The following is a 72,089-nucleotide window of genomic DNA, read 5'->3' as shown; positions in this document are numbered from 1 at the left end:
TCATTCACATTACATTTGTGAATTTGCTTTGCAATTCAGTTTAAACCGTGGTTGTCAAATGACTAAATTTCTTACATTAACACTTCATCATTGACTGAATTCTCTGGCTTTCCGTGTTTTCGTTGTTATCTGTTAGGGGGCACTATTACACATCTTCTGAAAAAGTACTGCATCTCCGGATCAAAACAGAGTGAAGAAGAAGCAGAAACAAGCAATCATATTTGTAAAATTATGTTATCATCAAACATTTTGAAGCATATAATTCAAAACTGCATTACTTTACTGAATGAAATGTCAACCCAGGAAGTGGTTAAGGTTAGTGTTAGGGTGAAGCTTTGGGGGTACTGATAAAGCGATCTACTCCATCTGTGTTTTGGTCATCAATCTGAATCTAATCTGGATGTAGTCTGAAACAAAAACGTGATTTTCTCAGCTTTTGGTCAAAATGTTGCCTTTGTATGAAACTTGCCCACATTTAAGTAAGGGATAATGTACATCCAGCTGGTTGTTATATCAGAATAAACCAGGACCCCGACGCGAAGTGGAGGAATCCCGCTTATTACACGGCTACTTGCCACATAAGTAAATAATTAGACACAAAATATTGATTTGAGTTGAAATATTTGAATGCAAAGCTTCTGTGAACAGTTGCGAGTAAGCGGTAAACTTAAACTAGATGGACATTTAAAGGAAACGGTGCAGTCAAATGACTTATTACACAACATTTCACAACATAAAATTTTTAAACATTTTCATCTTAAATCTTTTATTGCCTTAATTATTTAACCAGTTTGTTAGTTCTCTTATAATCCATTACAGCGTACCAAACAATCGTAGCAAAATGGCAGCAGCTGCGTTTGTATGAAACAAGGGTGAGTCCGCGATACCAGGATGACATAATTAAACAATTGTACACCATTTTGAATAAAGTTTTAATATTTTATTAGCTAAGCAAATGCAAAGCTTCCACCAAGAAAAAAATAGTTCAAGCAAGAGTACAGCACCGACTTCTGTTACCCGGATGAACCTGTGTTATTAGCTTTTACAGGTTGTTATCCAGGGATAACATACCTCAGAATGTCGCGACTGACCAATCAGAATCAAGTATTCCACAGAGCTGTGTAATAACAAGGGATAACATACCTCGGAATGTCGTGACTGACCAATCAGAATCAAGTATTCCACAGAGCTGTTGTGCACAAAGTGTTGATAAAAAGAGAATGCATGAAGCTAAAACAAAACATAACAAAACTGGTGGAGAAAGAGTTAATTGCACTGTAAAAATGCTTTTTCAAAGTTGTGAATAAAACAAAGGTTATTGTAGAATGTTTTATAATAAAATTAGTCCTGTCAAATGATTAATCGCGATTAATCGCATCCAAAATAAAAGTTTTTGTTCACATACTTTGTGTGTGTACTGTGTATATTTGTGTATAAATAAATACACAACCATGCATGTATATATTTAAGAAAAATATGTTGCGTTTATATATTAAATATATTTATATATAATATAAAATATATGAATATAAATATGAATACATGTAAATATTTTCAAAATATATTATATAAATCAAAATAAATAAAAAAAAAAAATATACACAGTACACACAGATATATAATGTAAATAAAAACTTTTATTTTAGATGCGATTAATCACAATTAAGAAAAAATCAATTTAGTTTAATTCACTGTGTTGCTTGCCATTTCTTTGTTATTGTTTGTAAATTTGTAAATTGTTTCTACACCATACTTATATATATATATATATATATATATATATATATATATATATATATACACATACATAAATATATATACATAATATACATAAATATATATATATATATATATATATATATATATATATATATATATATATATACACATATATATATATATATATATATATATATATATATATATATTATATATATATATATATATATATATATACTAATTACCTTGCTAAATTCATCACCTACTGTATATCAATATTTGCTGAGAAAAGCCCCCACATAACTGAATAATCAAAAACACATTGTGGCAGATAAGTAAATAAGTGAATATAAAAAAGTGACATTAAAAGTCAATATCGTATATGGTTCTGACATCAGTTACATAATGTGTCAGAAATTAAATAAACGGATGCTTGTATGAATATTTCAACCACAGATTCTAGGATAGGTTTTGATTTAGCTGCTTCCAGTGGCGGCTTGTCGGGGGAGGCAGGGGAGGCACAGCTTCCCTGAAATTTTGAGGTAAAACTGAGGACGATTTAATGTTAATAAAATTCACAATTCATTTCAGTTCATGTCTCAGAATGTGTATTTTTTTGTTTGTAATTTCACAGTGGTAATACCATAATGTGAAAGAGCTGCTTTTCTAGCGCAAATGTGACGAATCTACTGATGTAATTACAACCGCTAGGTGATAGAGAAGGGGAGTGGGAGGCCGGGGGGAGAGATGAGCTCGTTGGTAAAAAAAATTAAAAATTAGCCAATCACCATCGAGAAACCCTTATGGTATATCAACCAATCATCATAGAGACGTAAATTACATGCTATTAGTTTGAACGTCTCCCACTGAGCTGATAATGTACCAAGTACTTATGAGTAGCAATATTGAATATTTGATCACTGACAGATTTACCAAGCTGTCATTCAAACAGTATATATACAAATTAAAAATAAAGGCAGCTAGAACACGCCTAATATGGATATAGGGTACAGCAATCGGCTTAATTAAATAGCACAGCAGGCAGCTCTCTTTTAACACAGACTTTTAAAAAGGGATTTCAAAAAGACTTCTAGACTTGCAAATAATGTTTGCTGGTTTCTGAAATTCAGGAACAGGCTTTCTCTAAAAAAATCTTTTTTCACAATCCAGTGTAGTTTATTTAATTGATGCCAAATTAAATAAACATAGGGCACATGCTCAGACCACAATATTTGGCGAATTCCAAACAGCTTTTTTGCGCCCTTGAAGGGCACTTTGGGAAGGGGACCAACTGAATCCCTTCACGAAGGGCCCTTCCAGAAAAATGTTAGCGAAGGGAACATGCGATGGTCACTTTACGGAAGTGATTTCCAGTTGTGATCATGTGATCTTCAGTTAGGAGATCTTGCAATGGTTTTTAAAGCGAAGTTGGGGTTGATTTTGACTTCACATACAAACGTAATTAGAATAGGCTGATTATATTTGTCTATTTGTAATGTAATACAAAATATTTTTCGTCAGTGAAAGAAATATGGTTTAAGACTGGTGTAACCAAGTATAAGCAAATTTAGTTTGAAAACGTTTAGTAGTAAATAAGACACAATTATACAAAATTTGAATAAAATAATTATAATAAGAAGAAATATTTATTTGCAACAACTGATGGAGTGCCAAATGCTGCACGCATGCGCACGTTGTTAAGGTAACACGTTAGTCATTCCCTTCGCCAAGGGAGTTCCAACCGCTTAAACGAGACAGTAATGCCCTACACCCTTTAAAGAACACACTTCAAGGGCTCTGCCCTTCAAAGGGAGTAGGGCATAGGGATGCTCACTTTCGTTTGGAATTCGCCCATTATGTCACTGTAATGTTATACACTCTGTTTACTTGTCATGGCAACACAATGTGTTGTGTGGCATGTTAATTTTAATAAATTTCTATATACTAGAAAACGTTTTACAGTTTCAGTGTAAAGTTAACAAAAAAATCTAAAGATTATTAGGGCAATCAAGCAACAGTGTTACTTTACATTACTTAAGTAGCAAGGATATGGTATTATATTTTGAAATTTTATTTACATTCCCGATTCCAAAAAAGTTGGGACACTGTACAAATTGTGAATAAAAACAGAATGCAATGACATGGAAGTTTCAAATTTCAATATTTTATTCAGAATACAACATAGATGACATATCAAATGTTTAAACTAAGCGAAAAATAAGTTGATTTTAAATTTCATGGCATCAACACATCTCAAAAAAGTTGGGACAAGACCATGTTTACCACTGTGTGGCATGCCCTCTTCTTTGTCGCATCTTCCTCTTTATGACGCACCAAATGTTTTCTATGAGTGAAAGATCTGGACTGCAGGCTGGCCATTTCAGTACCCGGATCCTTCTTCTACGCAGCCATGATGTTGTAATTGATGCAGTATGTGGTCTGGCATTGTCATGTTGGAAAATGCAAGGTCTTCCCTGAAACAGAAGACGTCTGGATGGGAACATATGTTGTTCTAGAACTTGGATATACCTTTCAGCATTGATGGTGCCTTTCCAGATGTGTAAGCTGCCCATGCCACACGCACTCATGTAACCCCATACCATCAGAGATGCAGGCTTCTGAACTGAGCGCTGATAACAACTTGGGTTGTCCTTGTCCTCTTTAGTCCGGATGACATGGCGTCCCAGTTTTCCAAAAAGAACTTCAAATTTTGATTCTTCTGACCACAGAACAGTTTTCTTGCCTCAGTCCATTTTAAATGAGCCTTGGCCCAGAGAAAACGCCTGCGCTTCTGGATCATGTTTAGATATGGCTTCTTTTTTGACCTATAGAGTTTTAGCTGGCAATGGCGAATGGCACGGTGGATTGTGTTCACCGACAATGTTTTCTGGAAGTATTCCTGAGCCCATGTTGTGATTTCCATTACAGTAGCATTCCTGTATGTGATGCAGTGCCGTCTAAGGGCCCTGAAGATCACGGGCATCCATTATGGTTTTCCGGCCTTGACCCTTACGCACAGAGATTGTTCCAGATTCTCCGAATATTTGGATGATATTATGCACTGTAGATGATGATAACTTCAAACTCTTTGCAATTTTTCTCTGAGAAACTCCTTTCTGATATTGCTCCACTATTTTTCACCGCAGCATTGGGGGAATTGGTGATCCTCTGCCCATCTTGACTTCTGAGAGACACTGCTACTCTGAGAGGCTCTTTTTATACCCAGTCATGTTGCCAATTGACCTAATAAGTTGCAAATTTGTCCTCCAGCTGTTCCTTATATGTACATTTAACTTTTCCGGCCTCTTATTGCTACCTGTCCCAACTTTTTTGGAATGTATAGCTCTAATGAAATCCAAAATGAGCCAATATTTGGCATGACATTTCAAAATGTCTCACTTTCAACATTTGATATGTTATCTAAATTCTATTGTGAATAAAATATAAGTTTATGAGATTTGTAACTTATACCATTCCTTTTTTACTCACAATTTGTACAGTGTCCCAAATTTTTTGGAATCGGTTTGTATTTTAATATTCTTCTATAGTTTCAATTGTTTTATTAAGCTGGAATAAAATAAGTTTTTATATATAATAAGTTATATAATATAATATAATATAATATATAAGTCATGTTATATATAACATAAAAAATGAGTAGACATGTGGTATTGCTATACTATAAAACAATATAATATAATATAATATAATATATAAGTCATGTTATATATAACATGAGTAGACATGTGGTATTGCTATACTGTAGATCAGCATGGCTGTGATTCAGCCACAGGCTGAGTGCTGTATATATAAGTAGTGCTCACAAATGGCTGTTGAGTATTCTTAAGTGAAATGAGTGGAGACCCGATAGCAGCACTCCCTATGTCACCACTTAACAAGGGGATTGAAACCCATGGCACAAAAATGTCTTAATTCTTTTTATGGCTAGTTTGGACAAAAACTATTTCTACACACACACATACATACCCCGTACATACATGAGCAATATTAGCCATACGATATGGCTGTATATCAGCACGGCTGTGATTCGACTGTAAATAAATATCTTTATTATACAGCAGTTTGTTCTGGTTCACAAATCTGATTGCCTGAGACCCTTTTCCAATAGTGCAATATTCCAGTAGTATCAGCACTCTAAGCATTTCACCGTTTGCTGTTGGATCTATACTGGCAGTATTTGTTTCAATGAGCGTCACTGGTGGAACAGCGAACCCACTGTAATTTTACAATATTATTAATGTTATTGTGTCACGGAATGTAGTTTTAAGAGATTTTTAGGTGGGAATGTAGTTGTTTAGACCTCAAATAGGCAATGTGCTGATATACAGCCATATTGCATTGCTACTCATACTGTATACAACAGTTCAAGTTACAAGTTACATACAATAATTTAAGTTATATATATTTTAAAGTATATGTTAAGTATATTAAATTGCAATAATATTATATATTTAAATAACATCATTATGTATTTGTCTTTTATATATGTCAAACAACCACATGTTAATTTAATATATTAATAATTTGAAAACCTGTCACAGCTATTTTTTACTTCATTTTGCTAAATAACATTTATTAAGCTGTTGTTGTAGATTCAGTGAAAATGGTGAAATGGTTTGCTTGAAAAGAGTGTGCTGTCTTTCTTTACCATGTGTTACTTACATATTATATCTAATGCAATAACATTAAAATATTTTTTTATTGTGACTTAAATCTCCAAACGCTTGGGGCTACTTCATAACATAAAAGGAAATAGCTGGCTGTACTTCAGTTTGCAATGGATCATTTTATGTTGGCCACTATCAGTGTTTTCCTAACATTTTCTTTTGCCTCCACCATGAAACTGTCAGAGGTGGACAGACTTGTGCATTTAGTTTATGCATCTTAGATATTAGACATCTTCCCTAGACATCTTCGTCATAATGACGTTATTATGTAGGTGTTGATATTGTATGTTTTCATTGCAGCTCACTTGGCCTTCTTGTTGTGTTATGTTCTTAAAATTTCCCAGCCTCTCCCTAAATGACAGTCTTACAAGTCTTTGGTGTAAACAAGCTACTGGATAGCTACTATCCAACAGCAGCCCTTGTGAACATGGTTATGGCGGTGTTCGACTCAGATGCATTGTTCCATGAGCTAGACTTCAGTAATTTCCCTTAAGCCAACACACCACAGGAGTTGATTTTTCATAGTACACATGGCACTTAGCTTTAATTCAGATGAAACATGCTCAGAAGTGTTCTCAGCGGGTCATGGCTGTCAGAGATGGTAAAGACTGGGAGATGTTTCCACATGTTAACTGCATGACTATTACCTTTAATTACCTCAATGAATTGCTGCATATGCTTGTGAAGGGAAATGAATCGCTCTTTGATCATGCTGGGTCATCCTATGACATCATTTTCCAGGGTTTGGTGAAAAATGTCAAGCGTAGGATACTGTATGCTACCGGTCAAAAGTTTGGAATGATTTCGATTTTGTAATGTTTTTGAAAGAGGTCTCTTCTGCTCACCATGGCTGATTTCTTTGATTGGAAATACAGCAAAATGGTAATATTGTGAAATATTATTACAATTTTAAAGAGTTTTCTATGTGAATATTTTGCCAAATATAATTTATTCCAGTGATCTCAAAGCTGTATTTTCAGCATCATTACTCCAGTCTTCATGGTCACGTGATCCTTCAGAAATCATTCTAATATGCTGATTTGATGAATTTCTGATCATTATCAATGATGAAAACAGTTGTGCTGCTTCATATATTTGTGGAAACCATGATACATTTTTTCCAGGATTCTTTGAACAGCATTTATTTGAAACAATTTTTTTTGTAACATTATAAATGTCTTCCTTTCACTTTTTATCAATTTAACATGTTCTTGTTGAATAAGGTTAATAATAAATAAACTTTCCAGTGGTGATGTATCACAGTTTCCACAAAATTATGAAGCAACACAATTGTTTCAAAACTGATAACAATAAGAAATCAGCATATTAGAATTATTACTGAAGGATCATGTGACACTGAAGACTGGAGTAATGATGCTAAAAATTCCGCTTTAAAGAGTTAGTTCACCCAAATATGAAAATTCTGTCATTAATTACTCACCCTCATGTAGTTTCAAACCTGTAAGACCTTCGTTCATCTTCGGAACCCAAATTAAGATATTTTTGATGGAATCTGGAGCTGTCTGACCCTGCATAGACAGAAATGCAACTGAAATGTTCCCAAGTCCAGAAACGTAGCAAGGAGATCTGTGAATTAATCCATGTGACATCAGTGGTTCATCCACAATTATACAAAGCTAGGAGAATACTTTTTGTGCGCAAAAAAAAAAAAAATCACCCTGGTGCCATTTTGAAAAATATCTCAGCTGCGTCACGCCGATACGCTGTTTCCGTTCAGATCAAATCACAACAACGTAGGATATAGTTCCAGCATGACACAGCTGAGATATTCTCCAAAATGGCACCAGGGTGATGTGGAAGAGACAAATTGTTGAATAAAGTGATTTTTTCACACAAAAAGTATTCAAGTACTGCAGACTGCCATCATTACAAAGATGTTGAAGTTGTATTGAAGTAATTCTGTTTTCAAGTTGAGTACATAATAATGCCACCATAAAGTTTTAAGTTGATTTAGATGTTTATGTTTGTAAATAATAAACAGGAGTTAATGTTTTCCAGATTTTTTTACAAGGTGACAGAATTCTGTAACTAAATGTTCAGTCATTCTTTGTAGCATTGCAAATACAATCATGTCTATTATTAAGGAGAGGCTGAGAGAAATCCAGGGAGTCCATTTAATTCTGACCAAAATCACATACAGCATGTCGTAATTATAAATTCTGAACCTGTAAATAGGAACTTCCCAGCAGGACTTTCAGGCAGGATTCTCATGCTCTTTTGTTACATCATTTGAGCCTCACTGTCAGTGAGTAAAGACTCTTGGCAGTACTGTAAGAATTTGGCTGCCAACTCTCAGACTTGATGTTTCGGTCAATACTTAAATTTATATTGCTTCTTACATGTAGAAAGCTATCTCTTAATTCATGTTCAACCTCACATTTCCTGTGCACAGTCTTCTTTCCCCATGTCCCCAGGCCAACAGCAAGAGGATGAAATAGGTCTAAATGTGTTGTCCAGCTGTGGTGAGGCTAAGGCTGTAAGGCTAAACTCCAGGAAGCAGGGTGCACCCGTCTGTACTGGCAGGGTTTGCCTGCTGCAGGGACACCAGCGCCTCAGGAAGCCAAGCCTGGCCTCAGCACTCCAGGGGCAGGGATGTGGCATGTTTACACACCTGGTATATTTATGGACCTTGCCATGGGGAGACATTGAGTGTGAGGGATCCGACTCTTTACAATGAGCCACTCTCTTTCCCTCGAGACTCCGTTTACATTAAGCTGGCGTCAGAGCAAGCATTTACAAGAAGCCTCTTCTGTGAAGAAAGATGAGAATGATGACTATAAAGCCTATAAATTTACCAGTTATTGTAAGCTTGCATTAGATGTCAAACTATGTCAAAGATGTTACCGTATGAATCAGCAAAATGATGAACAGTCTTATTTTAGTATCATTGATATTCTATTTTATTTGTTTTTAGTCTTTTCTTTGTCTGTTTTTATTCTTTATTTAGTTTTGGTTTTTATTCTGTTTTATTTTTATTACTTTATAGATTAAACTAAACATTTTTGTAATATAAATTTTAGTTCATGTTTATTGTGTGTGTGTGAAATTATATATATATATAATATGAACTCTGTAACTTTAGAAACAAACCAGGGCATATAGTAACCAAGGGAACTGGAAACAGGAACTAAACTCAACAATTTTGTGTCTAAGAAATCACTAACCTTTGTCTCTAAATTGAGCAAGCATATCTAGCGCAGTGTGCTGGGATGTAATGAAAGCACCTATATATTTTTCGCTTCTATAAATTAAGTCATCTGGTGGAGGAGGCATAAAACATGTAATACAGACCTTAGACAGGTTAAACTAGATGAAGATGAAAACTTGTCTGTGCCGGATAGTGTCATGGATGTAGCAGGGAAGAGTTGAGGTTTGGATCTAGTTGCAGCAGTTTTATTAAACAGACAAAAAAGGTAATCCACTCTGGGAAAAGACAATCCACAAACACTAAAGCTTTGCAAAGACAACTACTAAAAACTCAAGACATAAACACAGGGCGATATATACACAGGGACAATAAGGAAATAAACTAGACACAGGTGAACTCAGTAACTTTAGAAACAAACCAGGGCATACTAGTAACCAAGGGAACTGGAAACAGGAACTAAACTCAGGAACACAGAAACCAAGTAAACTTCACAATAAGAGTCTTTAAAAAGAATAGCAAGATGTGACAGAAGTACAATTCCTTTGATTCTTCAGGGGACCAAACATTGCCCGTGAAACGTGATCTAAGGCTGTAACTGTATATTTTTCACTCACAGCCTAGTTTAAGTTTACATCTGTTTAATTATGGCATCTACCTTGACTAAGGTCCATACAGATGGCTTGTAAAAAGTAGAGCAACACAATGATTTAAGTGCTCAAATGCGTACTGGTACACACTGTACTGCGTTTGAAGAACTAAATTTGCTGGACATCATCTTGCAAGCATCCCCACCCATTTCCATCAGAGCAAATGCTTCATTGCCCATGGGTGGACTTAGCTAAGCTCAAACGGGGTGTATCTGAGCATTACACAGGGACAGGACAACTTACATCTGAAGGTTGACCACACACAGGTTTGGTTTAATTTAAACAGAATTACAAGAAATTAATAAGCAAGGTAGAGTAAGTTGTGGAATAAATGTGATTTGTTTTAGGCTCATTATTATATGGGAGTGTGTCCTAAGCTATTAAAATTGAATGTGAAAACCTACAAATTATGATGCAGAGGGAAATGATGATGCTAATGAGGCCACTGACTATGCTGAAAAAACGATGTGGTTGAGGATGATTATCCGGATATTGCACAAGATGTTTGAAAAAGCCACAAATGCCTTTCCCCTTCGATTAGCTGAATCTGCAGACAATTCCATGATCTCACACTTGGTGTCATCAGAATTTCCGCTAATGCTTCTGTGCGTTTTCTCCAGACGAGTTTTCTTCAAGTGATAGATGTGGAATACATTGCATTACAGCCCATGCTAGGCTCCCCTACTGACCTAAACCTCTGTAAAACCATCAGACCATGCCAGCCTAACCAGCTTAGTCAGTCTGGACAAGCTGCTAACCACCATAGGATGGTTCAGGCTGCAGGAATGATCTATTCTTAGCATTACTATCACTGTTGAAACATGTTTTAAACTTGAAGCATGTGAAATTTCATTATCCAGTTTTTCACCCTACTTGACTGTGATTTTACAAAATTACATTAGAAAGTGATTACCGTGTGTGTAATTATGAGACTGTTTCCTCCAACTAGTAATATTGCCTGAAGTCTGGTTTAATCATAATAGATACTTTATTATAATAAGTAAGCTATTTTCCATTTTCAGGGTTACAAATGGCAACATTTCAGTATTCAGTATTTTTTGTTAAGGTTAAAAACAACAACAACAACAAAAACCCTTTCCTTGTGACACAAACATTTACGTCAATATGTGACTCTAAAAAAGTTTCTGCATCAATCCATTTTTTTATTTTTTTTTGCCTGTTTACCAAACTGTGCATCCAATGTTCCAGCATGAACTTCATGACATAAACATAACATGTTGTATATATAGACATTTTTTTTAAGAATGCTGAAACAAATTAAACTAATTTATTGTCAGTTATTTAAGTACTTACAGTACACTTAAACTAAAACAAAACGAAAAATTGTGAAAAAGTTTTTTTTTTTTTTTTTTTTTAGGTCAGTTAATGTTTGTTTAATTTCACCCTTTTTCAAGTTAACAATAATAACCATGGCAATGAAGAAGCTTCAAAATTCATGTCTGTTTTATGTTTTCTAACTTAAATTTAACAAACAAAAGAAGAACAATTTCTATTAATAGTAAGTGGGTGGCCTGTTTACTTAAAAAATGGGCCCATGACAGAGCCTTGTTGAATACCTAAAATTATGTGTTTAAGAAATAATTTTCATTTGCTGAAAATGTTGTTGAAATTTATTAACAAATGCTGAGGGCATATAGTATGCGCCTACAACACATGCAACATTGTAAGATCAGTATTTAAAAAAAGTTCATCTGAAAATAAAAATCGTCACTTAAAGTCATTGCATTACAAAGCCATATACAACTTCTTCTGCAGAATAATTGACAAGTACAATAAATGACAATGAATGTTGCCCAAAGATATCTAGCCTAAAAAATGATGTAAAACCATTGAAATTACCATAATTTAAAAAAGAAGTCCATACGGGTCCACTATATTCTTCTGAATTAATATGATAGCCTTGTGTGAGAAAAGCCAAAATTAAAGCAGTTATCTACTAACAATTCTCCTCTCTGAATTGCTGTAATCGGGTCACAAAGTGAGTGTTAAAATTTGAGAATCAGATCTGTTTGATTTGTTCATGAATCATTCAGTGGTGCAATTTACAAAAGCATTGTTAGCTAACTATGGACGTTAGTTACGTTGAACTATTAGTAATGACGGAACTTGTGGCAATAGTTGCTTTTGGGAAACGCACCCCGAATCAATGAAAAGATTTATTGGAGTCCTTGTTCTCTTGTACTTTACTGAAGAGAACAGATGTCAGGATTTTCAGTGAATAACAGCTTAACTTTGGTCTGTTCCACACAATTATTTATAGTAATTTATAGACAAAGAATATTGCATGCAAGTTACATGGGTTAATTTTATCGCACATAATGGTGATTTTGCATTACTTTTGAGGCTTGACATTGTTACACCATTTTCATTGCATGGAAAAACACATTGGACAGTCTTTAAATTTCTTTAAAATCAAATACCAAAAGAGCAAGTAAACACAATATTATTTCTGAGTGAACTACTGTCTTCCTTTAAGACACTGAACCACACCCCTTACGTCATTTGAACTAGAGTCAATATTGCTGCCCAAATGAGTTTAACAGGCTTGTTTTTGTTGGTGTCCACAAAACAGGAGACTGGTGAAGTTTGTTCTCCTTTGAGAGAGGTGTATGTAGACAGTCAGCAGGGAGCCAGGTCACACTGACTCACCAAACCTGGAAACATTGCCACTTCCTTTTAAAACCTCATTATTTTTAAATGGGAATAAAATACTAAACCACTCGTGTGGTGCTTCCTTTATGCCCCAAACGTTTGGAATTGTTTACTAATTAAAGTGAAAGAGGCTCCTAGCATTCATATTTTTCAAATGAATATTAATTGATAATGTGTTTAATATAAATGTAATTGATATTCTGAACTTCTTAGGCTGTTTATGAGTATGATTTATATTGTGTGAAACTTTATTGGCAATAGGGATATGTCGGTATCAAATTTTCATGTTGCGAATAATTGCTAATGCTTAATGGCTATTTAAATAATTTAAATAAGTTTCAGAAACAGAAAGTAGCGCAGCTGCTTGTTTCCTGGGTAACGGCTTCATTTCTGCTGTTGGAGAGTGAACATGCTTTTATTCAGAGTGTAAATTATTTTATTTACTCACACCCTCCGCCATGCGCTTCTAATCCATGCTTGCTTACATCAGAGCGCGCACATGTCTTTGACGCAGCATACAGGGTGTTGCGCATTGTGACCTGTTGATGGGGAAAGTATTCTTAAACTGCATTCAAAATTTTGAATAATTTGTAATAAATAATTATTCTCACTATTTTGAAGTGCCCACGATAACAATATCGTGCATATTCATTCGTGATATATCGCATTACCGAATACCAGCACGTCTAATTGGCAATGTATGTTTGGTTGTTTAATGCTCGACAAGCTTTAAATTCCAGTTCAGTTTTTGGATTTTTTATTGATGTAGCAAACAGGAACAAGAATTGAAATTCAAATTTGATGAAGTAACTTGATTTAAATTCAAAGGAATGTGTGTAACCCCACTAAGTTTTTCAAAAACATTTCCCAGAATGCCATTGCCTGTTGAATTTCTTTCCCTTCCACTTTATTTAAATCCACTGACTTTAATTCCAATTCAAAGTGAAAAGGAGCAAATTCTTTAACTGTCTTTCTGTCTGTGTAGAGTTGCCTTTATTTCTGTGTAACACAAGTACATGACCAGGTCAGCATCTGTCCAAGTTAGCTGATTAATGAATGTAGAAACAGCACGGGAATATGAATCATACATCATACCCCCTACTATCATGATGGTTTGTTGATGAATCTGGTTTGGTGAACCCTGATCTTGTAGCCTTGAATTCACCCATGGGATGTTTATGATATCTGTGCTGACAACACAACTCTATAACAGCCCAAAGCACTAGGTCAGAGGCAACTAGAAGAGAGGCTGTGCATGTTCCCCTCTGCTGCGAGACGGGATATGTTATAACTGCACATTCTCATAAGTTTGGGTTCTTTGAATGATTTGTTGATCATACAGATACATAGATCTGTATAAGTAAACTGATTGGAGGTCATGTTCACTAAATACTGATCAAATGTGTTTTTCAGAGGATGTGTAATGTGGAGCACAACAGAATGCAATTTCTAAAAGTTTAATTCTATTTTGAACTGAAGAGCATCTTCAAAATGCAACACTCATGCATAAAACTTTGGAAAACAGCATGAGACGTGACATGTCGGACAAATATGTCCATTTGCATCTGCATACAGGGACCAGCTTTTAACAGCAAGGACTGAATCCAAGAACACTCAGCCAAGGTTACTGACAACTTAGACCAAATATTTATAACCTTCTATTGCGTAATACAATCTCAATCCACTCAAAAATGAAGATTTATGAATTATGATAATGACAGAAAATACTGACAGTCATTTTGGTGAATTTGTTATGAAAAAATTACAATAAATCGCACACTGACACCATGCTAAAATCCTCACAGGGAAGCTAGAAAAGTTAAAAGCACAGCTACTAAAAATATTGAGAGTACAACTAGTCAGTTAATCTAGTCAGCTTGATGAGATGTGGGAGAAATAGCAGACCATCTTGACTAGTGGCCAGAGATTAGTCTGTTGCTTTCATCTGAAGATCCAGTTAAACATTTTGTTTAATCTCAAAACATTAGTATAACTGAATGAGACTGTTACAGTTGATATACTGTATGCACAAATGCACATGTGATGTGTGAGTGTACATCCTTCTCTCTCTCTCTCTTTAAAGCTTGACAAGCTTAAACCAATGTGTGACATGTCAAAATCACTGCCATTGTGAGTACTGGAACTCTCTACACTGGAATCCTTCTGCATCAAAGTTTCCAGAATACAGCTTCGTTTTCTGTTTGGTGTCATATTTTTCTGGGGCAGCTGTGGCCTAATGGTTAGAGATTTGGACTTGTAACCAGAAGGTTGCAGGTTCGAGTCTCGGTGCTGGCAGGAGTTGTAGGTGGGAGGAAGTGAATGAACAGCGCTCTCTTCCACCCTCAATACCCATGGCTGAAGTGCCCTTGAGCAAGGCACTGAACCCCCAGTTGCTCCCCGGGCGCTGGATATAGCTGCCCACTGCTCCGGGTGTATGTTCACGGTGTGTTCACTTCTCACTGCTGTGTGTGTGCACTTGGATGGGTTAAATGCAGAGCACCAATTTCGACAAATGTCACGACTTTCACTTTCATATTTTTCACCAGGGACACACAGAAATATAAAATAATCGCTGCAAGATTTAGCTTCCAACCAAAGATATAAAAGGTTACTCTTGTGAAAAAGAAGTGCACTTAATTGCATTAAATGTGTTCTTGATGTATACATCAAATCTTCAGTATACTGTATATATACAAAAATGTAGTTGCAGATAATCCAATGTTAATTAACTAAAAGGCCACTTAAGTGTACTAAAAAAGAGACAGTTTGATGACTAATGTCAAATTTAAAAAAATAAAAATAAGTACACTTATTTTGATGTGTTGACTAACATGCTAAAGCCCACGTAAAGTACTTGATTATAATTTTAACTTTAGTGTTAATCAGTATATTTTCCTGTTTAAAATTTGTAATTACAAACATATTTAAATATGTGACATATATTTCAACAGAAATGACATTAAAGTATATATTAGTTTAGCATAAATGTTTGTCAGTACATTCAGCAGTAACTTTAAGAATATTTCAAAGTCAATAGACCTAACTATGGAATCATATATAAAGATTACTTAAAACCTACTTAAGTGGGTCAAAACATGCTCCTGCAGTTATTATAAATTTGAACTAATGATACATTTTCTTTTAACGGCAATTAAGTGTCCCCAAACATATTCAGTTTTCACTTAAGAATATAACTACATTATTTCTGTAATAAGTCCTCTTTTTAAAAGTATGTTTTATTTTCACAAAGGTAACATTCATTTTATTAATGTGTATGGAAAAGAATAAAAGAAAACATTGCAAAAAAGAATGGATGGGCTTCAGCCTCGATTTCCCACAGCGATTTTGTGGACAGGAAGTGAGAAAGGAGATTTGGGATTTGAATCATTCCCCTGTGTCGGTGCAGGATCACTCCGCTGCCTGGGCGCCGCTCTAAAACCAGATGCTGCTGTAGTGTTTCCATTGCTGGCTGAAGGCCCACTGTTGGGGGGGGAAGGGGAGGGGGAGGGGTGGGGGGTTTCGACTTGGCAGGCGGACAGCAGGGAAAGTGTGTATCCCTTCAGCCCTGACTCACCATATCTCAGACGCAGCTCATACGTCACACACGCTAATCAGGAACTGCTGTGCAATTATGCAATATGTAAAAAACGTGTGTGTAAGGCAGCATGTATGGGGAGGGGTGTGTTTAGGTACCATTATCGCTCAGGGTGGATGCGTTGCAGATGCAGCGAGTTTTATCAGATCCAGACGACCTAATAACAAACAAACAAATGAAGAAGCAATTCAGTGGTTGAGAATTTATAATAATCATAATAATAATGATGATGATTACACAATTATTATTATTATTTACAAAAATAAATTATTAAAAATTATGTAATGATTACTTATGTTATATTAAATTTTTTTTTTTTATTTAAATAATAGTCACCATAATCATTACAATAATAATAATAGTCAAAAACTCCTAATTATAATGATAATCATAATAATCATGTTCTTGTCTGGGAAAAACAATGAAAGTAACTAAAGTTGAGAAGCTGAGTTCTTGTACAGTGTGAAATATAACAGAGTTCTTTTTCATTGACTTGAATTTTGAGTTGAGAGGTTCTGAGTACTTTTAAGTGTGAAATGGAAAAATATAATAGAAAAATATTTATTTAGAGTGCAACAGTATACGCAACAGCTTTTTCAATGGAAATCTAGCATCTTAAGACCCGGCAAAACATTTTAGGAAAAAAAATAATATTAATAATATTTTTTTCATGTCATTATATTGTTTAGAGCATTAAAATAAATGTAAAAAAAAAAATTTAAAAATGATATTTCATTCATTATGCTACATCCTTGGTAGAGGACATCGGCACTCAATTTAAAAAATAAATAAATAATAAATAAAAAGACATGAATGAACATGCGTAGGCAAAAACAACTGATATATATATATATATATATATATATATATATATATATCTATATATATATATATATATATATATATATATTTTATTTTATTTTTTAAATCACCAATACATTTTTAGTTTTCAGGAATTTTTTTATTTTATTTTTTTTTAATTTATTTATTTATTTATTTTTTTAACCAAACTTTGTATAAAGATAATTCTCAACTATGTTATAACAGAATGATTTGATTTTTCTTTATGTAAAATGTGTGTAAAATGGCCATAAACAGGTTTTCTCATTATATATAATGTATAAAATAAACAGTACTTAAAAATAAAATGTAAGTAGTTTGAGACCTTAGAGAAAAGGACTAGTTATTCTCTGTGCTTAATAGATTAAACAAAATAATTCTTTTAGCGTGATTTGTTTCAATTCTCTGATTGGTGGAGACTTTATGGGTATTATGGTTAATGTAGTTTTACCAGGAATTCTGCTGTTAAACAAAATTAGCCTGTTAAAAATGTTAGTAACTTTTACTATTGTTGTAAAGATGACAAGCTCCATATCCAGACCCACCCAGATCCTCACAGCCCAACATAACTCAGTCAAACCAAACTACAGCTATTTCACTTACTCATCATACGCCTACTGGCATCACTGTACCATGGCGGCCATTACCTAATTTATTGTACTTTTTCCAGTTGCCAGGGGATAAATTAAGTGGAAAAAGCTTTGTATACAGAGTGATTGTTAGTACATGCTGTCACTGGATTTCAGTGAATCACACAGTTTAAAGTAGCTTGACTCACTTAACCAATATTTACGGTTTGCATAAGAGTATAAATATAGTCAAAATCAAAGCTTTATTATAATGTGTACAATCTAACAAAAGATTCCAGCTTGAATGAACATTTGTAGAGATGTTCAAGATGTTTTTTTTTATGTTAACCAAGGGTGCATTTATTTGATTAAAATGTAACTGATTGCTGTAATTAAAGCTGCATTTTCAGCATCATTACTCCTTCAGAAATCATTCTAATATGCTGATTTGCTGTTCATGAAACATTTCTGATTGTTTTCAGTTTTGAGATGTTCTGCTTCATATTTTTGTGGAAACTGTGATACGTTTTATTTTTCAAGATATTTTGATCAATAAAAAGTAAAAGAAAAAAAAAAGCTAATTGAACTATTTAAACTTAATGTCTTTATTGTGATATTGTAGTATTTGCTGATTAAAAGTTACATTTTCCTTGCTTAAAACAACCATCACCAGTGGCCATGTGAGCAGTGAATGCTCTGCATAAAAGTTTTAAAAGATTTATTCTAATATGGTTTCTTTCTTCAGTGGAACACAAAAGCAGTGACTGAAGAATGTTTTTGTTCTCTTTTTCATACAAATGAAAGTTGACAGAGACCAGAGACTGTTTGTTGTAGTATTTTGAACTGATCTCACTGGTGTCTTCTGGACAGTAGAATTGTTTTATAAAATGGTGAATTGTTTCATTAAATGTGTCTTAAATAGTTGAGACCACTCAAAAATTATTGAGAAGAAAAAGAGAATTTCTGTAAATTTTTACTCTCAAAACAAAATATATTCTCAAGCCAGAGCTCAAGCTGACAGCTGTTTAACATAAACTTTATAAATGCAGTCAATCCTGACTTCATTATTTGTTAAACGTGCATTCTTTAGCACAGCTATCTTCTTTGCAGGGAAATGCCAGTGCGGCTGCCCTCATTGTTCATGAATGGACAGTTGTGCTGGTTTTGAGTTAGAACAGGCCTCGTCTACAAACACAGCATGTTCTGGTCCTGTTAGCTCAGCTGAGCTGAAACACTGAACACATGTTACGATTCAGACTGTTAGTTTGTCTGAGGGTGATTGATATGACCAGGATGGCCCACCCCAAACATCGCTGGGATTAGCCTCAGAAACAAGCCAAAACACACAGATCCGTGATATTGTCGCACACACAAGTACAGATATGGCAGAGGGCAGCAGACGGTTTTCTCTGACATTAACCACATCCTCCTCACACCAAATACATGCACTTAATGCCACAGGAGCAGGTCCTGATAAAGGCCTGGCCGGTATGACGGTTGAAATGTGTGCTCACTTAAGATTTTGCTGTATGGTTTACATGTGAGAACCACAAAGAAATTTGCAGTAAACTGAAAAAATATAGAGTGGGACGTGTCCCAAATAAGCCAACACGAGGAAGATGCTATAGGGATGTAAAGAGAAGTTTAGTTGTTTGTTGCTGTTGAGATGTGTCTGAATAAGATATTTCACAAAAAAGATGTTTACATATAGTCCACAAGAGAAAATAAATGCTGAATTTATAAAAATAACCCAGTTCAAAAGATTACATCCCCTTGATTCTTGTTTGAATGCTTGAATTTTTTGTTGTTGTTGATTAGCGAAAGTTGTTCATGAGTCCTTTGTTTGTCCTGAACAGTTAAAATACTTGCTGTTCTTCAGAAAAATCCTTCAGGTCCCATACATTCTTTGATTTTGCAGCATTTTTGTATATTTGAACCCTTTCCAACAATAACTGTATGATTTTGAGATCCATCTTTTCACACTGAGGACAACTGAGGGACTCATACACAACTATTACAGAAGGTTTTGAAGATTCTGAAAGGGGGATGTAAACGTTTGACCTCAACTGTATATGATCAAAGAATTCTGAAAAATTAAAATGTATCAAAGTTTCACAAAAAAATATTAAAAAGCACAGTTTTTTTTTTTTTTTACTTTTTTTTTCTTGAGCAGCAAATCAGCATATTAGAATGATTTCTGAAGGATTATGTGACACTGAAGATTGGAGTAATGATGCTGAAAATACAGCTTTGATCACAGAAATAAATTACATTCTACAATATATTCACATTTTTTTTTATTATTATCAAATAAATGCAGCCATTTTTTTTTTCAGAACATTAAAAAAGACCCTAAACTTATGAACAGTAGTTCATGTAAAACATTTATTGTTGAATTCCCAGCAAAGAAAACTTGTTTTAAGGATGTTTTGCTTTTTTTTTTTTTTTTTTTTTTTTTTTCAATCAAGAAAAATTATTTTGCTGTGTAAAAACCTCCTTCTGTGAAATAAAGATTTACCCCTAACCAGATTTTATTTATTTATTTTTCACCATGACCTCAACATTTACTGCTTATGTTTCAAAAGATCTATTGAACTGTTGAGAGTATTTCATGTTTTGTTTTTTGTTTTTCTTAGCATGGACTCCAATAACAAACTAGCTCTTTTTTCCTTCTTTATTTCCGACATGGTGTATATCTCTATAGGGCGTTCTCATAACTTCCCAACATATTTTCCATAATCCCTTTTCCCCTGTCTGTGGTCAGAGGGGAGGATATAGGCTGTCATATAATTAGCTGTAGCAGGCATGACCTCTCCTGACCCCTGCCCTGTTGACCCTGTCAGTGGCGGGTGGCCTGGTGTGGTCTGGTGAAAACACACACACACACACACACACACACACACACACACACACACACACACACACACACACAGACGTCTGGTTCTGTGACTGCCCTGAAAACCCACCGAGCTGCTAATCACAACTTCAAGAGCACCCCCTCATCTTTACAAAGCCTCACATTCTCTATTTACTTTCTTTCACACCTCATAGATGTCTTAAGTCTTCATGTGCCCGCCTCTTTGTCTTCATGCATTCACAGAAGCACAAAGGCGCACATTAAATTAATTTACCTCATTAGACAGCATAAATTCAGCCTCACGGTCCATTTCTCACAACTGACCAAAGCACCACAAATAATGCATCATAAACTCCCTGCTGGCATCACATCAGCAGCGGAAAACTGGCATAAATGAGACTGCAGAAAGCTGAACTAACAGCTAGTGATCTGGCTATTTTCAAGGTGCCTAGTGTGCCTAGTGTTGTGTTAGTTCCTAATTTTTATTTATTATTTTTTGAAAGCATAAAATATGTTTAATAACTTCGAACCATTGCTTGAGTCCATAATCCATAATAACGCTTCCTCTGGGATCAAGTGACCCTTCAGCAGTAATGCACGCATAGTCCTTCGCTCTGCTCACTTTGTCAGAAATTATATATATCCTGTCAGTAAATTTTGAACCACTCTTTACCAAGCCCACTATGAGTACCCCAGCAGTCAAGGACATTTGGATATACAAACGACCAACGATTCTGTAAAAGAGCTAAAATCAGAAGTTGAAAAGCTGGCCAATGCAGCAAAACAGATACGGGACTGGGTCGATTCCGTTCAAGCAGCTGTACGTGAGGATAGGAGTCACAAACTTAAGAAATTAGCTGGAACAACTCACCGAAAAAATTCTGGACATTGAAGATAGGAGCAGGAAAAATAATGTATGACTAGTGGGGTTGCCAGAAGGGGCGGAGGGCTCCGATGCAGCTGGCTTCCTCAGAGCTAATCTTTCCAAGTGGATCCCCTCACTGAAAGTCCATGACATCAAGATTGACCGGGCACATCACGTGTACGACGGAAGGAAAAACTCTTATCGGCCGTGTACTCTCATCTTCCATGCTCTAAGATGGTATGACAGGTCGACGATCCTGAAAGGTGCTCGGCAGGTATACCCAGTGAAATGTACGTACACAGGACAATGTCTTGACTTTAGTACTGCCACAAGTACCAAGAGAAAGAGTTTTAATCCAGTATTGAAGAAGATGACAGCACTTGGTCTCCAGCCCTTCCTCACATATTCGGCGGTAATTAAAGGGTTAGTTCACCCAAATATTACAATTATGTCATTAATGACTCACCCTCATGTCGTTCCAAACCCGTAAGACCTCCGTTCATCTTTGGAACACAGTTTACGATATTTTAGATTTAGTCTGAGAGCTTTCTGTCCCTCCATTGAAAATGTATGTACGGTATACTGTCCATGTCCAGAAAGGTAATAAAAAAATCATCAAAGTAGTCCATGTGACATCAGAGGGTCAGTTAGAATTTGTTGAAGCATCGAAAATACATTTTGGTCAAAAAAAAAAAAAAAATTACGACTTGATTTCAGCATTTTCTTCTCTTCCGGGTCTGTTGTGAGCGCGTTCACAACACTGCAGTGACGCCGCTGACGTACGACGCTGTTGACGTGTTATCTTTGTTATTGGGCGCACCAGATCGGCCAGTGTTCAGTTAAGCTCTTGGAGAAGATTAAGATCGGTACAATCCAGATTCCTCCTATGATATCACATCCATGTCATCCATGTCCTGTCAGTTCCTCCTGTGTCCACCCTTCATCTGTACAGCAAGTATCCTCAAGTCATCCTCTTAACATTCCACTCTGCTCAACTATTCCTCTGCAAGATTGTGTGATACCATCTAATTCCTCAACAAAAAAATTAAAATATCACCTAACCAGAACAGACAAACAGTTAAACCAAGTTCTTGAACAATATGGTACATTTCATAGCGACCAAAAACATATTTGATATCACTGCGTCCGATAATATGCATCGACTGTTTCATGTACTTGATTTTGCAGACTCTCTTCCGAGTCCTTGTGCGTTTTTTTTTCTTTTCACTTGACGCAGAAAAAGCCTTTGACAGGCTAGAGTGGAACTATATGTGGGCAGTTCTACAATGTTTTGGTGTCAGTGAACTTTACATTTCTATGATTAAGACACTCTACCACTCACCTGAAGCATCAGTCTTAACTGGTAATATTATCTCCCCCCGTTCCCGTTACAGCGTGGAACGAGGCAGGGATGTCCACTTTGTAACAACACACCCTTATGGCACAACTTTAATTTCTTATGTGGAAATTGGTCATTTGTCCAGTCCTCTTGGTCTACACTGGACATAAACACATGCGGTGACTTATATGATAACCAAGGACTCTGCTCATTTCAAGAACTAAGAACTAAGTTTTGTTTACCAGCATCATCATAATTTGCTCTTCTCTCAAGGCCTATGGAGTTCCCTTGGCCTCCACTATTTCCTCTCATCCAATGTGGGATTGGATCCCACCACTCTCTAGTTGGCCATTTGTTTCTCTAATATATAGTAAACTTAATGATCACACTCCAAAGCCTCTTTCTATTAGACATATATAGAATCGTGAATTAACTAATTTTGACTTATCGATCAACTGGGAGAGGGTGTGGTCTAATCTAATCTTAACTTCTAAAAACTTGGCTCATCGTCTTATCCATTTCAAAGTCACAGCCTCCTTAAAATAGTGACTTGTGAAAGTACAACAGCACAAATGAACATGGCTAAACCTAGTACCATTGATGCATGGCAATGTTTTTCTTTTAAAATTTTGGACTATATAAAGGAATGAACATAAAACGTTTTTTTTTTCTTCTTTTTTTTTCAGATAAAATTGATGTAAAATGTAAAAAAAGATGTACAATTATTGATGTGTCTGTTGGTCCCCCTTCCCTGTTTGGTTTGTTTGAAAGGATGTTGTTTTGTTGAATTAAAGACAATAAAAAAGTTGATCACAAAAAATAAAAATAAAATAAATAACGCTTCCTCCATTGAAAATTTTGGCTGGTCTAAATCAGGAGACAATCTGCATAGATCAAGCACTGTTTACAAGCCAAAACAGTTCTAAACAAATATGTTTTAGCAACAGTTTGAAGGTAAAAACGTCTTAATAATGGATTTGTTTCTTACAAACATGCAGCTTTTTGTTGCTTCACAAGATGTTAACTGATGATCTGGAGTGGTGTGGTTTACTTGTGGATTATTGTGATGTTTTTATCAGCTATTTGGACTCTCATTCTGACGGCACCCATTCACTGCAGAGGATCCACTGGTGAACTAGTCATGTAATGCTACATTTCTCCAATAAAACTGTTCCTATGAAGAAACAAACTCATCATTTAGGAAATTTTCACATTGTGTGATTTTTTCCTTTAATATATCTTAATTTAAATTGTTTTATGAGGCACGTTTCTCAAATACATTTTTACTGTTATTTTGGTGATGTTGTTTGAAGATTCAACAAACCTTTAGAATGAAAACACATCTACAAAACTTCATGAACTATAATAACCTACATCTACAAAACTTGTCCAAAAAGAGATTCTGTCAAGGGATTTAGAAGACGAGGTTCTTGTATAGTCAATTATAATCACTCATTGTTAGTTAATGACTTTCCAGAGGCTTCAGGGTGAACTTCACTGACATGACTCTAAACACAGACTCCCACTTCTCTTAATAAGCCCTGAGATGAGCACTGACAGCTTCTCAAAACTCAGTCTGGCAAGATCAGCATGTCTAAACAACATTTAATCAAAACCGAATTAACTTTTGCAAAATTGAACAATATAAAGACAGAAAAATGTCACTCGTTGTCATGTTTTTAATTGCTGTCACCAGCAGTGACATTACTACAGCTTTTAAAACTATTTGAATTTGAGAATATTGTATTCAGAATTTGTGACAGCCAACCAGCACAACATGTTGAAACAATATTACAAAGTCCCATCTCTACCCTGCTTATATGTAAGCACATATATGTTGTGCTTAAGATGCTGTAGCTAGTTGCTTTTACATGTTTTAATTAGTTTTGTTTAAACACCATTATGTTCTCTCTCAGTTAATATGAGGCCATGAACTGCATGTTAATACAATTAGGATAATGCAGTTTAAAGTAATTTTAGATGGATTTTAGCACGTCATACCACTGGACATTTCCACATTAATGTATAAAGCTTTCACTTTCTTTTATATTTATTGATCAGGAAAATCTTCCCATAATATAGTGGACTGATATCTGGAAGCAGATCCACATAAATGCCATGTTTAATTTTTTGGTAGGAGTCAAAACTCTCCATCTTCTAAATTTACAAACTTGAAAATGTCTCTTCATCCTATTTATAATTTTTTACAAGGATTACCAACATATTAAACATTTAGAAATGGATTCTGAGTCACTTGAATCGGCTTCATGTTTGAGGTCTGACTGTGTAATTTATGTCACTGAACAATACTTGAATAACTCTGCAAGTATCACAAACCACAGACTCTGTTTTACTCATAAATTAAACACTGACATTCTACAAACCCATGTTTAATTTCAGAGGGAACCTAGTGAACATGCTTATTCTCTTCTAGGTTTTAGAAACTAAAACAAACTAAACAGCTTTTTAACAAGACCTGTTACCACAAAACAACAGTAATATACAAAGGTAGCATGAACAAATAAGTTAATTTAAACCAGGTTCGAACCAGAATTTTGGGTCACACTTTATTTTAAGGTCCAATTCTCGATATTAACAAACCATTAACTACTTTTACTTCAATAAACTCCTAATTTGCTGCTTATTAACAGTTAGTAAGGTACTGTATTTGTTAAGTTTAGGCACTGGGTAGGATTAGGGATGTAGAATATGGTCATGCAGAATTTGTGCAGTTTTTAGTACTAATCAACAGCCAATGTGTTAATAATAGCCATGCTAATAAAAATCTAGTTAAAAGTGAGAATTGGTCCCTATACTAAAGTGTTACCGAATTTTGAAACCAAACTCTCACACTTCACCATGTGACAACTAGCCCCAGTTTTCTGGAAAATATTGTGCCTCTATGTTTAAAGGGACAAATCTGTCACGAAAGACACTGTGAGCTGTAAAATAACAGGGTTTAGCCTGTAGTAAAACACTGATTTGCAGGGAAAAGGACGTTTATAGGACAGCAGCTCCCAAGAGCGGCATCAGTCTCCTATGTCTGTATCTTTACAGGGCTAGAGAGATTCATGCAGCCCGGCTCAAATGACATCCTCACACGTTACACTTAAACCACACTCCACCATGCTGGTTAAGATATGCCATCTTTTCCATAAGTTTTCCAGAGAAGTCATACAGGTTTGGAAAGTCATAAGCTGACTAAATGATGACAGTTTTTTCCTTTAAATGTTTTTTAAGTGACACTGTTTCCCCACTGACACATCTTAAGCTATTTGACAGAGTCAGTCAAATTAATTGCTTTAGTCATATTTATTCACGTTTATTTACTGACCAGTTGCAAAATCTCAGAAATTACCCAGACTGCTGACAAATGCAAAGTCATGCTTTCCCCTATGAAGCATCAGTACTTTCTCTGTCTTAATTCACTTTCATTATGAACACGGTTGGTGACAAGATTTGTGGTCAAACAGCAACTAAGGATGACTCTGCTTATTTTTATTTAATTTTTTGTCCTGAGCTTGGGCCACCAACAAAGCAGTGACACGCCATTAAAACTGGGGTGTTCTCCAAATCAAGACAAATGAGGGTAATTCACATATTGTCTCTTGGCATACACGACTCCTTCCTTGTGTCAGATCAAATAAAGCACATGCTTGGAAAACTGATGCCCATTACGCACCACAGAACATCCATCCCATTAATCACCCCTAAGATGCGTCTCAAGTGTCTCTCTTAATAAAAAATCTATTAAAATGTCTTACAATAATAAGTAACACCTATTCTCAGCAGATTTCGGTGTTTTGAAATAGTAGTGAGTGTGTGGGCCGTGGACCATGACGCATGTACTGTGTGATACTCTTGATTCGGTTTTCACCTCTGATGTGGAATAAGCCGGTCCTTAGGTGAACGGATAGGAGTCTGTCTTACGGTAAAACAGCAGGAAGACCGATTGACTTAAATGAGCTATAAAGTACTGGAAACTATTGCTTTTGGAGGGCAATTAGAATCTTTCCTGATTTTTTTTATAATTGGCCTCCTTTTCTCAGAGAAAGAAAGTAAAAGAAATTTGAACCCAAACTACATTATATAGATTATACTCCAATGAGAATAAACATGGTTTGCATTGACCAGTGAATAACCATCAAAACTCAGATGTTTAGACATTCTTAAGCAAACACTCAAAATATGTCATTAATGTTAATATTTATTTCATATGCAGTTCATGGTAATAGTATTTCTGCCATTTTTGATTACTTAATACATAATTATGTTATTATGTTGAGTCACTGCCTGATGTCTAATCAATATCTAATCAAATGATTAGACAAGATAAAGAAATGGAAATAGTACTGATAATTTCCTGCCAGGACATCATGTGTTATACCAACATTTCCTTTAACCTAAAAACACAATGCAATGCGTAACACAGGGAAAACCTGTGAAAATCAATATGGAAAATTCCTTTATATTACTTACTCACAGTACATTGTGGCCTATTTTTACTGACTTTTCTTAGAGTGTATGCTTACATGTAGTGGACCAAAAATAAGTCTGGTAGAAGTGAGTGAATGAGTGCAGGAGTGTTGAAATGAATTTGCACAGTCATGCTGCCTGTCAAAAACACATGTAATTCACAGCCATGTACATCCTGCCACAAACACACACACATCTCTCCATCACAGCTCTTCGACAAGATCCTGCAGATTACTAGAAAGTGCTGGGGAAGGAGAACTTGAGAGCTGTGGTTTGCCAAGCTACTCATGATTTAAAGTAGATGGTGTTTTTAAGTGTACTTCTTACAGAAATAATGCTTTAAAAGCATTTAAAGTTTTTGGACAATTTGCATACTAAATTAAATCAAGTGAAAATGTATTATAGTTTAGATTTATATAAAATTCAACTAGTTTTTGACCCACTGAGGTAGGATTTACATGTTTTACATGACCTTTACATGTAATTTACTAATTCTGTTGTCTTGATGAAAGTGTACTGCTGAATGCACTGACAAGCATATATGCTAAACAAAAATACAGTTTAACATAATTTCTGTTGAATCTTGTATGCTATGTATTTAAATATGTTTGTTTGTAAGTGCACTTTTTAAGTGTACTTACAGTAAGTGTGTCAATAAAATTCATGAAAGTGTCTTTTAGTACAGAGACGTTTTATTTTTTTAATAATATTACATTATCTGCGAGTGCAGTTTTTTTTTTATTTATACTTCTAAGATTTGAAGTATACTACAACTTCATATCAAATACGATTAAGTGAAGTTCTTTTCACAAGTAAATCTACAATCCAGTGACCTGTCAGAAAATGTATAGTTAGTTACGCTAAAATATCTACCTACTGTATTTAAGAGGGAAGTATATTCATATTTGTTTATTCAAATCACATATTCAGGCATTTGTTATTATATCCCAGTATATAAGAGCAATCATTTGCTACTTTTAGATGGCCGTCTATGAAAAAAGATGCATCTGGCTATACAATTGTTAAGCTACAGCATCATGCAAAGTAGTGAAACCTTCAGACCTTGGCTTCAACTATGAAGAACTATGTTTCTGCAGTAATCCTGAGCGACAGATCATTTTTGTGTATTTATACACCTGTTTAGTTTGCGAGCCTGTCTGTGTATCACAGAATATGGGTGTTGCTGGAACAGATGCTGACTGTGATGAATGGTGTTTACGTGTTGGCTACATCTCCATAAATCCACAATCAATCGGAGCCGCTGAGTTGCTTCACCAGACCCTTAAACATCACTTGGGGCCCCCGTGGTGGCCTGGGAGGATTCAGACCCAGCCGAGGTCAGCGGGCAGGGGGAGGGAGCCGCTGGTCATCCAGAGGGGCTCAGGGTGGGCCCATATAATGTGAAACTCCTAATTACTTCAAGAGAAGCACTATTCTGAAGGGACTGCTTACACAACAGAAGGGAGAGTACAACACGGAGCAGCTCTTATGCAAGAGACGTCTTTCCAAAGTAAACATGTTTTTCTGTGCTGACATTTTGACACTTGTGACTTTTATTTGACTTTTATCAGCAGATTTGCTTTTTCACATCACAAACAGCTGCTCTGACATGCTGAGAGCAGCTACGGTGAGAAGTTTTATTGCCATTGAGTACCATGACGGTACACAAATAGGACCCTTTTTACTCGCATCCTGTTGGCACTGCTGTCCAACAACAGGCTGCAGATTTATATAAAAACACTTAAAGCTCTGATGAATTGGTTTAGACAAATCAGAGAAGTGGTTGTGTTTATTCAGTTACATTTTCCAATCCAGACTTTAAAAACATACCTACACAATCAATTCAGTGCAGATTCAGCTGAAATAAACACCAGTGACAGTAAAAAAACAACACTAGGTAGGTTTACATGCACTAATTTTCATCAAACATCCAATCTGATTTCAGATTCTGAAAGTTCTGTTTATATGAACCCTAAACTTTACAGACAGATTGACATACACACACATTTTATACATGTATAATCTTCAGCAACTGTACAGTGCCTAGTCATTGCATTCAGGACCAGAGAAAGCCACCGTGATAATGTCAACAGATATGCCTTGAGTAATTATTGTTGTTATTTATATATTTATTTTTGCCTTGATAACAAAGACTGACATAGGAAAATTTCACTAAATCATTTTACAGCATTTAGTAAATATCTCGTCCCTTCAACTTACCAGTTTGTAAGATGAAACACAAAAAACACAAGATGTAAAATGCATGTACTGTAAATATACACATCCTGACATGATCCGGGCATAGTCTTTGACAAAAACAGGATTTTCTCAGCTTTTTGTTCAAAATGTTGCTTTTTATGAAACTTACCCACATTCAGCTGATGATAAAAAATAATGCATGGAGCTAGAATAGAATTTTTTGTTTTGTTTTGTTTAAAAGCAGAGGCTTTGTTCTTTATTTTAAAAATATTGCATGTTTAGATATTCATACCACAAAATGTTCTGGGGGCCATGAAAATTTGGTGAAAATGATCAAAAATGCTGGTGGTGGCTGGCATCTTTTTTATAAACAATGGCAGGGACAGGGCTAATAAAGACTTATTTTCACATGGTTCCTTGCATAATAGTGTGCTATGATCTCAGAACACTTTCACCATAGTGCATGATTTGTAAATAAATACATTTTACGTTTGCATTGCATAACCAGCTCTATATTTGTGGCTTTTCTGATGCAGTAAACTTTCTCGTTAGCACACCCGGTACAGCACTGAACTTGCATTTCAGAGAGAACACTCCACAGAAATGTTCATAATGCATAAGCAAATTACAGTTAAACTCACTGGATGTTTAGCTTTAAGAGTGCCACGAAACGTGCAATACACAACATGATAGCATTTAGCAAAAATGTCCCCATAGGCCCATTTAATTCCATGAGATTGGATGGATTTTTTCACATTTTTGGAAGAAAGGTGCAAGCTGTTTGCTTGTGCTACATTTTATGCAGATTTTAGGTGATTGGATTTGCTTTTTTATCACATCGTTATTGCACAGTTGCTAGGGTGTTTTTCAGCACTTTGTTATGCAGTTGCTACTGTAGGATGTTCTTGGTCTCAACACACAAAAATCTCAAGTCTGATCACTTTGGAAAGTAGTAGCATGCTCTTCTCAACAAACCCCATGTCTGCAGCACAAACAATGTGGGATTAGTTAGTGCCTAAGTTCAATACTTATGGTTAGGGTTTTGTTCAAATCTTTAACCCTAAGTATGGACAAAGGTAATGGTGTTGCTTGCCTTAGTTAACACCGTTAATGAGCAAAGGATACGCTGACCTTTGGATTGTTGCCCACACACAGGCACACAAACACAAGTGGTTGTGTGTTTGCCAACTAAGCCTGCTAGAAACCCAATTACTGGTGAAAACAAGGTAAGAACTGGTCAATAACTCTGGACAAAGCACATTGAGAATGGCACCACAACACACACTCTTTGCTTCTATTTGTATGCTATGAGTAGGGGGTTATTAATGTTGTTCAATTCTACGAGGTTCCTTATGAAGCAGCTAAGAATTTTTAGCAGATGGCCTAAAATACAGCCAAAAAGTTGTTTTTTGAAGTTAAAATTGTTATATAACATAGTGTAATCTAAAGCATCAGTCCCTGCCGCAGTAACATGATTGATGGAGGTCCCAGATTATCTAGGATTTTCTTCCATGTGCTCGAGTGAGGCTGTGTCAGCAGCATTGTTCACCAAACCACCATTTACAGACAATTCCTCACTTCAGAGGCATGCTATTTGTGTTTCCAGAGCACAAACTATATTGAATTGAATTTAAAAGAGAGAAGCGGTTTGCAGTTTTGGAGCTGTAATTGTGGTCCTTTAAAAGCCACATCGAGTGCATTAGAATCAAATCCTACAGTGAATCCCAAGAGAGCTTGTGAAGGAGCTCTGCTGTGTCTTCAAGATCTCTCAGTCTTTAACATTCAGTCAACCAACAAACCTCTACAGACTGAGTGAAAAAAGCTGCCTTTTATGTTGCAGAGAAGGAAATAACATCATATGGGTTTGAACATGAGTAATTTATTTATTTTTTCACATTAATTATTTGGATGAAGTATTCCTTTAAGAGGACAGATGATAAATAGTTACATAATACATCTGAAATTACATGTCCTTCCTCTTCATAAATGCAGTACAGTATATCATGTGTGTGAATAACCATACTCCTTTATTAATAATATTATAATTTTTGTTATTATTTACATAAAACTTCATTTCATAAGGCTGTTTATTAGACAAACACTCCTGGGAAAGTAAGTAAAAAACAAACAAAAGGCAGCAACTTCTGGGAAGTTTACTTAAGAGCATGCTGGGTATGTTTCAGTGTCTTATGACCCATTTATTTGTCTTCTGTTGACTGTTGTGTGAAAATAGCAAAGAATGATCTCAATCCTAGAGCATTATGTTTTTTTTTTTTTTTTTTTTATGAATAGCAGAGACCAGATATTAGTGTAAAGGCATCATGGGTTGTTCCAAAACATAGACAGCATAGTTATGGTGCCTTTTAAGATATCTAATTTTGGCCAGATTCTAAGGCAGCATCGAAGGATACTTTGTGTAAAAGACAAGATCTCTGGAAATGAGATAAATATTCACTATAAATTAGGTTAGGATAGGAACAATTTTGAAATTAAAAATTGTAATAATAATAATAATTAAGTATCTTAATAATAATAAGATCTAATAGCTGGATTTACTGAAATTTCAGAATGATATGTTTAATAGACATTCAACGACAATTATTTACATGCTACTTTTCTGCATGATAAGCTATTAAACAATTCAAAAGACAGAACAGTTAAATAATTGACAGAACAGAGCCTAACTCGAACATTTTCCATCATCAAACATTCAGAACTCGAATAGTTTCCATGGCATAACATACAGTAGACAGGAGGGCAGTTCACTGGGCTTGGAAAGGAGCCAGACTTGAATATTTCCCTTTATTAAATGTTCACAATTCAAATAGTTTCCATTTAAAACACTACATCCAAATTCAGAACGTTGTAATGCTGCTGTGATTACACTCTGCACTATTCCACATTCACTCTAATGCTGTCATGGTCTGGTGGCATCCTCAACACTTGCATGTCAGAAGGCCAGATCTCTCACTCAAGTCGCTCACACACGTTCTCTGTGTGTGATTTGCTCCTTTTGCTGTGTGTCTTGTTTGTCTCCATAATTACCCTCATTGGTTCCCTTGGCTACTCATTGACCACATCCCTACATTGTTTCTTGCCATAGTTACTCATTGGTCCTTTTATTCTCCCTTGCGTATATAACTTTAGTGTCTCACTTATTACTTGTCAGTTGGTGCATGTAATGGTGCTGTTATGCTAGTTTTTGTTCCTTGTTCTCCATGTGCTTCATTGTTTGTTCCTTTAGTTGTCCTATTAAAAACCCTGCATATAGATCCATGCCTCAACTGGCTTACTCCTGCTTTCTGCACGTTACAGGAAACACTGAATTTTCCTGGTGTTGAGGTTTAACTGTGTATTTTCACTGTATAATTTACACAGAAAAAAAATGGTGTAGAAACTTCATTTAGAAATTGCTAGTAAACTTCACAATTAATCTTCTCAATTAATTACAAAGAAATAGCAAGTAACACATTGCATTAATCATGAAATTTGGAAGAGAGAAAGACTGAAAGAGTTTTTTCTTGTAAGACATATGCCAATAATCTTTGTTTTATTCCCAAATTTCACAATTCACAATTTCTTTACAGCATTTTGTAAATATTTTGTGGGCTGTTAAAAAAGAAAAAGAAAAGGTCTCTGTGGAAGCATGAGCACAACAATGCAAATAATCATAAATAAAACATCGATTACACACCAAATGTGCATCCTTTGCTCTTCTTTTTGTTACATTTGGTTTAAAAGCTTCCACTGTTTGAATCTAAGTGAAAAAGACAGAATAAAACACGCCTGTTGAGCACATCACTGTATTCCTACCAAAATCACTTTAGCGCCTGTCATGTCCAAATAATTCTCAGCTTTCCATTACAAGCTTCCCAGAAAGCCTTGAAGGCAGCAAAATTTCCTTTTAAGGCGAGCCACTCACCCGTTCAGCTATTTTCTATGTAGGCAATATGTCTACAAGCTACAGTCTATGTGAATTGCTCCAATTTCATATTTCAAATTGTAAAATTTTGAATACTTTATGTCAAATGGTCTTTCTGTAGCTAAACTCAGAAATTAACAAACAAACTGGATTTTTTTTTTTTTTGGCTGGCCCTGCAAATAAAAATACAGCAATGTTTCAAAATGATAACCAATTTTTTATTTTTTCTTGTTTACTGAATTTTATATTGCTATAGCCACCATATTGAGCATTATGATCATTCTTTCGTCAATGAGCGATTCGTCTCTGTGATAGGTCTTACATCAAACACAGCCTGATGATGTTTCTGGAAATTACACTGTTGCATTGCCTTTACAGGCATTTTTTTTCTCAAGAAAATGATTCAAGCAGACACACGTACACATCAAACTAATACGTCAGGTTTATTATCTAAGATATTATGGGAAAACCCTAAACGAGGAAACTGAGATGCAGAAGTGGTCATGTATGCCTGCGATTATTTTTTTAAACATGACGTATCATGCTTACAGTCAAGGAAGAAGGAATATGTTTACCATAGAAATTTAGGAGAATAAAAACTGTCTGTTGAAAAGGTTATAGGGAACTTTGGAGTTTCTGGAGAATAAGTGACCAGTATGAACTAGAATTAATACATTTCTGTAGAATATTGGAGATCAAGGATATTTATTTATAGATGTTGAGACAAATGTTGATTACAGCAAAACTGGAACTGGCTAAAGGAATAATTGCTTCATGAAGAATTGAACTCTTATGATGTTTTCAGTTCCCTTTCTATTCTTATTTATCACTTAAATCAGAAGCAAACTGTTTCTGGACACATTATTGTGAGTGCAAATCTGTCACTGAGGATTTTACCATCAAGAATTAACACACGCACGCACTCACACATTTAATGCTTAAATACCCACAATATTCAACTGACTTTACATATTGTCTGGCGTTTAGTACAGGCAACAAAAGAAAAGATCGTAAGTTATTTAACGGTCCTAAACTAGCGAACTAGTTAATTAGATTATTATACAGTATAAAAGATTATATGAAAGATTATTTTCCTCAATACTTTCCTCACACTATTCACTTAGTTTAATCATTATAAAGTGTGGCACATTCTTAACAGGTTGGAGGTCAGAAGGAGAATGAACTGACTTGCTCTGCTTTACAGAAATTGATTTATTCAGTCTGGCTCTCTCTATAGCTGACTACGTTATGTGCAAAAAGACACAGAGGGCTCCTTTCAAAGCAATGGGGTAGAGTCAGGTAAGATGTGCCACATTATAGCTCAGTAGTCCTCTACATTAAATAAAAAAAAGGTGAAATGAGTGTCATTTATTTAAAGTATATATATAAAATGTTTTTAGTTTTATCTTAAGTGAAAATTTTACTTTCATATTATAACGAATTTAACTAAATATCCTATTGTTTATGCTAAAATAAAGTTGTAAAAAATATATTAAATGAAACATTTTGCCTTTTGTCTAAAGAAAATTATTTTACCTGCCAAATAAATGCATGATTACAGTAGTGTTATATTATGCCTACCAACAGGAAGAAATGATGCTGTATGCGTGACCATCTAAAGCAGAATCTAACATCAGATCCTTTGTAATGAGCTTGACTGAGTGACTGAAATCTGGAATGTGTCCTTTTCTTTTACCTTGAGTCCCTTTGAAAGGATGAGAGCGGCAGGACGGTGGTGACAGGCAGAGGAGAAATGGGATGAGAGAGGTCAGGGGTGGAGCAATGAACCATGTCACCGTGTGTTAAACAATCGGGACCTGCTCTTTCTCTCGCTGTTTGTTTGTTGATGCTATCATGGCTTGTCTGTGGAGAAGATTAATATGTGTAAGACTGCAGGATGGAATGGCTGGAATTTCTATCATACATGCATTCATTATTTTGAGGAGAATCCTTGAACAGCATTGAGTAGTTTGCACTAAGACTATGTTGATTTATATATCATTTGTGCAGTATAGTGTTTGCATTAGTCCATACAAAGTATGCAACTTTATGTATCAGTATCAGAATCAGACTCAGGCTCATTATTTGATCAAACTGCCTAAAGTTATTTTAGACATTTAAAAGTTTGAAGACAAAAATTTAAAAATAAAATAATAAAAATAAATATATATGCAGAAAGAGAGAACTGGAGTCAGAAAAGAGAACTGCTGCTGATATCATTATCTGGAGTTTATTTATCCCTCTGGACATGGAAGGTCAAGTCAAATCTATATATTCTTTTAAAGTATATTATTTCCACAATAATTAAAATTTTTAAAAGTATGCTAAAGTGCATGTCTTTTTCATAAGGGAATCAATGTTGAATTCATTAGCAGCCTCTGCTCAACAATCTCTGATTGTCATCCCTGCTAGTTTAATAGATGGAAGACCTGCTTTATAGAAAGTATAATCTGTGGACAAGTGAACAGTCAGATGGAGTTTGTAGGAAAGCACTCTCTTATCTCTCTTTATTTTCCCTTATTCCCTAAATCCTGTCCTAACATTCCCCTTCCTGCTGTTCGGTTAAATGCAAACTGACAAGTGATCTGCTGACATCACTCAAAAACTGCAAAGACACTTATTTATTCAAGAAAATCTCAGCTTATCTTCCTCAAAGAACACCGAAAATCCAGGTGACAAGTGACTAGCATTCTTGTTGGCATGATCGGCTTTAAATGGATGGGATAATGCTACATTTTGTGGCTTTGTTGTCCCACCTGTGTTTTCCTAAAGGATGCCACATGCTAAGCTAAAGTCATCATGCTAAGTGTGGCGTGCAAACATTAACCTTCCTTTCAAGTCAGTGCTCTTCTGGGTCAGGGAGTCAGAGTCTGTCAGCAGGTTTTGTCATTTGTGGCATTATGATTTCCGCAGTCTTCAATTGCATGACCTGCTCTGACGATTCTTGTGGGATGAGTGGATAGGATTGCCATCAGCAGACCATGTTTATCAGGAACAAGGGTGAAGGACAAGCTGAGAAAATTAGATCTTGGGCTGAAAGATATAACGAGTGTGCTATACTCAAGGCTAGTGAGGAGAGACACAGTGTAACCGAGATAAAGCCATTTCTCAGTGGGTTGAGGATGTTGCGCTGAATCCAACTGAATGTCCACCTTGGAGAAGAACCATGTGGTCTGGAAGATGGACCACCCATATATATTCTCAGCTCAATGAGTGGTTGAGGTATTGCTGAAGAACAGGCAGCGATGTGCACCATTCAGACCTGAGAAAACTCCAGCCCAAAGCAAACAAGAAAAAGGTAGAAGTTTGATAAAAAGGGAGGATTAAAATATACTATACACTCTCAGAAAAAAGGCACAAAAGCTGTCATGGGGCTAGTGCCTTTTTAAAAGGTACACTTTTGTACCATTTTGGTATTAATATATACACTAGAGGTCTTCTCGGGTCCTAAAATCTGTACCCAACCACGATGTGCATAAATTAATTTTTTTTAAAAGAAGCTGATGGAATTTAATTTTGAACATGACTGGACCCGAACGTATATGGCATTAACGTGTGTACAGCCTGCAGTTAATAGCAATGTAGTTAATAGTAAGAACTGGTCCCCAAACTTAAGTGTGACCCATTTTTTAAGTGCAGTTTCTTTAAACAGTAAAAATTTACATTTTGTCCATATCTGATTATTGCCCCCCTCACTGATGGTTACAGCTCATTATGTAATGATTAGTTGGAGTCAGCCAAATACTTGCTCTTGCTTTCATGGAGCTGTTAATCAGATGTAAACAAGTCTTTGACTTGACCACAGTTTGATACTATTGCGTCACATGAAATTATGCAGGGAAATGCTAGGAGTTTGACTCAGGAGAGATCAGAGTGTGTTTGTCCTTTTCCCTCAGTTTTCAGGTTTGTAAAGTGCACAAGTCTTTAAAGGGATAGTTAACCCCCCCCCCCCCCCCCAAAAAAAAAAAAAAAATATTATAAGACTATAATTATAAGACTTATAAGACTTTTATTCATTTTTGAAACAAAAATTAAGATACTTTGAATGAAACCCAAGAGATTTTTGTCCCTCCATTTATAATCCATCCCACCAAAATATGATGCTCTAAAGTTTAAAGAAGTTGTAAAAATACTATACCATCAAATGTGGTAAACAGAAGCTCAACAGTACTCGTGTGACACATGTAAACAAACCTCACAAATGAGCTGCTGTTTATCAAATTTGATGAGCACTATTTATGAGTGTCGATCGATGTACTGTATATGTATAAATAAAAGCCATAAGTCTCTGTTCATCATATAAAGCGACTGTGTCTCTTCAGAAGACTTGGACTAAACAGCATGCTTTATATAGGTTACTTTTACAATGTCTTTTTGTACTTTTTGATAAGTGAAAATTTGGTTGTATTGACTTTCAATGGAAGGATGTAAATGATGAGAAAGTAATGAAAACCGTTATTTGTGCTTCAAACATGGGTTTGGAATGACATAAGAATGAGAAAATCAGTTTTGGGTGAGCTATCCCTTTAAAGCTCCCGAGACTGGCATCCTGGAATCTGCCAAGCTATAATTTATATAGCACTAGAGACAGTAAATTACCGATTGTATTTCTGTACCATTTATTTACAGTAGTAGTTCTCACTGGTAAGTTGCAACCCAAAATTGGACTGCAGGTCTGTTCTGACAACAGCAAAAATGATTTAATGGGAAATGCAAATAATAAAACAAAACTAACCATAATCATGATTCATGCTTATGATAAGAAAATAAATAAGGCATATAAATGTTTAAAAAAGGAGAGGAAAATGTTGTTGACGTCAAATGCTGTGCATTCAGTCTCTACATTTTCCATGATTGCATTTTGGTGCATTTATAGAAGCTACCCAATTGAGACAGATGGACAGGTTGTATGATGTAAGAATATGCAACCCAGAACATATTGAATAAATGAATACGTACAGAATTTTAGGGACTTTTTTGTTTTATTTATTTATGTTAGTGAAATTTTAACCACATCAATATAATCACAGGCTCTACTGTACAGCAGGGAAATGCATTCTGAATTTGTTATCCAGTTGTGTCTGTGCTGCTCTATCGGATGTGCTGATGTTTAGTCTTCTGTTCGCTGTATTGTGGTTAAATAAATCATATTTTGAGATAGTATCCATGGTCCGAATTGACTTGTGAATTGTGATTGTTACGGTATGTGCTATATGTTCCTCAACTGTGGTCTATTTTTATCAGGTAGTTCTGTGATGGTACAAGTCAGTTTTGATTGCATTCTACAGTATAAGACAGTTTCTAAACAACTAGAGAATTAAGGATGAACCTAAAACACAGTAAAATGAAAGATTAGCATTGACATGAAGCTGAAGGGTCAGATTTTCTTCATTCACAGGAATGCACTGACTTATAGACAAGGTTTTTTTTTTTTAGGCATGTCTGCATGTGGTTGTGCACTTGGTATACTGTGACACCATCTGTGGTCTTGGCTCAGAGTGCTGGGAACTGGCTTACAATATTACATTTATGATGGCTATTTATACAGGGGGGTCAACAGGACTTTTTAGTTTTATGAAACAAATTCCTGTGGATTCCATGCCATGTTTTTGAGATAAACCTATAGTAAGTCACTCCACCAGCATGTAACCTCTTTCCTAGCTTAATCAAATTGGCATTTATTCAATATCTACATCATATATCCCATCATTTATTTTCATAATTCTCTTAAAGCTGCAGTCACTGTTAAACGTCTCAGGCCAAAAGAAGAGTGAGCATTTGCTTTCAATTATTCTATGCTGATTTATGTGGCCATTAAGAAAACATATTGCAGAACTGTACACCAGGGAACATGCGAGATGTGAATGTAACACTAATAAGTAACACACATAAGTAATGGTGCAGCTGTTACGTGTCTTCATTACATTTGGAGTGTTTAGATCTCCCCTTTATAGTATATACAGACGCAGTGTTTGTATACATATAACTTGGTGTTAGTTTAAAATCTTAGAGGGCACGTGGTGAACTCAGCGATGTTAAATTTAACATTTTAAATGCAGTCCAAAACTACAGTTTGGGAGGTGCATGATTATAATTCCCCAAATTACAATGGAAAGATATATTACCTCACTCTTAAAAAAAAAAAAAAAAACCTGGCCCTGCCCGAATACTGATGGTCTGAAAACCGTTTTTATGCACCAATTTACCAAACTCTTACTTGGGAGTAACACATGGCAATGCTTGGACTCTTTCACCAACAATTTGCCATTTCTTTTTCAAACAGTAATTTCAACCTCTCCATTTGTCTTCCTAAATCAGTCTTTTCTTTTCAGTGTGTCTCCTCAGAAACAGCCAAAAGGTTTTGCTTCTTCTCCCTTATATACATATATTGATTTGAATAAAACCAGTTAATTTAAATGTTACCATTTTTTACAAGCAACAGAACCTGAAAAGGTAACACTTTAGTAAAGGGACTAATTCTATTAACTAGTTGCTTATTAGCATGCTTATTAATAATGTGTTGGCTGTTTATTTGTACTTATTAAGCACATGTTCTGTATGAACATATTCTACATACCTAATCCTACCCAATACCTAAACTTGACAACTACCTTACTAACTATTAATAAGCCGCTAATTAGGAGTTTACTGATGAAAAAGTCCTAGTTAATGGTTTGTTAATAGCGAGAATTGGACCTTGAAATAAAGTTTGACCCCTGAAATAGTAAAAATCCATTCATTCGCCAATCCAGACCTCATTTTATTACTCGTTTCATAACTAGGCCATATTCCAAAGCTACTCAACTTGATCTATGAAGAGTTCTCAACTGCACAAGCTTGTGTCAGGTCAGATCCTTACTTCTCTCTAAATCTCTCAGCATTCAAGAATCAAATATATGTGTTTTGAAGCATTTCTTAGCAGTTTTTCCAAATCCTACACATAAACAATTCACACACTAGCAAATTTGCACAAGTATTATACCTACCCAGTGCAGCTTCAGTTAACACACACACACACACACACACACACACACACACACACACACACACACACACACACACACACACACACACACACACCTAATGTCTGCTGAATTGGAACAACTAATTTTGTACTTTAAGTGTGCAGAAATAGTGCAACTAAATACTGAAGTATATCTGATTGTGTTAAAATGGAACTATTGCAAGGTACACTTTAAATATCTTGCATCAAAAGATATTATTCAAAGATCCTACAATCCTCATCAATAGTGACATTAAAACACATTTTAAGTTTAACATTATGCAATGCATTGTGCATTGTGCACAAGTAGTACTCCAAATAAAGTTTAATTATAATTTGTATATCAGTAGGCTTAAGTCTTGAGCGATATGTCGGTAAATATGTTAATAGATTTGAACTATACTTAGCATGAAATAAATGTATTTAAAATAAATTATTTTTTTTACTAGGGTGTGCCAAATAAGTAAAAGAAATCCAAAGTGATGATCAACATAAAACAAATGCTCTTCAGTGTTATGAAACTTCAAAACTGTAGCTTGTCAAGCTGAAAAACAGTATAAACTCATAATACAGTATAAAGAAATATAAACTCATAGTACAGTATTGAATAGCACTTAATAATATAAAAGATTATTTTGAAATTATAATTTTTTTTAAATAAACACCTGTGTTTTTAGTTTGTTTTAAATAACTACACTCTTAAAAATAAAGGTGCTTCAAAAGGTTCTTCACAGCGATGCCATAGATGAACCATTTCTGATTTCACAAAGGAACATTTGTTTCTTACCTTTTTATAACCTGAAGAACCTTCTTTCACCACAAAGAACCTTCAGGTATTGCAGATGTTAAAGGTTCGTTATGGAACCATTTAGACGAAAAGGTTCTTCTATGGCATCGTGAAGCACCTTTATTTTTAAGAGTGTAACTAATTCAAAAGAAATTTAAATAAAGGGTCTCAATTAACTGATAGATCGCCTAATGTAAGATTTATTTATTTATTTGTTCATTTGTCTGTAAGTTTGGACTCTTAATAATATCTTCTTTTGTGTTTCAGAGAAGACAGAAAGATGCACAGGTCTGAAATGAAATTAGGATGAATAAATTGTCAATTTTCAGTTTTTTGTGAACTGTCTATGAGTTAGCAGTGTCACTACATTTAGCTAGCTGCTCCTATAGCACAACTATTATCTCTATACTGAATACTACATTCTCATAGCTTGAATTGAGTATCTTTCTGAAGACCTCCAAGCAAGCCAGCTGACCCCTCTTATACAGCTGATTAGACAGACTATTACAGACATGTGAATGGACTAATCAGTTTTTTGGAATCATTTGAACCATGATCAGCCCTAAGTCAGTTACAGGACAGAGACAGAGCTTAAGACTCTGTGGGACACACTGATCATCGGTTTGTATTTATGCAGCAGCTGCGATTCAACAGTATGCTCCAGCAGGCCTGTGTGTGTTTAGTGTGGGTGTTGATGCTGACAGGGCTCATTAAGTTTCTCTGCCCATACGGTAACATGCTCCTGACATCAGCAAAAGCTAGGGAGGCTTTTACGCTGCAGATGAACCTGCATGTTGTTCTTCAATTAAATCCTTTAAGGAATGCCATAGCAGGAGTTCACCACGTCTCCCTGCTCACGTCATTTCACCGCCGAAGGAACTTCCCCAATCCAGCATCTCTTTCTTTCACACTCTTCAGTTCCTCGCTGACCCTGTCTTCCTCGCTGTAACTCTCTCCATTATTATGCAATGCGTTTGCAAGCTCTGTCTTGATCTGCAGCAGCTCATATTATCGTTGTGACTCCCTTGGACATGAGGCCCAGACTAAATATTTTCACAGAAAGCATGTGAGACGTCTTAAAGAACTCCGACCGGCCTTTAGGATTAAGGAGCGGCGTTTGTGGGTAGTTAATGCCGTGGGTAGGGTCAGTCCAGCAGAGTAGGAGCATCCAGTCCCGAGAGAACGGGTTCGGATATCTGACTTAATTTCACATATCAATCTTTTGTGGCTTCACATTTTATTTGGAGTGCAGCTATGAGCAGTATGCTTGCAGAGACTCATGATGTGAATTATCAGAGTGTGTCCTCCGCTCTGTGTCAGAAACTATGAGGCCATTTACAGAGACATAATACACCCAGACTCAGACTGTTGGACAAGGTGACAGATAAACCTGGGTGACAGACCTTGGTTGGAGTGAGGTTTTCGAAGCAAAAATCACTCATTAAAAAATAGAGCAGGAGACTGAAATGTGAGCTCATGGACTGTGTGTCCATGACACTGATAGTTAAAAATAAAAGTCTAAGAAAAAGATTTAATTTAAATCTAAATATACATTGTAAAATTGATTTGAGCGTTGAAAACAAAGATTACTGGAGTATGTTTTGTAAGTATGCAAGTATGTAAGAAAATACAATTTCAACATTTCTAACTACAATGTTGTTTATTTCAATGTTTCTAGCTACTTTGCAATTATATGTTTTTTTGTTGTTGTTGTTGTTGTTGTTTTTTGTGCAGTGTAGAAATTAAATCTAATCAGTTTGCATCATCATATAAAACTATTAAAATCAGATTCAGACAGTCAACAAGATCATCCCATAAGAGTAACAATTTTCTGTAAATATGCCTTGGTTAAGGTCAGCTCAGTTTTCTGTTATTCACAGTTAACTGTGAATATACTGTATAACTGAGACCAGCTGTGATTATTAGAACAAGAAATGTTTTGAATAAATTTACTCAGAATATTTAGTATTCCTTTATTTGGCAGTAGAAATGCAATAATTCACATTTTTCCAACTTGTGGAAAAGCACAAATCAGGAATATGGGTATAAAACATATCAATAGCATAATATGAGATGGAATACAGTCAAGTTTAAAGAGTGTACGGATTCATCTTTCCCCAAAGAAGACACTCCTAGAAACTTTCAGTACGTCACAGGACCTTTAGAGCAAAGACTGATCATTGTGTGTGTGTGACATCAATATCAAAAGTGTTCCAAAGATCCAGACTGTATTACATAAGTAAATAAATAAAGAACACATAAAACAACTCAAAGAGGTGATCAGATGGTACAGAAAAAAGTACAAATTTCACAATTTTGGTTTTAAGATGACAAGGTTCAAAATCACACCACCAAAGTAAGCTGAGGTTTAAGCACAGGAAGATTAATGTCCTTGAATAACCCCGTTAAAGACGCAACCTTAATCCAAACCTTTAAAAGGATTCTGCACACTTTGATTAAGCTCAAATAATTGTGAAATAAATGTCCAGCCCTGATGGTGCAAAGTTGGTAAAGATGCAACCACATGACTTTAATTCAAGCAAAAGATGTTCAATGCATATTTTGGGTTACTTTTTGTGTAGTGGTTTCTAGAACACTGAGCTGAATACATACTGTTGTGCTGTCAAATCTTGTACATAATAGTATTTGTGTATAGATTAGATTGGGTTATGTGCACTGTAAAAATTGATAACCTGCAATTGTTAACTTTAAAAGCTATTTCTACCTGATTTAACCTATAAAAAATAGATTTGGTGGGAAAAACAAAAAAAAACCATCTATTTTGGTTGATTAAGTGATATAAAATCATATTTTTAACTTCAAACCAATTAATTTAGATGTTACCATTTTTTGTAACCTTTTTTTTCAGTGTGATTTGCCTAATTGTATTGGATTCTATTGATGTTACTGTGAGGGCTTTACAGAGCTATTAAACACAAAATATATAGTTTGAAGAGTTGTAGCTGCTCTTCATGTGTGAACACTTGCAAAGTTTATTTCTTTAGATTGTCAGCATTCTAGGCAGTGTCTACACAGTGCCCTCTATGGGTGAAACTGAATAAATGGCCTATGTGAGGAGAACCAGACATTGTACTGCTCAAACAAATGAATTCATTAATTCCTTTATATGAACACAAGCTCTTTCTCCTCTACAAGCATAAGATAATTCATTCTAACTAAAGTTCAGAAAGCTATTGAAACTGTTTGCCTTCTTCTTTAAATGCAGTGGCTGCTATTGTCTGTTGGGTCGCTCTTTAGATTTTCAGTCGATGCTCCCAAACATGCCTATTAAAGTTTTACCAAGTGCTAATTCATTATATGAATTCTGTCTTTCAATCAATGAATATCTAGTACTGTTACTGTGCCAAAGGATGAGTGCATGGTTTACTAGTTTAACAGGCCAAAAAGTTCCACAGTGAGAAACAGCAGCGGTGCTCTCAAACCTATCACTCTAGGATCAAGTAAGCGAGGATAAGGACAGAGCATATAAAGAGAAGGAAACTTTAAGTGGCTGGCAACCATAGTAACAGAGTAAAGTGCCTGACTCTGAGCGCTGTGGGAGAGAAGGCCGTGACCCATCTGTGTCAGGGAACATGGGGACTGAGTATTTTTTTTTTGTGTGTGTGTGAGAGAAAGAGGTCATGGTGATTTCGAAGGGAAATGAAGCTACGTCTAAATCTCCCATCTTTCTACTGGGGCGCCATCCTTGAGTCTTCAAGCACCAGCTGACTGAGTTAGATTTTCTCAGCAGTTGTACTCATGGGAACTTGAAAGCCCTAGTATTACCCCCTGCCACTTCCTACGGCCCGCAGGGGAGTAAACATCAGCTCATATTTTCATTCATCCACATAGGTTTTTTTTCTGCAGGTTTCAAAATATGACAGGACTGCCAAGCACAGGTATCTGTGACCAGTGAACACATGAGTGACAGGCACATTTGTGAAAATGAAAAACATTTTCATGTTTACACACCTACTGTATATATAACATCAAATATAAATCAGACATCATTCGTAATGCATGTGAAACTGTAATATTAGAAGTCTGTAAATATTATTGTGGTCGTTTAAAACGATTTGTGTGACATACTTCAACCTTATATGAAGTTATACTGTTACCTTTAAAACTATTTGAGAATCAGGTTTGATTTTGAAACTTATGTTCTTTTAATACTTTGACACACCTATCTTATATTTATTCTGTTATATCAATAATTTGCAAAATAAATTTGTGAAACAAATATAAACCTTGCTTTGCTTTGTTCTCTTCCCAACATGCTTCTCCTTCAATAGACAAACATGTCAACTTATTTGAACACTTGAAAAGCACCAAATAAGTTTGTTTTAGCATAATTCAACACAATTAACCCTTACAGTACTCCCTCAGCCAAGACGCTCAGGCATGGACCCTCAATAGACTGTTAATAATATAAACATAAGGAATATTTGTTTTTTAAATGTTTTTGTTCAAACGTTGCAACACGTTCATGGATGCCCAGTTGAAAACCTGATCTCACTGTAAGAGTTATAACTGCCCACATAAAATACTTAATAACACTTTACAATAAGATTTAATTTGTTAACATTAATAAACATGAACTAACGGTTAACCTATTTCTAAAACACTTTGGTTATTTTTCATTTCAAGCTTTATTAATAAATTACTGAAATCAAATGCCATTTCTGTTGATATTATTTAATAGAGCTAACATGAACTATCAATGAACTAACATTACCACAGATTATTAAATACTGTAATAGCCCAGTGTTAACAAATTGTATAGTAATTACACGTGAACTTGATACAAAAAGAACGACTAATGGTTAATTAGCATGACTCAACAATCATTAAGAGTCACATACTTCCTTTTATTAAAAACTGGTCAAACCTGTACAAAACGAATAGGAAGATGTATGGGAAAATAGCACACTGGACCCAGTAAAGGCTACGGATTTAATACAGTTAAAATGCTTTCGTAAACCTATACCTATTTTTGGACTGTCTATGAAGCTGAATAACCCACACGCAATAAGATTTATGCATAATTTCCCACCTTCTGACGTCCTGCTAAAGTGAGTCGAGCCCCTTCGCATTGGAGCATCATAATCTACGTAAGACTATCGCTGACCAATCAGCGGCTGAGTGCCGATTCTCTCAAGATCTGCAGCGTTGAGCACTGAAGCGCTGAAAGACAGAGCGAGCGCAAGTGACAAGACCTCCTCATACCACCAGAGAACATCCACAACGATATGAGACAGCAGAAGCCAAAGCAATAGCGGAAATAATACGAGGGAAGAAGGAATTGCAGTTGAACCAGGGATTGCCATTGGATCACTTTATACCGGCACATGTAGCGTCTTGCTCTTGATGAGAAGCATACGCGCAGAAGCCGTTCTCTGGTCCCTATAGAGGTTGCGCTTGGAAGTGTACGAAACTTTTTTATATATATATTTTGTTTTGCCTGTGACGTTTTGGAATTAGAATTATTTAACTTTGCGTTATACTGTGGATTTTAAAGGCGAAAAAGGAGGGCTAATATAGTGTGGATTTCCCCCGGTTTATTTTCTTTATAATCCTTTCATTTTGCTGTTATTGCTATTATTTATATTGTATTATATTTTCTGGAGGAGCGCTAAGGTTCAAGGCGTTCATTGTAGTGGATTCGACGCAGGTGCCTCGGTCCTGAAGGCAAGAATGGAACTGTTACTTTGACCCACGATATCACGGTTCATTCAGATTCAGCAGCTTCGCTTTTAATTGTCTTGAGGGCCAGAGACTGTTCAGTGACGCTCGCCGCAACACACCACTGGAATTACAATCATGAACTTTGTCGTTTATTCGATACAATTATTTTTTGCGGCTCTCCTTCATCTCTCTGCTGTCAAGGTAAGGACTGTGCAATTTAGTGGGTTTGAAATGATGGGAGGAGAAAGCCACTCATTTTTTTATTAATGTGTAAACCGAGGTCAGATTACACTGACGAGGATATAATGCACTTGTCCAGTTAGGTTACCTGAAGTTTCACGTGGGATTTCCTGCTTAAAATAATAGCTGCTGTTATGTTAAGGATATTTAGCTATCAGTATTGTGTAGCCCGACCAGTTCCTGTTCTGAGAAGTACATGGATTTAACATGAATTAACCATAAATGCAAATGACTATAAAACAGACTACGTGCTGTAACGGGAGTATACAGGCTACGGGAGGCTAAATGCAACGAACACAGACACAACACTGACTTTCTGATTTTTAGTAGCGCTCGCGATGCCTTAAGACTTAAAAACTGCAACCAGCTGCTCTCTTGACGAGAATAAGGATAAGATATTACCTGAACGCCTGCGTTTCTTTGTCTCCCGCCTAATTAATTCATTTTCTTGAATCGTGACACAGCAGCGCACGTAGCCTGTGTTTGATGTCGTGAAACATATTTGTGAGGTAAACTACCGTCGGTTGTTTGCTGGTTGCTTTGTCGTCATTGTCCCGATGTTGGGTGCAGAATATGAAAACTGTCTGCTTAGATATGAAGCAGATGGTCTGTGAGGCAAACCGGCGAGATTCTCACGCAACACCGAGAGCGGTTGCGCCAGTCCGCGCCAGTCCACGCCACCTGCGGTAACGCGACCGATCACGCGCTCTCTCTCGCGCCCCAGCGAGACTAATCTGTAGGCGGGAAAAACGAATAGTCTTAAATTGTAGCAGAAGAATCTTTGGATCTCTGTAGCCGCTTTGAATGACAAATTAACTCCCTTACTAAGAATTTAGATGTAAAAAAAAAAAAAAAAAAAAAAAAAAAAGATTATAAGAGATTAAATACCCTGAAAAGAATCTAAGACATCTTTCTGAAAGCATGCAAACTCCCATAAGCTACTAGATTTTGAAAGCCTCTCTGGTTTTTATGGGTCTGGGGCCAACTAGAGGGCCTCATCAAACTTCCAAGGGGTTTATTGGATGATTTAAAATTATTTAAAATAAGTCTAACTTAATCTAATTTGGTTAAAATAAGAAAAAGTTACAGTTTAGGAATATTTGCGATTACAGGGCTTCTTTAGTTGTACCCACACTGGATCATAGTTAAGGCTCTAATATGTCCTCTATAGGGGTAGATAAGGTACAAATACTGACATATGCCAATAAATTGACATCATATTTCTTGCTTTTTTATTTGTACCATCAACAGCTGTCAATTTTACTGAAGGACATATGGTTCGCGAAACTAATGCAATCATGAAATCAACTGATGTTTATTGTCTATTGAGACTGCAAGTTTATGTTAATCAGAAGCTTAGAAAACAAGCAACTTTTTCATCATTACAGCAGTACCACAGGAAATATTTTAGCTTAAATATTGGCGGCTCAAATTTTTTTTTTAATTGGCCAATGGGGATCAAAAAGGTTGAGAACGACTACTTTAAACTCCTATAAGAGTCCAAAATCCTAAGCATCTACAGTAATTCTAGATTCTGGCGTAAAAAAAGTGCTTTTGGTTGTGTAAAACATAATGAAATGTTCCCTTTTCGAGAGTTTCCCAAGCATTACTATTGGTTTCTTTCAGTGGTGTATAACGTAGGTCAGATTGAACTCATTTTTGGTGTTCTGTGACTTACAGTTGTCATTTTTTCTGTCCTGACAGGCTGCCCACATACCCAAAGAAGGGATGAAGAGCAAAAATGAGGGTAAGTCTCTTTATATGTGCAGTGTTCGTAAATGTTGAAGTGTGTATGATATGAAAAATGTTTTGGAAATGAGGCTAAGAGTCCAGCACCACCTGGAGGATGTATATGTAATGACATTCTCAAGGCAAAGATTAAACTGCGAATGGTTTTATCCCAGTTCTGAGGCAGGTAATAGGCCTACAGTACATAGCCCATCCAATACTGTATGTTTGCTGTTCTCTTTTGTTACGCAACACTCTCTCTACTTAATCAGTTTAATGTCACTTACATAAATATTTGCTTGGACACTCAAGATTAGGAGTCAGGGTATATTTCCCACCCTCATTAGGATCGCCAAAGTGAATAATTTATTCTACCCGCAAGCAACCTTGTGTGGACTCATTGACCATGGCTGTGTTTGTTTATTAACAAAGATTGCATGATTTATTCCTGATTTGCCCTCAAGGTCGCAATTATTTGTTAGCAGTTGACCTGGTTGTTTGTATAGAGTCCCTATTACGTTTCTGGGGGAACGTGTATTGTTATTTTTACGTCATTCCCAATCTGCTTCCATTCATAAGCGCTTTCCCACAATGTAGAGCTCCTATGCTAGACGGTTTTGATTTGCATTAAATGAACATATTGAATCTTGGTTAGCAGTAGTCAGTCCGTTTATATCTGACTTTGCACTTTGCTAAGTGGTACAAACATCACAGCCATAAACGAAGAAGTGCCATGATAGGGGACTGGGTGAAATGTGGCTGGTACCACCAACTGATTACTAGTTACTGACTTTATCATGATCAGCATCATGAATACAGTTGTGTTTGGTTTTCTTGCATGGCTCTGGGGCACTGACAGATTCATGGGTGGCAGGGAGTGTCAGGCAGGGTGGGCTTCTCATGGAGGTCAGGTGTCTGCAGTGAAGCCTGGCGCCACACTGCCTGAGGTCACGCTTTTCCCTGGCAGTCTGCGGGTCATGAGGCACTGGGGTCAGGATGAATGATGGGAAGCCAGTTTAGGGAGGTGTACAGACTAGGGTGGACGTGCAAGTGGGGCACATGTGCTGGTGTGTGTGCCTCAACATGTGTGACATGCCTTTTTTTGCCCACTTGGGAAAGTCAAGTCCCTAGTGAGCAGAACAGGCCTGTGTGAGGTGTTAAGCCATGGATGTGACATTTATGGTGCCTTGCTCTGGAAATATTAGTTTTTGCAAAGAATGGATACAATTTACTCACTCTAATTTTATTCCAAACACGCATGCTGTTATTTTGACCTTGAAATGCAAAAGGAGAAGAATCTTCATGCCGCTCTTTTCACAGTTATAATCCTGAATAACATATTAAGGATAAAAAGCATAATCACATACTTTATATGTGGCTTAGTATGTTAGTTAACACATCAAAATAAGTGTACTTCTTTAAAGCACTACAAAAGATTAATTAAACAATGATTTAAAATATACTTCAAAGTTAAACTTTTAATGTGCACTTTTTAAAAGTGTACTTAAGAATGTTAAGAAACAGTCATGAAATTCACCTTTAGTTACATTGATATTATATTATGTCTAAATGTCCATTAAAAAAAACATACTTTTAAGATCTGTACACTACAAGTGCACATTCAATACAATTAAGTGCACTTCTTTTTCACAAGGGTCAAGACTTCTGAAATAGCCTTTATGAGAGACAGACTCAGTCATGGTCATTATGAACTGTCATTACATGGAAAAGAGCTGCATGAAGATACTTCAAATATTCTCTTTTTGTGTTTCACAGAAGAAAAAAAATGACAGCATACAGTTTTGGAATGGCATGATAGTAAAAAAAAAGAAAGAAAAGAAGACATCAGTAGTATGACAGTGACTGAACTCTCACTTTGCTTCCTCTTTAGTGATTCCCTTCATGGAAGTGTACAAAAAGAGTGCGTGTAAGACACGAGAGATGCTGGTAGACATCATTCAGGAGTATCCTGACGAGATCGAGCACACCTACATCCCGTCCTGCGTGGTTCTCATGCGCTGTGCAGGCTGCTGCAACGACGAAGCGCTCGAGTGTGTCCCTACAGAGACCCGCAACGTCACCATGGAGGTGAGACTGGTTCAATCCAGCGCGTGCAGTCCTTCACCCTGCTTCTTATGACTTCATGCTTGCCCAACATGGGGACAGTGAGGCGGTGTTAACTGGCATGTCAGCTATGTTGTTTACCGCTGCACACTGTGTTTACACCCCGTTTATGTGGCTGAAGTTGCTCTTGGCCACTGTTGAGGCCTGCTCTTGCCATTTATTTAACAGTGTTTAAAATAAAATAAAAATGACAAAGTACACTCATAGTGAATGAATGCATGCTTACATACTAAATGTGAATTTTTTTGTTTATTCCTGTAGGTACTGCGAGTCAAACAACGTGTATCACAGCATAATTTTCAACTGAGTTTCACAGAACACACCAAGTGTGAATGCAGGTACGTCTCTAAAGCTGAGATTAAATGCATCTTTAAGAAATAGTTAATTCCAAGATGTAAACTGTCCATTATTCTTAAAGTTTACTCACTTATTGTTCACTATGCTGTTATTTGTTCTGTTAGAGCACAAAATCTTTAATAATTCAATACAAGTAAAGATATTTATTGGCATCTATGGTTCCAAGAAGAGCCTTTTACATCCATGAAAACTTTTTTTATTGGACAAAAGTTTCTTTATAGTGGAAAAAAGTTTGTTTGGATTATTAAATTGTTCTTTAGACTTAAACGAAGAAAAAAGTGGTTCTTTTAAGAACTGTTCACTGAAAGGTTCTTTGAAGGAACCAAAAAAATGGTTCTTCTATAGTATCACTGTGAAAATCCCCTTTTGGAACCGTTATTTTAAGAATGTAGTGCGTAAATAGAGACAGAATATTTATTTTGAGTGAACTTTAACTGATGAAAAGTGAATTAAACCTCTGTTGCATCTGTCTTTTTCAGGCAAAAGGTAGAAGTCAAATCAAAGAAAGAAAAGTAAGTTGAGTTTTATTTTTATATTATTGTTATTATTTCCTATGTCAAGCTTTTGGGTGATTTTAAGATAACAGATCTTTCTGAAATGGTAAATTCTTCCATTTTTCAACTTGGACATTGTGGGATTTGGTTAAGATTCATTTGTTGACAGTGTGGACGGTTCTAGATGGTGCAGGGCGTTTCTAAACACACGGCTAAAAATTGCAATGACTGGGTTGATTGAGCGGCGATGAGAAGCAGCCAGCTGGACACTATGCTAGCAGTTAGCACAGTTAGCACTTGGCAGTCAGACTATTAGCAGTAAAGCTCAAGTGATGCAGTATATCTCTAGCTGCACGCCTGGACTGACCAATCAAATTGAGAGCATAACATACTTTTAGGAATGTGTTCCAGTAGGAGCCAGTCATTCAGACTTGATTTGTCAGTGGGTCAGTGTTTATATTATGTACATGACTCACAGTAAGAGCAGCTTCAGCAGTCTTTACTGTCTGTATGTGAGTGGAGCGAATGACAGCTGAGATGATGTGGGTGAGAAATGAAAGTATGCATATTTTCATCATTGCCAGATTCATGCTGCTTGCTTTGTCATAACTGGTGCATCCCATTTGCTTATTGTTCAACACTAGTGTTAGTGTTTCACAAGAATTTTGCCTTGTGTGAGAGCACTCTAAATGAACTCGGATGTCCACAGTGCCAGCACGGTTCACTTTGTAAACACACAGTACTGTGAGTTTACTTTATTTTCACTTACATGTAATTCCAAATATAAAGTTCCAGGAAATCCAGCTCATAGCGTCTCAAAGTCATCAAAAATGATAAAACCCTGTCTAGACCAGGGATCTCCAACCCTGCTCCTGGAGAGCTACCATCCTGCAGACTTCAGTTCCAACACACCTGTCTGTAACTATCAAGTAGCCCTGAACACATTGATTAGCTGCTTCAGGTGTGTTTGATTGGGGTTGGAGCTGAAATCTGCAGGACAGTAGCTCTCCAGGAGACCCCTGGTCTAGACCTTCAGCGCTCCCTCTACTGGATCAGTATCGCCACTGAGTACTAAAAGTTCACAAGCATTGTCCTAGCATTATAAAGAAATAAATGAGTGCATATTAAATATAACAAAACCATGGTATTAGTCATTATGATGCTCAATTGTTTGCTAATTTTGTCGCAAATATATTGTGAGAATTCATTATATCGCCCGGTTTGCTACTGCAACCGCCTCGACACACCCTTAACCCCGTTTGCCTATAACAAAGCTAATAAAGTGAAACACTTGACTGTTCTCACACCCATAAAGTCAAATCAGCTTCCACTAAATGATACAACAGCCGAATCCCTCCTAATCCTCAGGCACAAACTCAAGACTCAATGCTTTCAAAGGGACTTAATTATGATGCAACAAAACCTGCTTTTTCTTTTATTTGTGTTGGACGTCTTTTTATAGCTAGTGTATTTCTATTTCTGGCAGGTAACCATTCATAATTTAATGCTTCTCATCTGCTGAACATAGCAGATGGCATGGCAGTATCATAAAGAAATAGTAATTATGCAAGTCATTTTGGATAAGAGCATGTGCTAAATTCTGAAAATGCCACCTCTGAAAAATTTCCAGTCACAAAAAAACAACAAAAAGAAGAAATTGTGACGCTTGCATGTTTATTCTGAAACGAACACATTTTAACATATTTTAGCACATTTTACCATATGTAAATAAAAAAAAAAAAAAAATGAAACAACAATGTGATTTTTTTTTAAATGTTCAAATAATTAAATGTGGTAAATCTAATTTTAGATCAACAAGTTGAGTGTTGAGCTGGTCAGGTGTCCGCCAGGCCTCCCTGAGGTTTTACAGCCCATGGTGCTTGTGTTAAAGCCTGGATTGCTCCGTATATATATCTTAAGAGCTCTGGCCTGCTGATAACAAAGTCTTTTATAGGATTGTTTCAGTTTTTCTTTTGGGGCGAGGCTCCAGCGCTTTATGGCAGGCTGTGAAGACCACCCGCCGCTCTCCTCACACCGCAGTTGCTCAAGTCTGACCTTTGCCTGCTTCCCCACACTAATCATAGTAACAAGTGTCTGTCGTTAACTCACTTTTATTTTTAGCCTTTTAAATAGTAGGTGATCCTAAGACGGAGGTCATTGTTGGTTACCTTGAGCTGTTTTACAAACCTCATTTAATGCTATTGTGTCTTAAAGGGATACTCCACCCCAAAATGAAAATTTTGTCATTAATCACTTACCCCCATGTCATTCCAAACCCGTAAAAGCTTTATTCATCTTCGGAACACAATTTAAGATATTTTGGATGAAAACCGGGAGGCTTGTGACTTTCCCATAGACTGCGTACAAAAAGTATTCTCGTCATTTCATAACGCTACGGTTGAACCACTGATGCCAGATGGAGTATTCTGATGATGTTTTCATACTTTTCTATACCATGACAGTCTATGGGACATTCACAAGCCTCCCGGTTTTCATCTAGAGGTTGCTATCTAGAGTTTCTGGTCCCCATTGACTTCCATAGTCAAAGTCAAAGGGGACCAGCAGCTGTTTGGTTACCTGCTTGGTTTTATTCAAGTCAAAAATATGATTTAATATTGATGGATCAACCCAAATAGATTAATTTATACCAAGAAATCCTCATTTTATGAGTAAATACCTCTTGAAGGTAACAATTGCAGTGTATATAACAGAAATATAAAATCAAATATTCTGAAAAAAAAAAATCACACAAAAAGGCTTTTTTTCAAACAACATGTTTTGTGCATCCACTAAAAACCGCCTTGACACCAGTTGGTCAAATGTCATTTCAAAAATTTAAGTTAGTGCTGATAAAAAAGCTCTTGCAGCATCTTTTTGCTCTGATATTTTATCTAATGGAAGGATGGTGGGTTCAGGTCAGGGAATGTTCCCAGTTTAATTGGATGAGCGGCGGCCGTGTGCCTTTCTGCACCTATAGGTTAATGCGAGCGTACAGAGATGGATGGGGTTAGCTGAGAGGGCTAAATGAAATCCGTTGGTCATGGGGCTAAGCGCCGGCTCTCTGCGTGTCGTCTCTCTCAGCACGTAGGCAGGCGTTCACACGGGGGGCGGGGAGCCCAGCGACTCTCGCTTCTGATTCACAAGCTCAAGTTCAACTTCTTGTACTTCGATCCTTACCTCTAAGCTCCTCAAACACACACACACACACACGTTATGGCTCAGTTCCTTCAGCTGCTTTTTTGGACTGTAGAGTCTGCCACTGATTCCTCCTGAGGACTGTCCGTGACGCACTGCTCCTCGCTTTAATTGCTGGCGAGTTGGGTTGTCTCAATAGGATAATTTTAGTGGTCTGTACTAATACCAGTGGAATTTCACAATTCTCTATACAAATTTAAATATAACAGCAAAAATTAATTAATATGAATTTTACTTATTTAAAATACTAAATATGAAAAAAAAAATAGGTTCAAAACTGCCTATGCACTACGCACATTAAGATTTTTTAATGTTTTCTAAATGTTAAGATTATTTTTAATGTTTATGCTCAAGTCTGTTTATTTGATCAAAAATACAGGAATATTGTGAAATTTTATTACAATTTAAAATAACTTTTTTCTATTGTTATACATTTTAAAATGTTTTTTTTTTTTTTTCTGTGTTCAAAGCACATGATCTTCAGAAATGCTGCTCAAGTAACATTCATTATTATCAGTGTTGAAAGCAGTTGTGCTGCTTCATAGTTTTGTGGAAACCGGGGTAGAAAGTTCAAATGAACATGTCTTTAAAAAAATTTAATTGTAGTGTTAGTTAATATCAAAGTAGTATTTTTATTAAACAAAATGTTAATTAATTATTAATTAAATTATTGTAAAAAAAAAAAAAAAAAAAAAATAAAATGTAGTGTTTACTAAAAAGTATGGGTTTTTTTTAAGTATCAAATTGGAACCAAAGCACTTTTGACATCCCTTGCTGATTGATCTTTCTCAGCAGCTTCATTTAGATGTCCTTTTCTTGCGTTATTTTCCTGTTTTGCAGAAAACCCAGAGTGGGGAGGGTTAAAAGCCGAAAGAGAGCGAGAGAGGGAGATTCGGGCGATCTCAGCGCCTCGGCTCACCTGCGCTCAAGCAGTATTTTGCTCTCAATCATTGGCTTTATTTCAGGGCGGCTTGTTTGCTCTTTGTAATCTCACTTGTCCTGCCGGCTTAAAGCCCCAGTCTGCATTTATTTGTACTCTAATTCACACTGTTGGCCCACGGCCCACAAAGAGGAAAGCAACCAAAGGTAAATAAACAGAGGTTGCATGGCTGTCTCTGTCATTATCGTACTAATGTCCTGCCACAGCTGGGTTGACGCCATGCTCATGTGATCCCTCACCAGTCACCTGTATTTCGGCCCCCTTGATGTTTCTGAGAACATCAGCTGAATCTCTCTCCTGTAGATGGGCTTGTCTTTACTGCACTGAAAACAGTGAAATGACTGTGTCATTTATTTAAAGTGCATTTTTATTATTGGTCTGATTGAAAATTTGGTTTAAACCTCTTTTGTTCCATTCAAGGCAAAAATAAACAAAAACTAAATAAACAATAAAAATGGTATTTTGTGTGTGTTGATGTGCAGAACACATACTATTTTTACTTTTTCATTTATTTTATTATGTGTGCATAAAAGAAAAATATGACACATATTTTAAAACAACATCATTACAAAAATTAAGGTATTTCAAAGTTGCCTTTATATTAAGTCAGCTAAATGAAACATTGACTAATAAAATGTTTTTAGTTTTACTGTGAGTTAAATTTTTACTTTCATAATACAACTGGTTTTGATTTTGTTTATTATGTTTTTTTATTCGATTGACCTATATAAAATAACATTTTGGCTTATTTCTAAAGAAAATATATTGATTAGATATGGTATGGTCTTTATAATAAATATTTTTTTACTTTGTGTGAAGGTTTTTGTCTTTGGGAAAATATTCATATTAAACCAAAATGTAAGGTTTGAACCAAACCAAAAACAAATACATTTGCCTGGTTACATTTGTTTTTTTTTTTTGTTTTTTTTCTTCAGTGTAGGTGCAAGTAGACAATTAAGAAAGTCACATTTTAGAACAGATAATGTGTCTATGAAACAGTTCAAAATTTGTGCTTCTGTGTCAAGTTTCTGTAGCTGAACAAACCACTTTAACAGACTTTGCTTTTGCTTCATACCTCTTTCATTCGTGTATATGTGAATGTGTGTATGTGAATGTGTGTATGTGAATGCACTTTTCTGTCAGTCCAATAACTGTTCTCGTCTGATTTCAATGTTGCAGCTATTCATCATGTGTGCTCACTGATGGATGAATGAATGAAGTCATTATTTGTTCTCATCACACACAATCTGCCACTAATGCTACCCATTTTCAACACAAAGCAAAAAAGGACCCAAATTTGTGCAATGAATGGAGGTGGTGTGTGATGGCGAGGTGCATGAGCGTGTGTGTGTGTGTCTTCAGCTCTCTGGCCAAATCACTAGTGCTTAGATGTCTCTCTGTCTATTCCTTCTGCTTCCCTTGCAGCCACTGTGAGCCTTGCTCAGAGAGAAGAAAGCGCTTGTATGTGCAGGACCCCCTCACCTGTAAATGCTCCTGCAAATTCACACAATTGCAATGCAAGTCCAGACAACTTGAGTTAAACGAAAGAACTTGCAGGTTTGTTTATGAACTGTCACCACGTGCAACATGCATCTTCTTATCAAGTCATTTTCCCTTCTATTCTGTATATGCATGGTGACGTAGTGTGTGTGTGTGTGTGTGTGGTGCAGTGAGAGACATTTAATCTGGTGCATTACTGCTGTGCACTAATAGTGACATCATGTTTTGGTGTTAAGCATAGAAATGATTAGTAGTGTACATCAACTGATTTTTTTTTTTTTTTTGGTATTCTGTCAGCAAGCAACATGATTCTGTGTTTTTGTGTGAACAGGCAGGGATGCTACATATGTGTGTGTGTGTGTGTTTTTGAAGTGCAACTCACACATCCTGCTCTCAGTTATTCGTTGTTTTTTTGTTTTTTATCTTGTCATTTTATGTTCATAATAGGTCAGAATTTAATTTGGTATTATTGATTTTGCCATTACGTGCAAAACCATGCCATTATCTGTTCATATTTCAGATACCTAATATGAGATCTTGTTGAATTATATATGTGAATATATAAGTGTGTCCATGCTGTCTGCTTCTCATCAACTGTCCCACTAATTTAAACTGTCTGACCATATGTTAGCATTCTATATATGTTGTCCGTATGTTATTGTTATGCTTTGTGAAGATCACAGCATACTTTGATCCTGTGGCCGTTCCACCCAAACCAATTTTTACCCCATCCAAAATTCCAGCAACTGAGCATTTTTACCTAACCACTATACAGATAACCCAAAATGTTTTTGATTAGACTGCCAAAAATACAAAAATACTGAATTTAGTTTGCGCTTAAGTATTAAGTGCTCTTAATTGTACTGAATGTTCACTTGTAGTGTACTTCAAATCTTAAAAGCATATAACATACTTAATTACACTTTTAAAAAGTAATGACAAATTAAAGTTTTACTTTTTTGTGTGTTTTTATGTGTTGAGTAACACACTGCACATGAAAATTACTTGATTATAATTTTAACTAAAGTAGCTATTACTTAAAGTTCATATATTTTAAATGTATAAATGTGTGATTACAAATTTAATACATTTTAAATACATGAAATACAAGATTCAACATAAATGGCAGTACAAGCAGTGCACTTTATTTATAGAACTACATCTAAAGATGTACTTAAGTCCTACCTAAGTTGATCAAAAAATCCCTGTAAAGTTCAGCTAACTGCAATTTAAACAAACTTAACATGCAACTAAATGCCAGAAAACATTAAATTTCACACTTATATTATTTTATTTGAAATAAATATATTAAATATATATGTACGTTTCATTGCGAGCACTACTTTTCTATTGTAAACACAGTAGCGTGGGAAAAGACTCTGATTAATTCTGATTGGTTGGGTGGCTAAAAAACACAGATCAATAAGCGCATAGGCTTTTCCTGACCTATTTTGACATAAATTTCAAACAGATCTCTAACCAGTCCATTGTTCTCTTTCAGATGTGAAAAGCCAAGATGATGAGCATCGTGCTGGGCAGAACAATGAATGAAGGAATTTTTTTTTATGGCACAGCACTTTTTAAACCTGAGGATGCATTCCCTGGACGAACTGCAAACACTAGCCTGAACGAAAAGACAGAGAATGAAACGAGGGCAGGAGATACCATCCCGATATAAATTTTTAAGATAGTAATATATGAATATATAGAATATATATTATATATATTAAATGACAATGTGTGTCGCTGCTATCACCTACAAGTAAACGAAGACGCTGCTTGGCGTGTGAATGGGATATATTTGAGTGTCACTGCACCTGGGCCTGTGATTGGACAGAACACAGTGAGGTAAAGCTTCACTGGATCGGCCCGCTGTGGATTCATATTTAAAGACTCGGATCGAATGTCCAAGACTTCACTGAAAGGTGCAAACGACAGCCTCCAACCCTTTACGTGAACAGTTACAGGCTGTCGATCAAAGGAGAGGAAGTGACATAATAACAATTCTTTCCGGAATGTTCGGAACAGTGGGTCCAGGCATGGGATACGAATGCGGAACTATCTCTTTCTGTGATGTCACTCTCACTAGGGTGAAGTCTTAGTCACCCTGTACTGACTAACATCCAATAGGACTTGGTGTGATAATACTAAAGGGATATTACATATATGTACATACGGAGATTTAAAAAAAACACATAAATGTGACAAAATGCAAATCGATTCTGACTTTTGCTAAGGAACAGACTCGTTCCATTCACCGCAGTAGTAAAAGATAACACTAATATTTAAGTTTAATGTTTTCCAAAGAGGGTATTGCACAGAACTTTAGGAACTGTTCATTACCACACAATATCTGTGTATACATATCTAATATCCCTTTGTGTAGTTCACTACATCTAATTTATAATGTTAGAATCTGTTCAGTATTCTGTGTATTTAATTTGATCTATTTATATTCAGTGTTATTGATGATATTGTTTTGATTTGTTTCCTATCGACATTGTCACCAATCTGAAAAACTGTGGACGGCTTTATAAAACGAAAGACAAAAGTGAAACAAACACTTCAACATTCCTGAAAGCGCCTTTTTTTAGTTTATTGTAAGGTTTTTGTATGAGTGATCAGTTTGGTGGAGATATGAGGCCTGTGGACGAGGTTTTATGATTGAAAAACAAACATTCTCTTTGTGTGAAAGTGCCAGAAATGAGTTTTTGTTTGTTTGCCATGTACAGCCACATTTTCAGTATATTTTCACAGTAATATATTTATTGGTGCTGTTAAATATTAACATCCTTTTGTGTTTTTAGTATAACTAGTAAACATATTTATTTTCAAATGATATTGTTTTTTATTAAAGCAAAAATGGATTTCTGTTTGGCAAGTGTGCTGTTTTTTGTCAGTTGCACGCACTGAATTTATTTCCAAAATGTTGGTACATTTATAAAAGTAATAATACATTTTACATGTGCACTCACTGTAGGACAAAACAACTGCAAATGACACTTTAATTCAAGATGCTATAAAACAATGAATACGATGACTACTATCACATATTCCATAAAAAATCCTTAATGAAACAACTCAGATGCATTTAAGAAAAATAAAAAAATAAAATTTCACTTTCACTTCAGATATTGAGATGAAAAATACATGGAAACTGCATAAAAATTATCAGTGTGTGTGTGCTCTCATCATTTTTTTTTTTCTCAAAGATTTGTGAAGAATTACCATCATTTACACACCCTCATGTCATTCTGACCTTGAGCTGTTTTCTTTATTCTATGAAAACTAGCTTCACTTTTCCATATAACAATAGTGGATGGTTATTTATTCTTCCAAGCTCCAAAAAGCACCAAAACATCATACTGACTCATACTCTGTATTTTAGATCCATTTGATACGTCTGTGTGAGGGAAACAAATTCTGAAGTAATTTATTAAAAAAAAAAAAAAGTTTTATCTAGCATGTTTTGTAGAATAAAACATAAAATTCATTGAGTTTGTGTTAACCATAGGCCATATTTCAAACATTTAACAAAGAAAAAAAGTCTTTAAATCATCATGTCTCATTATTGTGCCTATTTATACATCAGTTATACTCATATTGGACTTGTGAACGGCCCGTTAAATATATTATACAATTCGTCAATATATAGACATATACAAAAGAAGAATTACATTTATAGAAACAGGACCATGACTTGTCTGCATTGAATACCAAATTTCTGATCCAGAAATTGTTTTACAACAGCACAGAAATGAAACAGAGTAAACTGAATCCCAAGGTTAATTACACATGCTTGTTAGATAATAAGACTTTAAGGACCAATTTACTTATGAAACATCCGTATGAAGGTTAATGATATAGATTACAGCACATTTTACACTCGCCATGTGACTGATAGAAAATCCTGATCAGGATTATAAGCACTGCTTTCTTTTCTTGACCTTTGGTTGTGTCTAATGAATGTGAGGAGATTCAAACCAACGTTCACCATCAGAAAGCTCTGAGAAGCTGTGTTGTTTGGCTTTTAAATCAATAGTTTACCCAAAAATAGATTGTTTTTTTGTTGTTGTTGTTTTTGTTTTGTATAAATTTTTCCAACCTTATTTTCTGTAAATAAAATGTTTTATTTCTTTGAAATAAAATGTTTTCCAGAATGTCAAAGCTTCTTTTTACCACACAGGAAAATTGTGTACATTGATTAATAGTGCCAAAAGAACAACAAAACACCATTAATGCACAATACAGGTAGTCCATACAACTCGTGCCTTACATTCTGAGCCCTCTGAAATCATATTTAAAAGAAAAACAATAACTGTTGTTTTTGGCAATTTATTTATTTTTTTCTCTTGCAATTGCAGTTCTCTTGCAATTATGTTTTTTTTTTTTTTTTTTAAATGCAATTGCTAATTAACATCTAGCAATTCAGAGTTTATCTCATGCATTTTTGAGTTTATATCTCACAATATTGAAAATGTCTGAATTGTAAGATACAAATTCAGAATTATGAGAAAAAAGGTCTGATTGTGAAATAATTTTTTTTATTATTTTTAATTGTTTTAATCCTGTGGCTGTCACATACTTTCAGTTATTTTGACTTGGGCCTGGGACACGCTAGACAAATTTCAAATCTAAACTGATTTTAAAACCATGGTAGACCACAGACATAAAGACAGTTTCAACTGATTTTTAGCCTTAAAACCCTCTGAATGCACACACTAGAGGATCCGACCAGACTGTGAGACCATACACTTGTTGATTGCATGAACGATTTCACAGTGCTTCAAGATCTCATGGAGACTCGTGAAATCAAATGTGACTCGAGAAGAAAAACACATGGAGGACAATCGACTTTGTCAGTCAGCTTTCCCGGCGTGTGTCCTGTTGTACAGTAAAAAACAAAATAGAGAAAAAGAATATGAGAGATGTTCTTTCTCAGTACTCCACTAAGTGGCATATTTGTGGCTGCCAAGTTTTGGCTATAGAAGCATGCGACATCTGGTAGGTGATAGTTAATCATCCACTGAGTTCGATTTGAGTTTGGTTACGCTCCGTCTCGATCGCACAATGTTTTGGATAAAAAACATTGCAACTTCTCTGTGGGGTGACGAGCCGTTCTCTCAGACTGTAAACTTTAGCTGCATTTAGTCGCGAAACTTGCTAACTAGCATATTATTAGGAAAGGCGATTTGCAATGATTCATCAAATAACCTTATACTCACTTTTTCTGTAGATGAGGCTGGATCAGGAATGATTCACGTGAACATAGATGCATTTAGGCAGATCGGGGGGCACATTCCCTTCAAAAACAAAGGTAATCCGCTGTTTCTTCAAATCAGATGTCAGGAGTAAATGAAGACTGCTATTTTCATTATTACATTCAAGAACAGAATACCTCAATCACTTAGGAGCCATTCTTGTCTACATCTGCTCCAGAGGTGAAACAATGACGGACTGATGACAGCTCACTCAGGGTGGGGCTAAGATAAAACCCCAGTGTCAATCAACAATCATGGGAGGGGCTTGGGTCTGTGTGACATCACACAGCCAAGAATCTGAGAACAGCTTGATTTGAGAAAGGGGTTATTATTTAAGGGGATAAAAAAAAAAAAAAAACACTAGGGGAATTTTTACCATTATAGGGTGGATGTGTACACACACTGCCAACACACAGTTATGTTTAAACAACATGTGAAAGTGAATTTTGCATCCAATGACCCCTTTAAAGCAAAGATGTACGTTAAAACTGTGAACTCAAAGCGATCCAACAAGCTAATTCCATGACAAAGATTTTATCAGTCACTAAGTATGTACATTTAATAATGCTAAAAAGGATTAATATTTATGAATTAGATTGTAAACTGATCCATTTTGTTGAGAGTGCAGCGCGCTTCCAGCAAGATCAGGGGTTCAACTGTAATTTTACAAAGCTACGAAAATACTTTTTGTGTCCAAAGAAAACAATAATAACATAATTTATTCAATAATTCTTCCCCCCGAGTTACCGTCTTCCGCCATTTTGGAGAGTATCCACTGAACGTAAACAACGTAATCAGCATTGTTTACGTTCAGGATCCGTGCTATCTACCGAATGTAAACAATGTTTACGGAAGACGGCAACTCGTGGAAAAGAATTGTTGAATAAATTATGTTATTATTGTTTTCTTTGCGCACAAAAAGTATTCTTGAGCATTGTAAATTTATGTTTGAACCACTGATGTCACATGGACTATTTTACAGATCTCTGGACCTGGGAACATTGCAGTTGCATTGCTGTCTATGGGAGGGTCAGGGAGCTCTCAGATTATATCAAAAAATCTTAATTTGTGTTCAGAAGATGAACGAAGGTTATATGGTTTTGGAACGACATGAGGGTGAGTAATTAATGACAGAATTTTGATTTTTGGGTGAACTAACCCTTTAAGAGAAAGGCAATAAAAAATTCTATCTAGTGCACATGTTGTGTGGACTTTTTATGTTCGTTTTGTAATTTAGCATTTTAAATTATCCGCTTTAATGATAGTATGGGGTCATAATGTAATTATGGTGATTAAATTTTATTTATCTCCCTGTGGTTTTGTAATTCAACATAATCTTTCCTTTGCCAGCAAACCTGAGATCCAGAGGCATATCTGCTATTGTTGTCCCTTTATTTAATGGTCTATGGCCAGGTTATACTAAATGCTGCACTGAATGTGGCCACTGACTCAGCAAATAATACACTTAAAGGGTTATATGATGCGATTTCAAATTTTCCTTGCTCTTTGGAGTGTTACAAGCTGTTCGTGCATAAAGAAGATCTGTAAAGTTGCAAAGACTAAAGTCTCAAATACAAAGAGATATTCTTTATAAAAGTTAACACTTGTCCACGTCGCCCTGAAACTGCTCGTTCTAACACACCCCCACATCTCTACGTCAGTATGTGGGAAGATTTGCATAATGTAGCCCAGATGAGCCTCTGCTCACTCAAGGGCGTGGTGTGTGACGCTGTTTCGTTGAGAAAGTAAAACTACTTTGTTTTTGCCTTCCAAAAGAAGACACGACTAGAAATCATGTTTATATCACGTTTATAATGGGCTTTTTGTTTTTGTTTTGTCGCTCTGGCCGGACAAAGCTTCACAATATGTTAAGAGGCGTAACATTTCGGTATCACGCTTCAGGCATTTGGCCAATCACAACGTGCTGGATAGCTGGCCAATCACAGCACACCTCGCTTTTCAGAGAGATGAGCCTTGTGAAAATCGATGTGTTTCAGAAGGCTGGGCATAGAGGAGAAACAATAATGTACAGTATGTGGAAAATAATGTGTTTTTTTAACCTTAAACCACATAAACACATTTCATTACACCAAATACACAAAATAAGGTTCTTTTTAGCAGCATCATATGACCCCTTTAAACCCAAAAGAACCACATTGTACTTTGTACAGACAGACAAAGGTTTGCTCTTTAGTAAGCAATGCATAGTTGCGGCGTTCAGTTGTAACAGTCGTGTCTCTGGAGGCAGTGAGCGCCTGATGGGTGAGAGATTAAATGCTCCCTAAATGGCCCTTGTGTAAACCTGTCTGTGGTAACCATGAACCTTACACCCCATGCAATGTCTAAAAAGAAAGCCAGCAATATTAAATCCTGAAAATGGAATGGCTTCAGTCTTATAACCGATTATTTTTCAACTAGATGTTGAATGTGTACCGAGTGAATTGAAAGTGTCTCTTTAGGAGTCCATCTGAGATTTCCCAGTTCACATGTTGTCACCGGAGCAACGTGCCTGCGATCAGGTATTCTGCTGTGGAAATTGCCCTCACAAGGATCCAGCATACGTCATCCAGTCACCTGCTCTGCAAGTGTAGCTCACTGTGTGTGTGTGTGTGTGTGTGTGTGAAACTGTTCTCTCATACTGCTAGAAAGGACTGACCTATATTTAGCTACCTAGGAAATTTACCAAGTCATCTGTCATCTGATCTAAAGCAGAACACAGACAAAGATAGAGATGTATCTTTTCCTTTATATCACTCTTGTTAACACTGTTTTTCTACCTTAGAGAGGTAATGTACTTCAGGATAATTCATCCAGACCCAGATCCATGCCATTTCTGTCACCGTTACCCGTTAACCATTTTATTTTTATAGTAAAATGAACAATTGCATGAATGATGCATAATGGCCTCTCCATTATACTTCTAAAATTTATTAATTTTTCTTTAATGTTTTATGTTTGTCAGTATAGGGATCATTTTAATTAAATTAATTAAACTCTGTTACCATACTTTTGTGTACAGTAGTTCTACTACTGTAAAGCTGCTTCTTAGAAAGAAATTGTTTCACGACAGAACTTGTCAGATAAAAAAAAAAAAGTAAACCCTGTTACAAATATGAAAGTAAAGCTGAATTTGCAGCATCATTACTTGTTTTTAATTTTTTTTTTTTTTTTTTTTTTTTTTTTTTTTTTTAAATCTTAAACTTTTTAAGGGTGATGTACAAACCCGATTCCAAAAAAGTTGGGACACTGTACAAATTGTGAATAAAAACAGAATGCAATAATGTGGAAGTTTCAAATTTCAATATTTTATTCAGAATACAACATAGATGACATATCAAATGTTTAAACAGAAAATGTATCATTTTAAGGGGAAAATAAGTTGATTTTAAATTTCATGGCATCAACACATCTCAAAAAAGTTGGGACAAGGCCATGTTTACCACTGTGTGGCATCTAGTACAGGCTTCTAGTTGCTCAACTGTCTTAGGTCTTCTTTGTTGCATCTTCCTCTTTATGATGCACCAAATGTTTTCTATGGGTGAAAGATCTGGACTGCAGGCTGGCCATTTCAGTACCCGGATCCTTCTTCTACGCAGCCATGATGTTGTAATTGATGCAGTATGTGGTCTGGCATTGTCATGTTGGAAAATGCAAGGTCTTCCCTGAAAGACACGACGTCTGGGAGCATATGTTGTTCTAGAACTTGGATACACCTTTCAGCATTGATGGTGCCTTTCCAGATGTGTAAGCTGCCCATGCCACACGTACTCATGCAACCCCATACCATCAGAGATGCAGGCTTCTGAACTGAGCGCTGATAACAACTTGGGTTGTCCTTGTCCTCTTTAGTCCGGATGACATGGCATCCCAGTTGTCCAAAAAGAACTTCAAATTTTGATTCTTCTGACCACAGAACAGTTTTCCACTTTGCCACAGTCCATTTTAAATGAGCCTTGGGCCAGAGAAAATGCCTGCGCTTCTGGATCATGTTTAGATATGGCTTCTTTTTTGACCTATAGAGTTTTGACCAGCAACGGCGAATGGCACGGTGGATTGTGTTCACCAACAACGTTTTCTGGAAGTATTCCTGAGCCCATGTTGTGATTTCCATTACAGTAGCATTCCTGTATGTGATGCAGTGCCGTCTAAGGGCCCGAAGATCACGGGCATCCAGTATGGTTTTCCGGCCTTGACCCTTACGCACAGAGATTGTTCCAGATTCTCTGAATCTCTGGATGATATTATGCACTGTAGATGATGATAACGTCAAACTCGTTGCAATTTTTCTCTCAGAAACTCCTTCTGATATTGCTCCACTATTTTTCGCCGCAGCATTGGGGGAATTGGTGATCCTCTGCCCATCTTCACTTCTGAGAGACACTGCCACTCTGAGAGGCTCTTTTTATACCCAATCATGTTGCCAATTGACCTAATAAGTTGCAAATTGGTCCTCCAACTGTTCCTTATATGTAAATTTAACTTTTCTGGCCTCTTATTACTACCCGTCCCAACTTTTTTGGAATGTGTATGTCACAGGTCGGAGCGGACTACAGATGTCATGAGTCACGCCCCTTCCTAGTTTCCACCTCGAGGAAGTCCCAAGAACACCCCAATGACCAGACACATGAGAGACGGTAAGTAAATATTAAAACAAACTTTATTAAATTACTAAAAAAAGGGTATGGGGAAGGGGGGAAGGGAGGCTAAAATCCAACTCTCCAACTGGAGAGTAACACTCTCGAGTCTCTTAGACTCCGTCGCGGGAGATCTCAGGTGAGTCCGAGTCTCTTAGACTCCGTCGTGGGAGATCTCAGGTGAGTCCTTCACTCCTCTTTCCTTCTGGCTATGTGACGACAATCAGCTTATTCACAAGTGCCCCTTTGTTCTGGCTTGCAGGACGACTGTCCAGGGCCCTCTCCTTTCCTGGACGTAACAGATATAAGTGGTACGTATTGAGAGTTTGAATGCACGATGGATACCTGCTGCTACTCATGGCGAACTCCGAGGCGGCCCAGCGGGTTGGACTCCCGGTCGTCCAGATGCTGGTGGAGCTGCACAATGGCTGCCGGGATCCAACTGAAACCATACTGGTAAGTGTACGGGGGGGGTTTCCGCGGTTTCTGTATCCTGAGTGACGGGTCAACGTGCAGGTAGACGCTTCAAAGGGACCCGCTAGATCTGCACAAGAACATACAGGTAAGTATAACAGGACTGGACACGGACAGTGGACAGAGGGGCCGCTGGCTCTTCACTCGGGGCACAGGTAAGTCTGTAGGAAAGACAACTGGGACTTCACTCTGGGCATACAGGCAAGTGTACAACACAATATGCTGGCTTTAGCTTTGGGCAATAGCTTACGGTGAATATACAGGGAAACAGGAAGTGATGTAACTCACAGACCTTTGAGGAAATAGACGTCAGGCATTCCTTTTCTGAGGCTTCAACCAACTGCTGATAGAGGTGCGGATCGAAAGCTGCTGCGTTGGGCCGAACACGGCCTCCGCTGGTGTCACACACAGGTAAGTTGTTTCACCCGGGGTGTGCTACACTGAATGGGTCGAACGCTTCCCTCTTCTTTCTTCCAACCGACAGGGCAAGAGATCTAGACAGGGGCGAACCTTTGAAGAACTCCACAGCAGGTAATAATACACGCACCGCTGATTTCCTCCTACAGCAGCCAACTCCTCACCATTAATACTTCCCACTATATCCACACTGTTCTTACTTGAAATTGTTTCCCGCCACCGTCACGTGGGGAAGAAGGGTCAGGATGTAATCGACGGCATATAATTGGAGATGTTTTCTTCGCCCGCCTCAGTACTCACTTCCTTCCAGGATTTCGTCGGGCCTGAAAGGTGGTTGTTGACGACACAAACACAGCACAACACTGAAAGTTTCAAGTGTACACACTCACAGCAAAGGACAAAGACTCACCCACTGCACTCCACACACTCTTGGTGAATTTAGGGTCAAAACCCCGTCTGACCAAAGACTCGTCCTGGAAATCATGGAGACACTGATGCAACGAATATTCAGATTTAAACGTCGCCGCCACGACACCACAACGTCTTCTCTCGCTCACTGGTCCCGGCTCACCCACAATCCTCCTCCACGGTGGGGCTGCTCACATACTATGCCACAAACTCACAAAAAGGCTCACAGATAGTTCACTCTAGATGATTATGCTGCTGTACGATGGTTTAGGGTACCCACACCGTTACTAACACGAGGTCTCTTTTCCCTCTTCTTTCCAGCTCCTGGATACTTCTCCTGCTCCCACGTGACCTGTCGAAAGGGCCTCCTTCGGCGATACTTCCAGTGAGTCTTCCTGTTTTTAACCACTCAGAATTTGTTACACATGTCCATAGAGCATTTCACAGTTAGGTAGACATCCCAATATACTCAGCCCGGTTTCTGCTTCTGCCAAACCCTTGTCTCCGTCTTCGCCCAGCCAACAATATCCTCCGCCTTCTTTCCGCTGCACTCGCCCAAACACTCCAACTCACTCGCCGTATTGGCTAGAATAAAAACTCCCCCTCTGCAGTTTCTGAGGCCCTCTTTATACTCCTCCTTCTCTTCACACTGCCCAATCCGCGATCGCCCCGCTCATCTATCCACCTGCGATCCATGAAACCCTGATTTCCTTTCCCGGAGTTCCCGGAAGTAACCGATGTTTGAGAATTATGGTCCGGGCGGAACCAATCTCCGTCACTTTTTCAGTTCCGCCCTTACAAAGTCACTCCGTGACATGTAGCTCTCATGAAATCCAAAATGAGCCAATATTTGGCATGACATTTCAAAATGTCTCACTTTCAACATTTGATATGTTATCTATATTCTGTTGTGAATAAAATATAAGTTTATGAGATTTTTAAATTATTCCATTCCTTTTTTACTCACAATTTGTACAGTGTCCCAACTTTTTTGGAATCAGGTTTGTAATGTTAAATTCCAATATATATTAAAATGTATTAGTAGGATCTGTTTTGTTTGGATTCAGATGCATTTATTTACTCTTAAACACATTTCTTTTTAATAAAATGTTATAATAAAATGTGAGTCACTGACTGGCTCACTGAATGAAGAGCTAGCACTGAGTGGTAGAATAATAATACAGTACATTTTTCCATTTTACCTTTTAGCAGACTTTGGAGTGGATTGAGTAACTGAAGCTTGTGATACTGTACATGCTTGAGTAATTATTGGAGCGTAAAGTCAGTGCTTAAGCAAACAATGCTGGTGTCACATTTTCCTGTCTGGAGGGCAGTTCAGACCAGTACTGACTGGAGACGATGGACTGACTCCAGATCATATATCAGCCGCTGACAATAGACACTGAAGGGTAAGAGTGACTCTATGCATGTCTGACAAGTCTTATAAAATTCTATCATCTCCAGATCTTTATGAATTCTGTGTAGGGAAAAAAAATGTACATGAAAGTTATATGGTATAAGTTTATAGAATACATTTTGTTGAATGAAATTGTTTTAAATTATGAATTTAAAGACAACAAATATTTGCAGCCAGACAGTTTATTTAATATTCTTTGGCTTTATTATTAGTAGTAGTAATAGTAGTAGTAGTATATTATAAAATAAATGAATTCATGGCATTTTAAAATACAGTTTTCTAAAACACAACTAAGAAATTTTGACAACATGGCTGTAATAAACACCTCATATAACACTAAACTTAACTTCCAGAGAATAAACAATGTTTTAATCAGTGACTAAATTACCCTTTTTATTGACCCTAAAAAATAACAAAACAATGATATTGTCATGGTAGTGTCCAAAACAATATCATGTTCACAAAAGGCTGGTTTCTATGCATGTTGTCTATACATGCTTTTCTTTATTTTGACTGGTTAAGTAGCACGTGAGAGGAATCGAACTGATTGATCTTCTGGGTGGCACACACACACACACACACACACACACACAGTGTGTTTTGCGGATAAGGGAAACAGCATGAATGAACTGATGTGGGGGTTGAGCAGTGCATTTAATAGGATCCTGTTGTAAACCTGCCTGTTTCTCTACTGATAAGGCCCATGTATGGGACACTTTTAAAGACATCCCCTTTTTTAACCTGTCAATCACACTGTGCAGGATTGGGCATAGAAATTGGAAAATTGTTTTTTATTTTTTTTTACAAAAAAGTACTAAATTTCCCTCTACTGATTATATAATGGCCACTATTAAAAATCACAATATTCCAAATCCATTTCATAATTTCATACGTTAATTCATATAGGCTACATTTGCTACATTAAAAGTTTGGTGTCTATATGTTTTTTTTGTTTGTTTGTTGAATATGTTTTTGAAAGACATCTCATTTAATCAAAAAGAAAGTAGAAGCTTGGATTAATTTGCAGCAGTAGTGTTTTATTTACAAAAACAAACAAGCTACAAACAAACAATAAATACATCTGAAGAATGTGATACAGAGAATGCAAAAAAAAAAAAAAAAAAAACATTGACAATAACCAACCAACTCAAGATACAAACACAGGACAATATGTACACGGGAAAACCTAACCGAAGAACATAATCAGTGACCATGATAACAAATAATTAAAAACCAAGGCAATAGCAACAGCTTTGAAAACAGAAACAAAAAGTCAAGGGAGGTGATGGTGGATCTTAGGGGATGGAAAGGAGGGCTAGATCTAGGTCCCCTGAGAGGAAAAGGACCAGGTTTAGGGGGTGCTGAGGGAGCAGGAGGCCACCATGGTCAGTGCTTCACTAAAACCCGCCCTTTACATGCCTTTCTGGAACAACGTCACGCACCTCCATCATTTGACCAACAAAGGCAAGTTATCAGAAAACTAATTAGAAATAAATCAATGGAGCTAGCGCAATCACAAAACGAACATGATAAAAGCAGCCATTTGTTTGCATTTTTTTTAAACTTAATGATTTAAATCCAAAAGCATTGATGTTTTGCCAGTTTTACAATAATAAGTGATGCATTGATCATAATGGATTAATTTGTCAGGATTGAAAATTAGTCACAGAAATAAAATAGTATTTACCATTATTTCACAAAAGAGGACACACTTTTTCAGTTGTGTCTGTTTCTGTTTATTTGTATTCACAGTATACATCATAGTTAGAAAGAATGATCATTCATGATCAATATGAACATCAGACAGTCAGGTATAAAGAGACGAATATTACTGATGGATAAAATATGTTACTAAATAAATACACTA

The 72,089-nt window shown here is 36.2% G+C and overlaps 1 protein-coding gene and 1 long non-coding RNA gene across 6 annotated transcripts; one reads left to right on the top strand and one right to left on the bottom strand.

Annotated features, from left to right (window-relative positions):
- The first annotated feature begins 46,516 nt into the window (after positions 1-46,516).
- Positions 46,517-59,794, top strand: LOC109105815 (vascular endothelial growth factor A-A). 4 transcript variants are annotated; one of them, XR_006156670.1, is made up of 7 exons: positions 46,517-47,234; positions 48,978-49,020; positions 50,893-51,089; positions 51,387-51,463; positions 51,962-51,994; positions 56,012-56,257; positions 57,537-57,673. XR_006156670.1 is itself a non-coding variant. In XM_042740405.1 (7 exons), exons 1-7 carry the CDS (start codon positions 47,169-47,171, stop codon positions 59,129-59,131), a joined length of 567 nt encoding a protein of 188 aa, XP_042596339.1. In that variant the 5' UTR covers positions 46,518-47,168; the 3' UTR covers positions 59,132-59,794. The 4 variants fall into 4 exon arrangements, 3 of the variants coding, with proteins under 3 accessions (XP_042596340.1, XP_042596339.1, XP_042596341.1); XM_042740405.1 differs by lacking the exon at positions 56,012-56,257 and adding an exon at positions 59,113-59,794 and having other exon boundaries at positions 46,518-47,234; positions 57,537-57,668; XM_042740406.1 differs by lacking the exon at positions 57,537-57,673 and having other exon boundaries at positions 56,012-56,566.
- Positions 59,795-67,511: 7,717 nt separating this feature from the next.
- On the bottom strand, positions 67,512-69,621 carry LOC109051814. Of its 2 annotated transcripts, none has more exons than XR_006156669.1 (2): positions 68,273-69,621; positions 67,512-68,141 (listed from the first exon to the last, which is right to left on the bottom strand). It is a non-coding gene; the product is annotated as an uncharacterized LOC109051814 (long non-coding RNA). The 2 variants fall into 2 exon arrangements; XR_006156668.1 differs by having other exon boundaries at positions 67,512-68,050.
- Positions 69,622-72,089: the final 2,468 nt, after the last annotated feature.

The sequence above is a fragment of the Cyprinus carpio genome, chromosome B16 (assembly GCF_018340385.1).
Source record: "Cyprinus carpio isolate SPL01 chromosome B16, ASM1834038v1, whole genome shotgun sequence".
Lineage (NCBI taxonomy): Eukaryota > Metazoa > Chordata > Actinopteri > Cypriniformes > Cyprinidae > Cyprinus > Cyprinus carpio.
The sequence above is the reverse complement of the archived record's forward strand: the minus strand, read 5'-3'. Positions and strand labels throughout refer to the sequence as shown.

What these genes read in the sequence shown, in the direction of transcription:
- LOC109105815 (XM_042740405.1), top strand. Translation starts at nt 47,169, where the DNA reads ATGAACTTTGTCGTTTATTCGATACAATTATTTTTTGCGGCTCTCCTT. An exon ending in TTCATCTCTCTGCTGTCAAG is followed by an intron (nt 47,235 to 48,977) that starts GTAAGGACTGTG and finishes CTGTCCTGACAG; the next exon opens with GCTGCCCACATACCCAAAGA. An exon ending in GATGAAGAGCAAAAATGAGG is followed by an intron (nt 49,021 to 50,892) that starts GTAAGTCTCTTT and finishes CTTCCTCTTTAG; the next exon opens with TGATTCCCTTCATGGAAGTG.